Raw genomic sequence first — 72,089 nt, 5'->3', positions numbered from 1 at the left:
ATAGCTAAATCGGTCTGAAAGTGTAGCTAAAACCGTCAAAATACCGTAAATCGGGGGGTACCGTTATATGGGGGCTAAACCAAAACGTGGACCTATGTCCACAACTTTCGTTATATAAGTTTATTGACATTTAAGAACCCTAAATGTCAAATTATAACTACATCGGTCTGAAAATGTAGCTAAAAACGTCAAAATACCGTAAATCGGGGGGTACTGTTATATGGGGGCTATACCAAAACGTGGACCTATGTCCACAACTTTTGTTATATATATTTATTGATACTTAAGAACCCTAAATGTCAAATTATAGCTAAATCGGTCTAAAAATGTAGCTAAAAACGTCAAAATACCGCAAATCGGGGGGTACCGTTATATGGGGGCTATACCAAAACGTAGACCTATGTCCACAAGTTTTGTTATATATATTTATTAACACTTAAGAACCCTAAATGTCAAATTATAGCCAAATCGGTCTGAAAATGTAGCTAAAAGCGTCAAAATACCGTAAATCGGGGGTACCGTTATATGGGGGCTATACCAAAACGTGGACCTATGTCCACAACTTTTGTTATATAAGTTTATTGACATTTAAGAACCCTAAATGTCAAATTATAGCTACATCGGTCTGAAAATGTAGCTAAAAACGTCAAAATACCGTAAATCGGAGGGTACCGTTATATGGGGGCTATACCAAAACGTGGACCTATGTCCACAACTTTTGTTATATATGTTTACTGACACTTAAGAGCCCTAAATGTCAAATTATAGCCAAATCGGTCTGAAAATGTAGCTAAAAACGTCAAAATACCGGAAATCGGGGGGTACCGTTATATGGGGGCTATACCAAAACGTGGACCGATATAGCCCATCATCGAACTTGACCTGCCTGCAAACAAAAGACGCATTTTCCCAAAATTTCAGCGTCCTATCTCCATTTTTGTGGATGCTAGAGTGATTACCACAGACGGACGGACGGACGGACGGACGTGCTCAGATCGACTTAGAATTTTTCCCTGATCAAGAATATATATACTTTATAGGGTCGCAAATGAGTATTTCAATGCGTTACAAACGGAAAAACAAACTTAATATACCCTCCATACTATGGTGGAGGGTATAAAAAAGGTGTCATTTAATGTCAAAATGCCTTCATCACATGGTAGAAACTAAAACATACTAATTATTATTGTTTAAAAATAACAAACAATATATATATGTATTAAACTGTTTCGACAAAAATTCACATGTCCTTTGAACGAAACAGTGGAATTAATTATATCTTGATTTTTAATGCATTATACTGGTAACCCTGATTTCAAAAATAATTGCTTGCTGAAAACTTGGCTAAGCCGTTGAAACTATGTTGCTTATTATCTTTTCTGATATGTGTTGATCATGTGTGCTGCAAAATATGAGTATGCGTGTCCGATGCTCTTTTATTTTAGCAACAATATTAAATAGCATCAGCATCGCTAGCAATATTTTTGTGAAATTTGTTGCTACATGTTGCCGTTGTTCATTGTTGCTAAACATATTTCGAAGAAATTTTAGCAGGCAAAGCTGCAAATTTTCCGTGCTTTTGCTAATATGGCGTTAGCATTTTAATGCAAATTGCAATAATGTGTCACCTGGGTAGCTAACGGGCCTACAGCATAATATATAATAGGTTCTGTATAGAATACAACATTTTCGTCCCATTCTACAATTTGTCTGTATCATGATAGGGAAAATCACAGCATTATTGCAAATTACGTGGAACTCTAATATATTAATTGTCCAATTGAATTTTTTATACATTGTATATTGCAGATTGGGGTCGCTTCGCAACCTTTTTTTAAAATGCACTTGGTGTCGTTACCTTTAACGTTTTTTTGAAATAATAATTTTGGTGAAGGCACGCATCCCCTCCTGGCGTATAATTACCCAGCAAAATTTGAAGGAAGGAATTCATGCGATTACGTGATTTCAAGGCATCTTTTACATAGGTTCAAACGAAGTCGTGAAAGATCCGATCTTTTCATCAGCATTTGAACCCATTCCATCGATCCAAAGGAGATGAATTTTGTGTTTTTATTTATACATATTATCACAACCAACGTTGTAAAGACTCTCGTCGCAATGAAATGTCATTGCAAAGGGTTGGTGAAAATTACATGCCAAAGCATTGGTGAAAATGACATGTCAAAGCATTGGACATGTTTTGGATCCACAAATGAACAGCATCTTTTGGCGTCCACCCTCATATAAAATTCATCGATGAAGATGCTAAAAAGATGACATTCTAGATCACTTTCACCCATGATTGTATAGCATCTTTGGCATCGAACATTTTGCTGGGTAAATATGAATACGTTTGGGAGTCATAACTAACTAATTTGCATGAGTTGAATTTCTAGTCATTATTAATTGTTTTTTTTACAAAGGAACCTGATATTCAAAGAAAATTTATTAAAAATGTATAATGATATACCTAATTGTTCCACAAACATCCCACTAGGGACAAGGGAGTCTTTCATACTAGCTCAATGTTAAAGGACCTACTGTTTATCGACGAGTCCTAACGACGTGTCCTAAGACACCTCATGTAGAGAAGTTTTTCATGGCTGAAATACTCAGAAAATCTCACCATCATTACTGAGTGGTATTTTGCCACCGTTGAAAATGTCATGCGACCTGGCCTAGGAACCGAACCAGGGCATTCAGCATGAAAGGCGGGTGTGCATACCATTGCAACACGGTAGCACCCTATTAGATATGTCAAAACATGGCAATTTTACATATTTTGATTTTTTAAGAATAGACTTCGGAGACATTTAATATGCTCAAAGCAAAAAAAATCATTACATATCTTCATTTCTAATATTATTCCATAGAGTGGAGCTATATTTCAACTTCGCCTTGTACGATGAATGTCGTGGGTTCGATTCCCCGGCGAGGTAACATCAAACTTTCAGCGGTGGCAAAATACACCTCAGTAATGTTGGCGACATTTTCTGAGTATTTCAGCCACATAAAACTTCTCTAAAAGTGGTGTCTTAGGACACTGTAGGTTCCAAGCTTAATGTGATAAGGTGGCAGAATCGACAAAGGTACTTCGTACAATAAGCTTATTTGTTCCATAAAGGAATTTTGATTTACTGAAATCTAATTCTCAGGGGCAGTGGTGTAGAGTATCACATGGTCAACCCCGTCCGAGTATAACCTTTGCTTACTTGTTTTATTTCTGAAAGACACATTCCGCCCACGTGAGTTTTATTTTGAAGAGGAAACTTTGTCCGTTTCATAGATGTCAATTATGCTGATGCACGTGCTCAGAAATTAGAGTTATAGCCTAGTATATACAGGGATTCCGCAGTTTTAATTATGTTTAGTGTCACCATAATCACGCTAGGGGTTGCAGGTATAGTTCAAGGTCAAGGAAAATGCCAATATTTTTGGGTAATGATCGGGTATATTAAGAGGTCAAAATTGACCATAATTTGTGTGGGAAAATTATTCAAAATATTAATTTGGTGCACATTTTAAATATTTTGGCATATTTCGACAAATTACGGAAACAAAACTTGAAAACCAACTATTTAGCTCTCCTTTGATGCTAATAATGTCAATGAAGCGGTTAGTATACGAAAGTACTGTCTAACATATAAGTGGTTTGCTTTATCGTCTTTTTTTGTTTGTATATTAATAAATTTACCTTCCATGCTACAAAATGTCGGAATCATAATAGAAAAGTATTAAAATCATCATATCGCCCAAAATCTATTTTTAAATGTCTTTTGATATTTTTTGATTTTTAATATAAAATGGTCCGGCCGTCCATTATAATGACGATGTATGCATCTGCAATATTTCTAATATGTTATCATGTGTATCAACTTATATATGCATTACCGAACGGCAAAAATATTACTCAATCCGACGATCCTACTATTTAATTCCAAATTTCAGGTTTCCAGTTCTATCCGTTCGCCAAAATCTAAATTGTACCAAATTTAGTACCACTTAGTTTTTTCCGTACACATAAGAACGAACTTCCAAAACCATTTCCTTACTTCAACACCACTTCCCAAACTTAAATCCCATACCAGATTTTAGCTATAGCCATTCAAAATATACAATTGGTAACATATTTAGTACCTTTTCGTACTTTCCGCACACCTATAGTTTGAATTTCCCAAAAAGTTTTTGGCACAGCTTTATAACCCTCCATCAGTGATCCTCATTCAAAATTGAAAGTCTAGCTCAAAGCACATATTTAGCACCTGTACTAACCAACAACAACTCTAACTCAAAATTTCTCAAATTTCTAGCTTCAGCGGTTTCGTCTGCGCGATGCTCTGTCAGTATCGCTGATGATTATTTCAATGCGTTACGAACGGAGAAACTAACCGAATGTACCCTCTATACTATGGTAGAGGCTGAAGAACATACATCCATATTTCAAATATACATTTGTATGTATGTACATGAAAAATGTATTGATGTAATTACCAATATTAAATGCGATTTCTTCCTTGTCCAATAAAATATTTCCATTCACCTTTCTGATTCAATTATAAATTTGCAATTATAAAATGTATTGGGCATTTAATTTACTAAAACACACCATTTCTTTAAGAAGAGTCAAAACACTGATTTATTCACTCACTTTACCGTCTTTACTCAACGATTGTATTTAGAATACTGAAGAAAAAAGAACAACATAATTAATACCATATTTTCTTTTCCTCTTCACTTGCTACGTTGGTTAACAACAACAAAGCACGAAACACACATGTTTTAACGCATACACACCAACAAAAACCAAACTTTTTTACCCTCCTGTCTTCGCTTCTGCGTCTTCTATCACACCATACACACAGTTCTTTATTACACTATGCAACACTGAAAATGCAAACAACTTCTAGTATGAATTTTTTGCAAGTACATATTTAGACTACAAAAACCCTAGTAGGGGTTTGTCCTGTCAGATCCAGTTCGGATTTTATGGCCTCATCTAATCCGGGCTAAATCTCAGAAACTAATTGGAATTTGGCCTGGCTGTCTTTAGCAATATTGTAGCCCTAAAATAGAAGGACTTATCTTTTGAAAACACCACATAAGAAAAACTCCATCTAGGGTATCAAAATCTATAAAATATAGAAAATTTTACATAATTGCTGAAATTCTGGTCAGTATCGGCTAAACTATTGGGAGTTGAACCAAGTAAAAATCTTCCAAATAAAGTTCTCAACAATTCTTTAGAACATTCTGAAACTCTAAAATGCTTACCTCTTATTGTTTCAGCGGTATTTTGCATCATATCTTTTACAACATGTATTTCAAACACAGTTCACACCAAGAGTTTATTCTCGCATTTCGGATTTCAACACATTATTGACATTCTTATTAGATCGTCGTTGAAAAATGTACTGAAACCAACGGCATAGAGACATTTTACAACAATGACATGTTCTGAAGAGTTGTGTATTAAATTCCGGGAAATATTTTTCCAAAAGAAAATATTCAGAAAAAAGTAACGGTTTTGGGGATACGGTTGTTTCAGCGGTATTTTGCATCATATCTTTTACAACACGTATTTCAAACACAGTTCACACCAAGAGTTTATTCTCGCATTTCGGATTTCAACACATTATTGACATTCTTATTAAATCGTCGTTGAAAAATGTACTGAAAACAACGGCATAGAGACATTTTACAACAATGACATGTTCTGAAGAGTTGTGTACTACATTCCAGGGAATATTTTTCCAAAAGAAAATATTCAGAAAAAAGTAACGGTTTTGGGGATACGGTGCGAAATGTATAAAAATTTTGTAATTTTTGCATATATTTTGAAATTTGAAGCAATAAATGTAGTTTTTCGTGTTCATTATTTCTCTAACTATTTTATTCTTGTCCTTATCTACCTTTTTGCTTGAGAGGTCAGAAGAAGATTCGCATTGGTTTCAAAGGTATAGCCCTGAATTGCTTTAAAAAGTCAATATTAACCATGTTTAGATCGGGCCTTAAAATCCAAGCTGGATCTGACACAACAAAACCCAACTAGGGTTTCTTGTCGTTTGGGTCTGTACTTTCAAGAAATCCTCAGTTCGAATTGTTTGCACAAGATCACCTTAAAAATGTTGCACAGTGTTATAAAACAGCATTCCGCAGTGGCGAGAGACCTGTTGTTACTCTCTAAACCCAAACAAATAAAATTGAGATATGTTAGAAAATGTTGCAAACATATATTTGTTTGGATACAAACAAATTATGTTTCGATCCAAACATATATTTGTTTGCAATTAGTCCCAAAACAAATATTTGTATGGATCCAAACATATTTCTAACATATAATTTTCTGCGTGTACTTTGCGAGAAAGTTTTTTATACCCTACACCACTATGTGGAAAGGGTATTATAAGTTTGTTTTGGGAAAAATTCATGTAACACCGCGAAATATTCGTCGGAGACCCCCAATGTGGTATACCAATCTTCATATCTCGGCGAGATAAAGCGATTTTGAGATGTGTGTCCGTCCGTCCGTCCGTCCGTGTGTCCGTCTGTCCATTATAAATTGTAATCAAACTCCAGGCCGCAATTATGGACCGATCGTCACGAAATTTGGTATGGAGGTCGGTTTCACATCAGAATAGATCGCTATTTTGATTGGTGATGATCGTGAAATATTTAGCGGGTGAAATGGACCAAAAACATAATTTTTATCAGATTTTGTAGCTGCTCTGTAGGTCGCAATAATAGTCCGACGGCCTCGAAATTTTAAATAAGGTAAGAGTATATGACAAAGAAGAAGCTTGCAATTTGAGATGGCGATCGGATAATATTTAAAGGGTTAAATGGACCACAACTTTTGTGTGAAAATTGTGAAAATTTTTAATAAGCAGCTTATATCTTTGTTACTGAAAGACACCTTCCCCCCCTCGTGAGTTATATTTGGAAGACGATATCTTGACCTTTTAATTGATGTCAATTATGTTGATGTACGTGATCAGATAACAGAGTTACAGCCTAAAATATCCAGTTTTTTGTTTTTAGTGTAATCATAAACCGGCTAGAGGTCGCAATTATAGCTCAATAGTCACGAAATTTTGCACGAGGTAAGAGTTTAGGTTGAAGAAAATGCCTAAAATTTTGCATGATTATCAGATATTATTTAACGTTTCACATAGACCATTACTTTTGTATGAAAAATATACAAATTTTTTTTTGGTCCATATTTTCATTCCTGGAGGGCATACACCGGCAAAGGGGCCTACATATGGAAAAATAACACGAGTACTGATCTTCCCCCTGATGCAAATTGCAATAATGTGTCTGCTAGATAACGCACCTTCTGCCTGATATATAATGTGTTTTGTGTAGAGAACCACAATTTCCTCCCATGCTACAAATTGTCTCTATCATGACAGAGAAATTTTCAGTTCAGTTGTACATTTGGATTTTTATACAAATATTGCAACATGGGTTCGCTTCGCCACCTATGTTATACCTCAGGATTTAGGGTAAAGGGGATACAAACAAAACACGACCAAAGATGTGTCTCATCGAAATATAGGTTTTATACTTGGGATATTTGGACGAAATTCGTTTCAGACAATTTAGAGTCTATTTAGCCCTGTCCGTTGTCTCTCTTAATGTCTAGCTGGCTGGTGCGCACGATAACTCTCGAACGGATCTACCGATTAGAACCAAATTTTATACTTCGTAGTATTTTGCCCAAGCTTTGTTTAAGTTCGAATGTAGGCTATGTTGGTCCACACCTCCCCCAAAAAAGTTCAAAATTGTTTTCGAAAATTTGTGTGAACGATAACTGACGAAGTGAGCAATCGATTTGCTCCAAACTTTCCATATATTATTATTCCTTCCAGATATAGATCGGATAAGATTATATCGGTCCTTAGGGTACCTCCCACACAAAATTCAGAAAAGGGAAATTTAAGAGTCCCTTTGAATCGTTTTGAATTTTTTCAGCAGATTGTACTTGCACCGCAAATCCGCAAGTTAACTCTCAAGGGGATTTTCTGATTGGTCGAAACTTTACACATCGTATTATTTCATCCAGTCATGTGTCAGGTCGGAATATGGACTATATCTGCCCGTCCTTCGAGTACCTCCCACACAAAATATGGGAAAAGTGCAGTTTGAAGACCCGTATCGGATCTATTTGATTATTATTTTCTTTCTGGCCCCTTTCCCGGGGTAAGTCATACTTCCTGAGATAATAGTTCAGAAGTTCCAAAAATTCCTGCCGGCTCCAACTAAAATTACAGATCTGAAAAAATAATTCTCAAATATTTCCAAAACTTGGAATTTAGCTTACTAAAATTGATTTGGTATATCCCTATATTACGATACCTACAGATTCCACATATTTTGAAGCAAACTCGTGTTACAAAATATATATATATATTTTAGAGGCCAAAGGTATATCACCGTTAGCGCCGCTGACTTATACTTCCTTTGTTTCTGTTTAATTGAATATGAATAATTTTGGGATTTATAAATTTGTTTGCATGCAAAATTTTTGAATTTCTATTCATTATTGGTTATTTCTACCGGTATAAAATATATTTTAGATATCACACTATATGCCCACAATGAACTATTTTCGAAGCATATGTGAAATACAAGTGCACAATTTTGGACGATAGATCTTCAATAAACTCCCAATTTTCCCAATAATCAAATATACCAAATTGCGTGGTATATATGTATTTATTTTAGGTGTATTCCAAAGAGGAACCTGATACTCAAAGATAATCTGAAGATGTAGCGGGAGGGGCTAATCAATGTGAATTTTCCAATTTTCGAATATTATTTAGAAATGTATAATTTATAAATTTTTTCCACAAACATTCCAGTGAAGACAAGGGAGGCTTCTCTTATATCAATGGATTCATATTAAGTTATTGATAGTGTCATAAGTTGCCACTTGTAGAGACGTTTTTCATGGCTGAAATACTCAGCAAATATCGCCAACATTACTAAGGGGTCACGGTGCTCTTGAATCAAATTTAAATGGAAGGTGCTTACACCTGGGTTGTTTAGGTTTTCACGATTTTGCTTAAAAACCGCAAGTCCTATCATAATGAGACTGAAGAAAATGTTGTAGCTATGAAAATTCTCTACAGGACAATGCACTGACTGTATCGCCCACTTATAAAACAATGTGATTAAGGGTGCGCCTTAACTAACTTTTAATGAAAACCGCTTACACAGGGGAAGTTTTCGTGAATTCTGAAACAGCAATGTTTATAGATGGGAAAAATCCAAGAACAAGAAAAAATTGCTGTAGGGATTTTTAAATAAATCGCGGTCAATATTCACATTTTTTAGGTGTTTTTTAGGTTTTCACGATTTTGCTTGAAAACCGCAAGTCCAATCGAAATGGAGCTAAAGAAAATGTTGTAGCTGTGAAAATTCTCTACAGGATTAATTTTATGATTTGTTCTCAGGCTGTACCATTTTTGAGATAAAGAAGCTCAGTTTCCATATTAAGGTTTTTTTGTTAGTGTTTTCGCGATTTTGCTTGAATCGGCATGGGAACTGAGAATATCTTATAGTTGTGAAAATTCTCTACAAGACTGGTTTATGTAATTTTTCCTAGGTTGTACCATGTTTTTAGATATGTAAGTTTAAGTTGGGAAATTGCAGTCATGACATTGTATTATAAGGAGACGATACATAATTGAATTGAATTTGAATTGTCCCAATTTCAACTTCTATATCTCAAAAGTTGTAAAACCTACGAAAAAAGCATTAAGATCAATCTTGTAGAGAATTTTGATAGCTATAACATTTTTTATTCCCATTTTGATAGGTCTTGCGGTTTCCAAGCAAAATCGCAAAAACCTAAACAACCCCTAAAAATGTCAACTTGAATCGCAATTTATTTAAAAAGCGCTCCGGCGATTTTTTTTAGTTTTTTGATTTTTCTCATCTATGAACATTGTAGTTTCAGAATCCGCAAAAACTTCCCAGGTGTAATCACGTTCCATTTAAATTTGATTCAAGAGCACCGTGGGGTATTTTGCCACCATTGACAATTTGATGGGAATCGAACCCGGACAGCGTGCAAGGCGGTTGCACATAGCTAATTCCGACAGGTTGTGGTGTTGGGTATCACATGGTCGGCCCCGTCCGACTATAGTCTTTGCTTACTTGTTTTCAGTTTAAATGTTTCCTGCAAGTATTGTTCCGTTTTATTAATTTCCTCTATTTTGACCTAAACTCTTCAAAATCGTAGTTGCAGATGTTTACTCTCGTATTCCAAATATAAATTAGAAAATGGTGTTGACAAAATCAAATTGAGAATTATTGTGCTGCGGCGTCAGTTCAACTGATAGTCTTTGCCTACCGCCATGTTATCCTTCAGTCAGACGGATGTTATATCGATATGCCATATTCTGCGTTTGTCTGTGTACATCTTTACCATTTTCGATTTTCGTGATATTTCCAAGATGCTGTTAATATAATTTAACTTCTTTTGCTATTCACCACACTTCATGTGGTGTTTATGCTCTGACAATGATAGTTCAACAGAAATCCCATGTGTTATGTTGTGTTGTTTTGTTTTGATAGAATAATAATGTATGAAACTGTTATATTTTATGCTGATAAATAACTAGGGAAAACAAGTTGACCCTATGAACTTGTTTTTCAAGACGGAAAACATTACATATAAAGTGAAAATAAAGAGCGAAATTGCCATAAATGTTATAACAGATTTAAGTGGCGATGTGTTAGTCCTAAAGCAATGAAGTAACTTTCTCCTTTTTATTGTAGCTATACTTTTCTACTAAATAGATACATTTTTTTATTACAATGTCCTATAACCATTAAATACTTTACAAAATGGATTTAAATAAAGTTAATTTTTTGTTTAACTTTTTTACAAAAAAAAAAAAAAAGAAAAGCTCTTACAAAACTCTAAATATCCCCTAAAAATGTAAAAAATAAAATAAAAACTAAATAAAATACCAACAAAAATACAGAGAAAATCCAATCTAACTTACACCAAAGCATCTTTTATCATCACCATCGTCGTACGTGTGTATGCAACTTTTGAGTTGAGTACACTGTCACCATGTTTTAGAACGAACGGAAAAGTACTGCAATCAGGAATGAATGTTACTAGTTAGCAACGTAAAGCATTTTCCACACACTTTTGTGTGTGTGTTTCGTTGTAAAAATACCTAGAATCTAGAATAGCAGCAATTTACACAAACTTTTACAGTGAATTGACACTTAACAAAAACAAAAATAGAAAGTACAAAATGTGTGCGTAACTTGATATCACGTCTGAATATCCATTCGACTTAAAAGTGAGAACAATGTTTCGCCTTAAACGACTTTGGTATACCCTTAGGTATTAGACATGCTAAATACATGGTGCGATGGTGATGTTAGCATTAATGGAGATATTTTAAACAATTTGACACACAGTCCAATTAGAAACAAACTAGAGAAATTCACTTAACAACTTTATACTCTAGGAAGTCATTTATCTTGCGGCCGATTGTATTTAACATGTAAAAACCTACACATGAAAAAGTGAAAATCAAAAAAAACTTTGAAAATTTATTATAAACATGTTGACCAAATTTGTTTTTAAATAAATTTAAAAACATCAATATTCGACGCAAATATGTTTTCCTTACTTGCGCCTTGGGGAACGACAGTTAAGTGCTATTTGACATAACCGCAAATAGTGAAACGTGTTATAAGAACACGGGTGAGCTGAAAATAAAATAGCTTGTGACAGAGAATTATGAAGTCATGTGAAAGTCGCAGAAAATGTGCGATGTTGTATCTTTTTAGTTGGCACCATTCAATAACCAATACTATTTCTAACATAGTTTGTATGGGAGTGTGCGGTAGGGATTATCGCTTTCGAGCCCTTAATCAATGACACTTAAAAATCTTCTAAATATATGCAATCACCAGCCCTAGTGCACCTCAGCGCTATGTACGAATCCTGTAGAACAGACGGCTGGGTAGTCAGCAATATTGCGTTTGCACATAAGGTGTTGGTGGGATGATGCCCGAAGTGAGCCACTGCTTTGGGTTAAAAGTTGTAGAAGACAAGGACGGTGAAGACGAGGACCCACGCAAAACTATGTTGGTGCGGCATAAAGCAACATAGTTACCGTCGCTGTACTCTCTGAACCTCTTTAACAGGAAACATCCCATCAAAATTACCCCTTCCAAGGCTCTCTACATCGCACAGATACTTATATCTCCAGAGTCAAATACAATATCACACTTCTCAATATAAAACACATCGCACGGTGCTCTTGAATCAACTTTAAATGAAAGGAGCTTACACCTGGGAAGTTTTTGCGGATTCTGAAACTACAATGTTCATAGATGAGAAAAATATAAAAAAATCGCCGGAGCGCTTTTTGAATAAATCACGATTCAAGTTCACATTTTTAGGGGTTTTTAGGTTTTCACGATTTTGCTTGGAAACCGCAAGTCCTTTGGAAATGAGATTAGAAACAAGTAAAAAAGTATCAGTCGGCTTTGCCGCCAGAGATATACCCTCAGACTGTGTATATTGAAACATTTTTTTTCTGAAAAAACGTATGTATTTAGGGTTTTTTAAAAATGTTGGGCGTATGAACCGACAAAAATGTTGACAAGGATTAAAGATCAAAAGTTTTGCGGAGGAGATACTAAAAGGAATGGATCTACATTGACCATTATGAAAATGGATCTCCAGCTACTACATATGGTGCCATAGGGGGCTTTTACACTCTTCGGACTGTTTGGCTGTATGGACTTGCTCCGGAAAAAGCTTTTACCATCGCAATTGTGGCAGCGAATGCAAGTTGCTTCAACAAAAAAAATCAAAGTGATTCAATAGCAGTTATTAAAGTGAACTTATCCGAAATTTTGTGTGGAAGGTACCGGATGGAGTGGACAAATATAGTCCATATTTGAACTTGATCTATATCTAGTAGATATATTAGGATGTGTAAAGTATGGATCAATTCGGCCACTCTCTTCAAGAGTTACCGAACGAACAAATTTTCCGAAAATTTTTGAACTTTTGTGGGGGAGGTACTTGAAGGAGTAGACCGATATGGCTTATCTTCGAACTTAAACTATGTTTGGACAAAATTTTAATAAGAAAATATTACACGGTGCCATTGGAGTTTTTTGCAACTTTTAGGGTATTTTCTCAGGAAGTATGGACTTGCCCCTGATGAAACTTTTACCGACGAAAAGTACTAAAATGTACTATACATGGTACTATTTTGTATTATGTGAACGGATGGAGCTGGAATCTTCAAATTTGAAATGATAATCAAGAAAGGGAAGTAGGGCTGATATAAGAGGTGGTTTTGAAAATGTGTACGAAAAGTACTAAATTGTACTAAATTTTGGTACAAATTCGATTTGGATGAACGGATAGAGCTGGAATTCTAAACTTTGGAATTAAGATTACTGTTGGAGTGTAAGTTTGAGATATGCAGGTAGTTTTGGAAAGTCATACATATGGATACGAAAAATACTAAATGGTGCTAAGTTTGGTACAATTTGGATTTTGGTGAACGGTTAAAACTGGAATCCTGAAATTTGGAAAAAAGTATTACTGTTGGAGAATAGGATTGGGATGTGGAAATAAGTTGGAAATTCGTACTTAGGTGTACGAAAACTACAAAATTGTACTAAATATATTTAGGATAAAGATGGAATCCTGAATTTTCGAATTAAAGTTATTGTTGGAGTGTAGGATCGAGGTTGTTTTGGAAATTGAAATCCAAATCCAGAAAAGTACTAATTGGTACTAAATTTGGATTTGGTTGAACAAATAAAGATGGGATCATGGAATATCGAGTTAAGATTATTGATAGAGTTTAGGAATGAGGTAGTTTTGGAAATTCATTCTTAAGTATACGTATTGTAATAAAAGGTACTAAATATGGTACCCTTTGTATTAGGCAAACGGGAAAAACTAAAATTGTGAAATTTGGAATGAGGATCACTGATAAAGAGTTAGAAAGATTCACCAACGGGTTTTTGATAGTTCGACCTATGAGTGTACGAAAAGTACTACATTTAGTACCAATTGTATATATTGAACGGATATAGCTAGAATATTGAAATTTGTTATGGGAATCAAGGTTGGGGAATGGCGATGATGGACATGGCTTCGGAAATTTTTACTTATGTACTAAGTGGTACTAAATTTGGTACAATTTACATTTAGATGAACGGATAGAGCTAGAGACTTGAAATTTGGAATTAAGATTTCTGTTGTAGTATAGGATAGATGTATGGAGGTAGTTTTTGAAATTCGTACTTATGAAAAGTCCTAAATGGTACTAAATTGGTACAAATTGGATTTGGTTGAACGGATAGAGCGGGAAACCTAAAATTTGGAACTATGATTTTGGAAATTCGTTCTTATGTATACGAAAAGTACTAAATGGTACTAAATTTGGAATAAATTGGATTTGGGTCAACGGATAAAGCTGGAATCCTAAAATTTGGCATTGTGATTACTCTACAGAATTTAAATATGGAAGTAGGTTTCGAAATTCCTACTTTTGTGTGCTAAATTTGGTACAATAGTGCGGTTGGAATACAGAATAGATGTATGGAGTTAGTTTTGGAAATGCATACTTATGTATGTATACTGTAAGTACCAAATGGTACTAAATTTGGTACAAAGTGGATTTCATTGGACAGATATAGCCGAAATCCTTAAAACTTGAACTAATATTACTGTTGGAAGGGAAAATTGGAAATTCCTCTTTATGTGTACCAAAAGTACTAACTAAATGGTATTAAATTTGCATTAAATTGGATTTGGATCAGCGGATAAAGTTAGAAGCTGGAGCCCTAAAACTTGGAATAAAGATTACTGTTGAATATAGAGACTGTTTTTGAAATTCGTACTTATGTATTAAGTGGTACTAAATTTGGTATGATTTGACTGACTGATTGATTGATCAAGGCCCAGACCAAACAGCTGAAGCTAGAAACTTGCAGTTTTGTGTTCCTCTTGGTCAAAGGTGTCAGATAAGGTTGTGTTTTTAGAAATTCCGACTAGAAGGGTACGCAAAGTACTAAAAGGTACCTAATATGGTACCATTTGTATTGGGGGCTACCCGTATTAGAATTCCGAAATTTGGAATGAGGGCAGGATAGATGTACCGAAGGGGTTTCGAAAATTCGAACTATAAATATAGGGAAAGTACTAAAATGTACTAAATTTGGTACCATTTGGTATTATGTGAACGGATGGAGCTAAAAATTTGAAATTTGGAATGATAATCAAGTATGGTAATTAGGGTTAATATAAGTAGGTGGTTTGTGTACGAAAAGTACAGAATGGTACTAAATTTTATACAAATTAGATTTGCATTAACGGATAGAACTCGAATCGTGAAATTTGGAATTAGGATTACTGTTGGAGTGTAGTTTCAGAAATTCGTACTTATGGGTACGAAAAGTACTAAATTTGGTACAATTTGGATTTGGAGGAACGAATAGAGCTGGAATCCGGAAATTCGGATTTAAGATTACTGTTAAAATTGGGATATGGGATTCGTACTAAATGGTACTAAATTTGGAACAATTCTAATTTGGGTGAATGGATAGAGCTGGTCATTTGGAAATTCGTACTTATGTGTAGGAAAGGTACTAAATGGTACTATATTTTGTATTGGTTACAGGGAAAGTTTTTGAAATATGTAGTATATTATTACGAAATGTACTAAATAGTACACCCAATACAACGTTTGTGTGTGGGGTTGAGATATGTACCATAAAGGTACGAAATTAATTATTGGGTCTTCATGGAATTCTAAAATTGTGTAAATGCATACTATAAGTGTACGAAAAATGCTAAATGGTACAAGATTTGGAATAACTTCGGTATTAGATGAAGGGATAGAACTGGGTCCCAGGTGATAAGTGGGGTTGATATGAAGAGTAAATGGGAACTATAAGCGTGGAATTTCGAAATTTGGTAATATGGTAACTATTTTTGAGTGATATTGAGATAATGAAGTCGTTTGAGAACTATAAGTACTATAATCGTACGGAAAGTAATAAATGGTACTTAATTTGGTACACCTTGGATGAAAGGATAAAGCTGGAATTTTGATATTAGGGTCATTGCTGGTGCTTAGGTTTAAATAATTTGCAAAAATCACTAAATTTTGTATAGGGTGAAAGGATGGAATTGGGATTCTGAAGTTTGGTGTGAGTGTCACAGTTGATGTGTTTGGTATTAATACGAACGAATTTGAATTCGATTCGCCTTACAGAAACTCGACATAAGTGTACGAAAAGTATTATTATATACCATTAGTTTTAGGTATGTTAGGAATCGGATTTTTAATTTGAACAAATTTTTCATATTTTCCTTTATAAATTTTCAAAATATGAACGGGGTAAATAAAAAGTCTGTTTACATCCTATTTAATGTGAACTTTTCGCTAACGAAGTAGCGGGCACATGCTAGTATTCTATATATTTATTGCATCATTCATCTTTGTGGTCGTGAGCTTCCTGGAAAATTTGTACTAGGAAATTCCAAAGGGACGCTTTTTCGGCGAGTGCTAATACGGGCCGCACCCCTTATTTGCTGTTTTGTAATAACTTGCGATCCTATAATGTATACATTCAGGATAAAATTCTGAGTCGATCTAGCCATGTCCGTCTGTTTTAATCGCTCAAGTGTCCCCCAATTTGAGCTATAGCGCTATATTTTGCACCTGAGTATAATTTTGCCACAGGCAGGTCAAGTTGGAAAATGGGCTATATCGGCCCATGTTTTAGTATAGTCACCACATAACGGTACCTCCCGATTTGCGGTATTTTTAGGATTTTAGCTAAATGTTTTAACTGGAATACTTGTAGGTATATACGTGTGAGCAAATTTGTATTTGTACTTCAGGGTGGGGACGTTTGCAGATACATTGTGTACATCGCCGAAGAGTAACCGTTCCCTAGTTTTTATATATTTTTCCAATACAAATTCCGAGATGTCTAGTATGAAATCAATTTGCAATAACATACAAAATCCATGTGTAGGGTGCACAAAAATATGACTTATTCAGCACAAACAGTCTTCATCAGCAGTTGTCCGATATTACAAAAACAAAAATGCCACCACAGGTATTCTTCATAAAATATGCATGCATCACATTGAGGTAGATAGAGGAGCTTCTTTACAGACCAAAAAATTACTTTGTATTAACCATCAGCAGTTGCAATAACATGTGCGTTGTGCCGACATGTCGAAAGCAAAACAAAAATAAATAAAAACTAGCAACCCAGGCGAAGTATTTCAATCAACCAAAGTAAAAACAAATGAACGGATAAAAAATCCATAACAAAATATTTACAATTATCAGAGTAACAAAATGTTGCAGAGCATGGGAGAAAGATAACAAATTGTTAACAGAAAATTGAAAGGATTCATGGGAGGTAGGGGGAGGGTGGTCGGTTGGGTTATATGAAACATTTAAAAAATTCGTTTCCAGCGAAGTCAAGGTATGACATGTGCCCAAATGATGGCCGTCATTTGTATCCTCCGAGAACCTATTGTCTCTACACATGCCTATCTAGCAGAGCTAACGGAACCTAACGAGTTGTGTCAGCATAAAGAGGCAGACAATGCGCAAAGACAAAGAAGTTTCCAAGCAAAAAAAAAAAAAAAAACAACAGAAAAAAACTTTTTGATGAAAATAATGAATGACAAACTTCTATAAAATGCTGATGACAACAGACACATTTGTGCAAGTGTTAAAAGTGTGTGTAACTGTGAGAGGGTATTTGAATGGGCAAAGGAATTGCAAAAGTTATCCATTCTTATACTCTACAATGTACCTCTTTGAATGTTCTAACAATGTACATGCCTATCTTTTCCTCTTTGATTGTGAATTCTAGGTTGACATGTTTGTGTTTATCTGACTGAATAGTTACACGTTTACTTGCTACATAATGAGTCGGAATGTTGTTGATCAGAATATGTGAACAACTTCAAACATTTATTGGAGCGTACATTGCAAATATTCGCATGTTGAGCTGATAGAAATAGAAACACGAATCATAAGATAATGGACAACTAACTACACACAGAGAATGTTATTCTATCAAAGTAACATACACAAACACACATAAAGACACACATATTTACCTTTTATATGCACACACGGAAAACGTATATTTCATTTTGAACACGAGGAAGGAAGGATGTAACACCATTACAAAGTAATGTAGTGTTGAAACTTTGTTTGAAAATTGAAATCCTGTCCAGTGACAGGAAGATATTAACTGTGATTTTTCCCACCCATCTTCTTCCTCTTCTACTACACGAAGTGTAAATAATGCATGCATGGATTTGTTTGCATTACCTGCATAGTCAAATATATTTTATTTATCTCCTTTGAAGATTTCTTAACTTAAGTAAGTGATATATTATTCTGAAATTCTAATTCGATGATAAAAACGAGTTTTTCTAACAATTGTTTTCAATTTAAAAGGGGAATGGGTTGTATGAAAGCAAAGTAAAGACAAGTAACAGTGTTATGTACGGCCGATTCGAACTTTTTGTACCCTCCACTATGAAATATTGTGCAGTAAAATTAAATAATTAGGAAGTTTTATAAACGCTTGGAATCCTAATCAATAATTATAAAAAAATTATGCCGAAAATATAGATTGCAATTTCAAAACCTAAAATTTGGCGGTGCTATTATGTGTAGAGTTGTGTCGTTCGTGAACGACCCGGCTCATATGAACGATTCCGTGAAAAGAACGATCCGATCCGTATCCAGCTCATTCGTTTAAATCGTTCATTTAGATCACTAAATAGACATTCTGCTTCAGAAGAAACAAAAACTAACACCATTAGCTTTGCACATAAACAAGCAACACAAATGCATTGGGTTGCAGAGTTGTGTCGTTCATGAACGACATTTTTCAATAGAACGAACGGAGACATATTGAACACATTCTTTTACATCGTTCTTTTAAATTATGTTACTCAGCTCATCTCGTTCAGTTGGCTCCTCTCGTTCTTTTTGCTTCATTCGTTCTTATAGCTCTTGTTTTTCTAGTTTATTAAGTTGAACTAGTGCTAACTTTCGCCCTATCTCCCTATTACGATAAAAACATTTAGTTTCTTTCTTGTTAACATCACTACGCGTTGATGAATTAACAACACAAATACATATCTTGTGTGTCGAGTGTAGTGATTTTTATACCCTCCTCCATAGTATGGAGGGTATATAAAGTTTGTTTTTCCGTTTGTAACGCATTGAAATACTCATTTGCGACCCTATAAAATATATATATTCTTGATCAGGGTAAAATTCTGAGTCCGTCCGTCTGTGGTAATCACTCTAGCATCCTCAAAAATGGAGGTAGGACACTGAAATTTTGGGAAAATGCGTCTTTTGTTTGCAGGCAGGTCAAGTTCGATGATGGGCTATATCGGTCCACGTTTTGGTATAGCCCCCATATAACGGTACACCCCGATTTACGGTATTTTCACGTTTTTAGCTACATTTTCAGACCGATTTAGCTATAATTTGACATTTAGGGTTCTTAAGTGTCAATAAACTTATATAACAAAAGTTGTGGACATAGGTCCACGTTTTGGTATAGCCCCCATATAACGGTACCCCCCGATTTTGGTATTTTGACGTTTTTAGCTACATTTTCAGACCGATTTAGCTATAATTTGACATTTAGGGTTCTTAAATGTCAATAAACTTATATAACAAAACTAGTGGACATAGGTCCATGTTTTGAAATAGCCCTCATATAACGTTACCGCACGATTTCATGTATTTTGAGGTTTAAATCATATTTCTAGACCGAATTAGCTATAATTTGATATTTAAGGTTCTTAGTGACCGATTTTCGGTGTTTTGAGATTTTTACCTACAAGTTTTAACCGAATTAGCTGTAATTTGAACATTTGACATTTGAAATTCCTAGTGGTCACCACACCTCTCCACCAAAAATTGTAAAGAAAGGTCGATGTATTAATAAAGCCCCCATATAAAAGTACCTCCCGATTTTCAGTAATTTGATGATTTTTGCTATATATATAAACCGAACTAGCAGTAATTTGACATTTGAAGTTCATAGTGGTCACAACACCTCACCATCAAAAGTTGTCAACATAGGTCCATGTTCGGATATAGCTCCCATATAACGGTACTTCCCAATTTTCAGTAATTTTGCAATTTTAGCTACAATTTTTAACCGAACTAACTGTAATTTGACCTTTGCAGGTTGTAGTGGTCACCACACGCCTGCATCAACAATTTTCAACATAGCCCCAATATAACGATACTTCCGTCCATGTTTTGGAATAGTCCCAAAACAAACCTCCCGATTTTCCGTACCTTAGCTTTATTTTTTTTTTTTTTTGACTCTGTAAATTGAAATTTAAAAGCCAACAAAAATTTTTCAACAAAAATTGTTCATTTAAGTTCATATTTTCGTATAGCCCACATGCCTCCGAACTAGCTGTTAATGACATTTGAAGTTCCCACGTTATGTATCGATTTTCGGTATTTTGAGGATTCTAGCTGCAATTTTTAACCGAATTAGGTCCATGTTTTATTATAACCCCTATATAACGGTACCTGCCAATTTCTAGCCCACCAAAAATTGTCAACATACATAGTTAGATATATGCACCATAAAAAAGGGCCTCCCGAATGAAGCATTTTATGTACATTATCTGACATTTTAACGTACCCACTTAAAGTTGGGGACAGGAATGAAAACTAATTATTCCATTTTAGTTCAGAATATTTTATGGTGGAGGGTATGAAAAGTTCGGCCCGGCTGAACTTAACGCTTTTTTACTTGTTTAATTTACGGTATAAATTAAAAAAATGTGTAAATTATTTTCAAAAAAATTAATAGAAATATGATATACGAACACTTTTTGTCTATCTTTAAGAGTGATAAAACGACTATTGATGCAGAGAACGAACGATAGCCACAAAAAAAATGATAGACTGAAATCTATATATATAAAATTGAAATTTGTTTGGACGTTTGTTTGTTTGTTTGTGCCTTATAGACTCGAAAACCGCTGAACAGATCTTACTCAAATTTTTAGGGTACATTGCTACATGGCATGGAATGAAAATAGGCTATATTATTTTTTGAAATTTCGCGTTGATCTCGAGATATAGCATCAAAACCGGAGGTACATCCAAAAAATTTAGATTTTGTAAGCAAATATCTTTAGAACTATTACAGATACAATCTCCAAATGTTATATGTGTGACGGAATTTGATGTAGAAATAAATTTACCAAATTATATTCAAATCGGTTCAGATTTGGATATAGCTCCCACAAACATATATTTTCCGCCGATTTCCTTATTTTATGTACCAAACATGCTATTTATGTCCAACTTCAATGAAATTTGGTCTGGAAGTAAACGTGCCAAATTATATCAAAATCGGTTCAGATTTGGATATAGCTCCCATACACATGTGTTTTCGGCCGACTTCCTTATTTTATGTACCAAACACATTTTGAATGTCTGATGGAATTTGGTCTAGAAATTAATGTGCCAAATTATATCGAAATCGGTTTAGATTTGGATATAGCTCCCATATATATTTTCGGGCGATTTTCCGCATTTGATGCACCAAACACGCTATATACGTCTAATTTCGCTGTAAATTGGAATGTGTAACGGAATTTGGTCTAGAAACAAATGTGCAAAATTATATCGAAATTGGTTCATATTTGGATATTGCCCCTATATATTTTCGGCCGATTTCCTGTAATTTATGCACCAAACACTGTATGCATGTCCAATTTCAATGAAATTTGAAATGTGTGACGGAATTTGGTCCAGACATAACTGTGTGTTCAGATTTGGATATTGGATATCAGATTGGATATTTGTGCACCAAACACGCTATGTATTTTCAATTTCAATGAAATTTTGAAATGTGAGACGGGATTTGGTCTAAAAATGAATGTGCTAAATTATATCGAGATCGGTTCATATCGAAATATAGCTCCCATATATATTTTCGGTCGATTTCATTTTTTTTTTGTTTTGTTACGTATGTACTATTTCAATGAATTTGAGTCATCATTATATACACGAGTACTTATAGTTGGGAAGGAATTGACCAAGGCTACATCTATTAAATATCGTATCTTTGAGAGACTTCTTAAGAATTGTGGTTTATTATGATATATCTAAATCAGCATTTGAGTAAAAATTGTCAATACAATTTAATATAATTATTTAATAAAATAATAATATCCTTAGATTAATTTAAGATATCACAATATGTTAATATGTATATGACCTGGAAAAAATAAGTCCCATGTATAAAATAAATTACAACTATCTTAATTAAATTCACTCCAAGTCCAATCTTTAGAAATAAAGAGAACTCTACGTAGGAATACGTATAGTCGAAAAGGCTTTAGGAGAGTAGCTCCATAACAGCCCTGAATGGGTAGAGAACGCCTTCATATCTCCTATATTTATACGTTAAAATATTAAAAATATAATATAGTTATAGCCTTTCATTATATTTTGTCTTAGTCGGGGTAGCAAAGCGCACTGGGTTTAGCTAGTGTTTTATATAATTGTTCCACAAACATCCCATAAGGGACAAGGGAAACTTCTCTGAAATGTTTTATTGAACGAAAAAGAGCCAAAGAACGAAGTGGAAGATTCGGATCTTTTTGGTGAACGGAATGAAAAAGATCGATCCGCTCAACGAAAAAATGACAAGGAAAACTGAATAGATTATGAAAGTAGAGCGAAAAATATGAGGCACGTGTATCGGCTTTTTAAAGTTTACATCGGAATGCAACCAAAGTAGGTGGGGCAAGTTCGGCCCATTTCTAGTTTTTTTTCGAAATATTCGAGTTAGGTATATAGTATCTTTGGCAAAATTACAGAGGAGTTACAAAGATGAGAAAAATAAAACAAGTAAGCAATGGTTATAGTCGGAAGGGACCGACTATGTGATACCCTACACCACTGCTCCTAGGAATTAGCTTTCAGCAAATCAAAATTCCTTTATGGAACAAATACGCTATTGTAAGAAATAACTTTGTCAATTCTGTCACCTTATCGCTTTAAGCTTGGGAACTACAGTTTATCGCCGAGTCCGAACGGCTTGGCCTAAGACACCAATTTAGAGAATTTTTATATGGCTGAAATACTCAGAAAATGTCGCCAACATTTTCTGATAAAAGTTCCAAAATTGGAAATTGACATTGGTAGCCACTTCTGATACATCTATTAATTTTCTTTGATTCTCAGGTTCCTTTTTGGAATACACCTAATATAAAAAAATTTATAAGCCGCTGCAAATATACCCAGACGGACATTGCTCGACAGACGGACATTGCTCCAATTTTATTGAACAAATGTAAATGCTACATACAAATTTTCAAAGGGAACATTGTGAGTTTATTGAAGATTTATCGTCCAAAAAAGTGGACTTGTACCATACATATTGTTTGGAAATGCACGCGATTTGGTGTATTTCGAAAATAGTTCATTGTGGATATATAATGTGATATCAAAAATATATTTTAACCGGTAAAAAACAACTAATAATGAGTAGAAATTCATATAATTTCTATGCAAACAAATTTATGACCCCCAAAAGTATTCATATTTCATTATACGCCAGGAAGGGGTGGAGCGACCCCATGCTGCAATATACATATATGTATAAAAAATTCAATTGGAGAATTAATATGCTAAGGCTCCACGTAATTTGCAATGATGCTAGGCAGTATGCCCGTTAGTTACCCAGGAAACACATTATTGTAATTTTCATCAGGGGAAAGGTCAGTAGTTCTTTTTCCATATGTAGGCTGCTTTGCTGGTATATGCCCTTCAGGAAGTAAAATATGGACCACATTTTAATTTTTTATATTTTATACAAAAGTAATGGTCCATTTAACCAACTAGATAATATGAGATCATCACACAAAATTGTAGGCATGTTCTTCGACCTAAACTCTTACATCGTGCAGAATCTCGTGTCTATTGATCTATAATTGCGACCTGTAGCGTGCTTCTGATTACACTATAAACAAATAATTGGATATATTAGGCTGTAACTCTGTTATCTGAGCAAGTAAATCAAAATAATTGGCATCAATGCAATGGCCAAGAAATGACCTTACAATTTTTTTTTCGTGGGCGGAATGTATCTTCCATGAATACATTTATAAACTGTATATTAACAAGTAAGAACGGCGTTAAGTTCGGCCGGGCCGAACTTGTTATACCCTCCACCACAAGTTGTATTGAAGGAAAATGGAATAATTAGTTTCCTTTCGTGTATGAAGAAGACTTAATACTAAATTTCAGCAATTTCGGTAAAACAATGTGAGGCACCATTTTATGGGAGCTATTTCAAAACGTCGATCTATACCGACAAATTTCTGACGGAAAGTTTTTGGGCTCAAAGAAAACAAACTACCAAATTTCCTATATTTTGGTAAGAGAATGTGGCTAAAACTAAAAAATACCGAAAATCAAGAAGTAAGCTTCTATGGGGATATAGGAAGACGTGGACCTATACTGATAATACCCCTCTGGAATATTTTATAACTCTTGGAAGACGAAATATCGAATTTCAGCCATTTCGGTTGGATATTGACGTAACAATCTTCAGTATTACGAAAATCCGGAGGTACCGTTCTATGGGGCTATATCGAAACGTGGACCTATAACGACGAATTTTAGTCAGAAATGGGGCAATATGAAAGCGTGGACCTGTACAGACATATTTCTGGCGAACAGTTTTATATCACATTGAAGACTAAATACCAAATTTCAGCCATTTTGGTGGAATATTGAAGACACAACCTTCAAAATACGAAAAATCGGGAGGTACTTTTCCATGTGGGCTATATGAAGGCGTGGACCTATACCGACAAATTTAAAGGGGAAGTTTGAGTACTCCCAACGAAGTCTAAATACCAAATTCCAGCCATTTCGGTGGAATATTGAGGCCACAACGTTCAAAATACCGAAAATCGAGAGGTACCGTTCTATGGGGGCTATATGAAGGCATGGACCGATACCGACAAAGTTCTGGGGGAAAGTTTTATAGCCCTAAAGAAGACTACGTACAAAATTTCAGCCATTTTGGTAGGATAATGAAGCTAAAACTTAAAAAATACCGAAAATCGGGAGGTACCGTTCTATGGGGGCTATATGAAGGTGTGGACCGATACCGACAAATTTCAGCCATTTTGGATAATGAAGCTTAAACCTTAAAAATACCGAAAATCGGGAGGTACCGTTCTATGGGGGCTATATGAAAGTGTGGACCGATACCGACAAAATTCTGGGGGAAAGTTTTATAGCCCTAAAGAAGACTACGTACAAGATTTCAGCCATTTTGGTAGGATAATGAAGCTAAAACCTTAAAAATACCGAAAATCGGGAGGTACCGTTCTATGGGGGCTATATCAAAACGTGGACCGATATATCCCATTTTCAATACCAACCATCCTGCAAGTAATAAAAACTTCTGTACCAAATTTTGACTCTCTATCTTTAAAATTGCGAGCTGTATCTTGATTTCAACAGACAGACAGACGGCGGACTTGCGGACGGACGGACGGACAGACAGACATGGTCAAATCGACATAGAATGCTGATCAATATATATATGTTGATCAATATATATATAGTATATATATTACTTTATAGGGTCTCCGACGAATATTTCGATGTGCTACAAATAACTGTCATTATGCAGAATTTGTCAATAGTCACAGTCACACCGACCAAACAATTCTTTCATTGCGTGAGTTGTTGAATTGAAAGTGTTATTAATACACCGACAATGTTGCAATTGTTGAACCCAACAAAATAATACCGTCATTGGTATTACCATGAAATATTTTTGTTAACAAAAGCAAAAAATGCTGTTCTATTTTCTTCTTCATTTTCATCTCTGAGCTTTTTGTTGGCAGAATTCTCTGTGCTCTTTGTAAAACAATTTCGTTGTTTGTGAGTCTTTTTGACAGGGAATTTGCAACATGACCTGGAAGTGGGGCATTGTTATTTTCACTTTCTCTGTGCATTTGTCAGCGATATGCGTATTTTCACTTATACTGCGTTTTATTCCAATAAAATACGATTTAGGCCGACTTTGATAATGTAAAACTGACAATATACATATGTATGTTGTATATACAAGTGATCTAATGTTGGTCTTTGAGGGTTAATTCATGGGCATATTTAAAGATAATATTTTCAAACAACAAGAGAACTATAATATATATTTTTTAATATTTTTCATGTCACCAACAAAACTATAATAGTGGATTACTAGGAGAACATGTTTTTAAGGACCAACAGACCCTTCTTTTAGACCCTTGTTTAAAGAAGGGTGATTACTAAGACACTTTCTATAAGAAATGCTTCTTAAGATCCACAATTATGGTTTCCTTATTATGTCAATTATAAATAACTAATCAAAAGTTTTTAAAGATATGTTTATAAAATAAAAACATGTGTTCCATTCACCACTTGCCAGTATTTCTTAACCCAAAAAAAACATATTCTTGTATGTCCAACTCGCAAATATTTTATGACAATAGTTGCAACAAGCCATTGATTGCATGGCATGTTGGCAACAAAGTTTTGTCATTTTATGTGGCCTTTGGTGCAGCAAAGAAAACGTAACAACTATCGCAAGGTTCTTTTGAACATTAACACACAAAGCAAATATAACACGAAAATACAAATAAAAACTTAGTTAAAAACAAAAACAAACAAGTATGTGATACCCTATTCCACTGCCTCTGAGAATTAGCTTTCAGCAAATCAAAATTCCTTTATGGAACAAATAAGCTTATTGTATGAAGTAACTTTATCGATTCTGCCACCTTATCACATTAAGCTTGAGACTTAGAGTTTATCGCTGAGTCCAAACGGCGTGTCCTAAGTCACCACTTTTAGAGAAGTTTTATATGGCTGAAATACTCAGAAAATGTCGCCAACATTACTGAGGTGTATTTTGCCACCGTTGAAAGTTTGATGTTACCTCGCCGGGGAATCGAACCCACGACATTCTGCGTACAAGGCGGCTGTGAAGTTGAAATATAGCCCTATGGAATAATATTGGAAATGAAGATACGTAATGAATTTTTTGCTTTGAGCATATTAAATGTCTCCGAAGTCTCCGAATGTAAATGTAAAAATGTTTTGACATATCAAATAGGGTGCTACCGTGGTGCAATGGTATGCACACCCGCCTTTCACGCTGAATATCCGGGTTCGGTTCCTAGGCCAGGCCACATGACATTTTCAACGGTGGCAAAATACCCCTCAGTAATGATGGTGACATTTTCTGAGTATTTCAGCCATGAAAAAACTTCTCTACATGCGGTGTCTTAGGACACATCTTATGGACTCAGCGATAAACAATAGGTCCCATATCATTTGAGCTACTATGAATCGGAGTGTACTCATTCATATGAGAGAAGCCTCCTTGTCCATACTGGGATAATCGTGGAACAATTATGTATATCATTATACATTTCTAATTAAAATTCCAAAATTGGAAAATTGACATCGGTAGGCACTTCTGATACATCTATTAATTTTCTTTGAATATCAAGTTCCTTTTTGGAATACACCTAATATAAATAAATATATAAGCCGCTGCAAATATACCCAATTACCATGCAATTTGTCATATCTGGCCGTGAAATTTTCGACAGACAGACATTGCTCCAATTCTATTGAACACTGCAAATGCTATATACAAATTTTCAAAGGAAACATTGTGAGTTTATTGAAGATCTATCGTCCAAAAAAAGTGCACTTGTACCATACATATTGTTTGGAAATGCACGCGATTTTGTTCATTGTGGATATATTTTGTGATATCAAAAATATATTTTAACAGCAAAAAAACTAATAATGAGTAGAAATTCAAATAATTTCCATGCAAATAAATTTATGGCTAGGGTTCCACGTAATTTGCAATAATGCTAGGAATTAAGTTGTATTCTACACAAAACATTTTTAATATTAGGCAGTAGGCCCGTTAGTTACCCAGGGAACACATTATTGCAATTTGCATCAGGGGAAAGGCCAGTAGTTAATTTTCCATATGTAGGCTACTTTGCTGGTACATGCCCTCCAGGAAGTAAAATATGGACCAAATTTTAAATTTTAATATTTTTCATGCAAAAGTAATGGTCCATTTAACCCACTAGATAATATGAGATCATCATCCCGTGATTGCTATTGATATATAACTGCGACTTCTAGCGTGCTTCTGAATACACTATAAACAAATAACTGGATATATTAGGCTGTAACTCTGTTATCTGAGCACGTAAATCAACATAATTGGCATCAATGGAAAGGTCAAGAAATGGCCTTCCAGGAATACATATATAAGGTGTATATTAACAATTTTCACACAAAAGTTTTGGTCCATTTAACCGTATAAATATTATCTGATCGCCATATCAAATTGCACGCTTCTTCTTTCTCATATACTCTTACCTTATTTAAAATTTCGAGGCGATCGGACTGTTATTGCGACCTACAGAGCAGCTACAAAATCGGATAAAAATTATGTTTTTGGTCCATTTCACCGCTAAATATTTCACGATCATCGCCAATTAAAATAGCGATCTATTCTGATGTGAAACCGACCTCCATACCAAATTTCGTGACGATCGGTCCATAATTGCGACCTGGTGTTTGATTACAATTTATAATGGACAGACGGACACACGGACGGACGGACACACATCTCAAAATCGTTTTATCTCGCCGAGATATGAAGATTGGTATACCACATTGGGGGTCTCCGACGAATATTTCGCCGTGTTACATGAATTTTTACCAAAACAAACTTATAATACCCTTTCCACATAGTGGTGTAGGGTATACAAATTGTGTAGAAATTTTTATGTAAAAGTAATTAGAAAACCTTGTACTAAAATTTCCATTTCGAAAAAAAATAATTTTATCCTTTCAATATTGAGTTACTTGCCTTGTAAGAAGTCACAACCTTACTGATGTTTTTAAAGTTTTTAAGAGATCATACGTAAATGCCAACTTCTTCTGTTTTGGTTTTGTTAAATACCGTTATAAATTACAAAAACAGTGCTGGAATATTAAAATAATTAAAACTAAAATATAATTTTTCGATTTATGTCGCAGGTTGGGACCAGTGTGCATACGATGGGACTTTTAGGACGTTACTTCTAATGGCAAACACTAGCTTTCCACCAAAATTCAGCTTTGTGGGAATTTTTGCTATTTCCTCCTTATACGCATGTCTATTTTGACTGGACTATTTTCATATGTCACTGTTTTTTTTTTTACTTCTTTTGGTTTTTTTTCCTTTTTCGATTTACTCTGAAATCTATGTATTTATCATGAATGCTTAAGTTGTAAAAATAAATTGCGAATTGCATGAATAAATGAATTTCTATTCGTGAATTACAAACTGAACGACCTTTCGATTGATTCGTTCCCCAAATTGTTTTTTTATCAAATTTATTTAGGTTTGTATTTTTGTTTGTTTACATTTAAATTGAATTTCAGTACGCGGTTTCAAAGCATAAAACAAACTTTACTGACTTTAATTAATTAAGCGCTAGGGTCAACATTTTTAGGTTAATGATTTTCAAAACATGTCGTCGTCGTGGTTTTTTGACTGCCCCTTGAAAATGTTTAGCCTTGAGAAAGGCTAATTGACTTCTAATTTAAAGGCAGATCACGTGAATGTCAGCGAGGTCAAATAACGTTGATAGCATAAATAATTTGTATTGGTATGGGGGGTGGACTGTATCTCAATGGGAAATATTGACATTTGGGGTATTTATAAGAATTGTTAATAGAAAAACCACCCAAAACACAAGTGGGGAAGTATAAATATTTCATGGTAAGTGGGTCAGTAGAAAGAAATCTATTGCGTTATATAAAAAATAAACAATGAATAATTTCTTCTAAAAAATACTCCTTTATTGCTTACAGTATTTTCTCCCCAATTATTTCACTTCAGTGCACATTTTCGTAGATTTGTAAATGTGCCTCCTTGCTCTCATAACTTCTTAGTTCTTCATGCATTTAAATTAAACTAATTTATGAGGTTATCAGAAGTTATTTAAGTGCAAATTTTGTATAACATTTCATGAGATGTTTGCCATTGTGGGGGTGAGGGGGAATAAGAATTCAATTTATTATCAGATTAAGGGGCCACAATCATATGATCTTCAAGAAAAACTGCATTCATATGAATTCCTTTTCAGAGAAAACACCAATCGTGTACACTGCTGGCTCTGTACATTTTCTAGTAAAACGCATCAGTGAACAAGTCAAATGTCAGAGCTAATACATTTTATCTTCTGTGTAGTGTTTATATTGCTATGTATGTTATGCAGTCCGTAAATTTATTTATTTTCTTTGGTTTGTTTGCATTAACCTTTAAATCAGGAAAATTGCAGATGGTACTGCTTATCGTAGGAGTAAACACACACACACACACTCATATAATAGAGATAGGTATGTGAAATGTATGTTTCCGCATCAAATGCACTGTTTTCATATCACAAATGCATGCATTGACATGTTAACTTGTGTCCTTAGAAAAGACAATTGGTATTTATGGCCTGAGATTTTCCAATACATATCGATATCCAACATACACACCCACGCACACACTCATACATCCATACCACATGAAGAAATGTATGCTTATGCAGTATTCTGATAAAGTCACAGGAAATGATTGGTAGCTCGGAGTAAAGTCATCTATAGCCCTAGGGGGGGATGGAAAAAATGGAAATGCTATCAAGTTATTGGAAATGACATCATCATAGGCACATCATTTCATATCTTTATTATGTGAAATTTTATTCATATTTTCACCACCGAGAGAATGTGTGTGTAAGGTTTATGTTGCTTAATTGAGTATTCATGGGATTGCAAAAAGGCTATGAATTTGATCAGCACCAGCTAAAGATTCATCGAACCGCTAACTCCCAACCATGTGTGACAAATGGTTGTAGCTTTATTTAAAATATTTAAAATGTATTCAGGAGAGTGTAGACCTCCTCTAGATTAGAGTAGGTTGGAAAGAGTAGCGAAAAGCGCCAAATGTCCATGTGGATATCCACTTATGCCTAAGATGGCCTGTTTTGCGCTCAAGACCAAAATTTTTGAAGAAAGGTAATCTGTATTATTGTTATTTAAGGAATTCGGTGGCGATGTTAATTTAAATATTGTATATCGGAGGTCTGAGAAGGAGTGCTCTTTTATGAGATTATCTGAGTTAGGAAATAAAGCCACAATTGTTTAAGAAATTAGGAAAAAGGTATTGCATATAAACATCTTTTGCCGTCAATTTTGCCGTCAATATTAGTACAACCCAGTGAGTTCGCATTGCTACCAACTAGTACTTCGTTAAATGTTTATTTTGAGTTTCTTAACAGCCACTGCAGTTCCGACTAAGTTGAAGTGCGGGTGAAGCCAGATATACATATGTTGCCCCTCCCCTGCTCCAGCACAGTTTCATCCGAAGTTGACAACTCTGGAGAAAAAAGTAAACATACATTTTTGTTTAATATTATACAAAATTTGGTGCAAATGGGTAAATACCCAGGTATTTACCCAATATGTGGGTACATATAAACTTACTTACTAAGCTGGCCCATTACATAACATTTGTTCCATAAGCCGAACTAAGAAGCTTAGGCCTGCCAATTCTGCATGCACCCTCATGTGACACGTATTTACACGCCTTTTAAGGGGGTTTATAATCGCTCATTCTTCTGATATGGCCTACGCAATCGTTGCATCTCGATACGTGTATCTATACTGATGTCGTTGTATAGCAGATGCAGCTCGTGGTTCATACGACGTCGATATTCACCGTCAATGCAGATTGGTCTATAGATCTTTCGAAGAATTTTTCTCTCAAACATACCAAGCACTGGCTTGTCTGCTTGCGCAAGTACCCAGGCTTCTGAACCATACAACAGCACGGGTAGTATCAGTGTTTTGTAAAGCGCTGTTTTTATTTGACGAGATGTGGCTTTCTTCCTAAACTGCTTACTCAGCCCGAAGTAGCATCTGTTGGCCAACAATATTCTTCTTCGTATTTCACAACTGATGTTGTTGGTTGTGTTTACGGCGGTGCCGAGGTACTCGTAGACGAAGTCCCTTACTACCTCAAAATTATAGGAACCAACGTCAACAGTTCACCCGCTCTCTATGGACGCATTGGGCGACGACGCCATTAACTTTGTCTTCTCGCCGTTTACCGCCAGACCTACTTTAGCAAATTCCCTTTCGACTTTTTCAAAGGTATCAGTTACTTGCTTTACCGATCGACCCATGATGTCAATTTCATCGGCATAAGCAAGTATCATATGGCTGTTTGTATATATTGTGCCAGAATGTTGAAAAAATCACACGAGAGGCCATCACCTTGTCTGAAACCTCTTGTGGTACCAAACTATTTGGAGAGGTTCTTTCCTATTTTAACTGTGGATCGAGTATCAGTTAATGCCATTCTAAAAAACCGGATGAGCTTTGCAGGGATACCAAATTCAGACATAGCTTGGTATACCTTTGAACGTTGGAGACTGTCGAAGGCTGCTTTGTAATCGACATAAGTGTTGATCTGCATCTCTTGGGTCTTCTCCAGATTTTTCCGCAGGGTAAATAGTCCCTCTGTCAGAAGTTAAGATTTAATGTACATTTCTATAATGTTGTTTTTATAATTGTAAGTTAAACTTTTTTTAAGTCTTAGGGTTACACTGTGCAACACTGGAAATGCAAACAACTTCTAATGGGTATTTTCTGAATGTACATATTGAGACTACAAAAACCATAACTGGATTTTGTGTTCTTAGATCGGGGTTAGATTTTATGGCCTCATCTTAACCGACCTAAAATGAGAATTTTTTCCTATGATCGGACCTTTATCTCCGAAAGTAATAAGAATTTTGCTTTGCAGTCTTCTGCAATATTGTAGCCCTAAAGTAGTAGAACTTATGTGTCAAACAGATGAACTAGGAAAAGCTGCATTTAGCGCATCAAACTCGTTAAAATAAAGAAAAGTTTACATTATCTCTGAAACTCCGATCAGTAGCGACTAAACTGTTGGAAGTTGAACCAAGTAACCATCTAAAAATTTTCTAAATAATGTGACCATAAATTCTTCAGAATATTCTGAAACTTTAAAATGGCTATTTAACCTTGTTTAAGCTGTATTTTATAACATACCTTTTACAAAATTTATTTCAAACAATGTTGGCACAGGCTGTTTATTCTCATTTCAATGAATTATTGAAATATTTACCAAATTGTTGTTGAAAAATTCCTACAAATATTTTACTCTTACACTTATCTACAAGTTTGCTGCAGATGTCAAGACAAGATTCGTATTGGTTTCAGAGATACAGCCCCGATTTGTTTTAAAGATTCGATATTTAACCATATTTAGATGAGGACATATAAACCGAACCCGATCTAAGAAAACAAAACCCAAACATGGTTTTTGCCTATTGGTCCTCTACTTTCATAAAATTATGGACAGAAGTTGTTTGCACGCAATTGTCTCAAAAATTTTGCACAGTGTTATTTTTTTTTTTTTCAATAATATAATTATTATTATAATCTGAAGAATATTGTATTAGTTTATTGGCCCATAGGCTTTTGAATACAAAATAATACAAATATCTGTTCAATGGTGGATTTGCCATGTCTAAAGCCGCATTGGTATGGCCCATTTATTTTATTGACCATAGGCTTCAGTCGATATCTCGGTTGTTTGACTATCACCAAACTTAATAAAACATCTTCCTCTGAGGGACCCGCATCAACTCCCAAACAATTTGTGACAATCCGATCAAAATTGCGACCTGTAGCGTGATTACAAAAAAAATCGGAAAATGGGATGCATTACCGACTATTGCGATATCTCTGTTGTTGGACCACCTCCGACAACCTACTTTACATCCTTGTAAAGGTGATATTTTCAACTTTCCTTGCCAGGTTTTGCTTTTGATGTACCTCTTAAGGAAACAGAGATATTGGATTTGAAATAAAACGTTGACCTTTTCTCCAAATAAGTTTTTGCCCATTCCGACCCCTGAATATTATCCGACAATCATCAAAATAATAGGTTTCTTCCTCTGAGGGACCCCCATTAAATTCCAAAATTTCGTGACGATCCGATCAAAATTGCTACCTGTAGCGCGATTTAGAAAAAATTTTAAAAATTGAATGTATTACCGACTATTTCTATATCTCCTTTATTCGGTTAACTACGCCTACCTAGGTTGCATCATTGAAAATGTAGGATATTAAACTTTCATAGTCAGGCTTTGCTTTTGGGAGCTCTCTATCCAAAGCTGTGATATTCGTCATTATAATTAAAATATTAAAAATGATAAGCTGGGTTGTATCAGCGACTATTGCGATATCTTCGTTGTTTGACCACCTACGACCACCTCCTAAACAGTGTTGTAAAGGCGATATTTTCTGCTTTCACTAGCAGGTTTTGCTTTTGATATACCCCTTACAGATGCGGAGATATGCGCTTTGAAATAAAACGTTGAATTTTTCTCCAAATAAGTTTTTTGGCCATTCCGACCCCTGAATATTATCCGACCATCACCAAAATCAATAGGCTTCTTCCCCTCCGGGACCCTCATCAACACCCAAAATTTGGTGACGATCCGAAATCAAAATTGCGACCTGTAGCGCGATTACAAGGTTTAGATGGACAGACGGACGGACGGACGCACATAGCCAGATCGACTCAGCTCGAGACATTCATTTTGGTATATATAAGTATGGGTCTACGACAATTATTACGATGCGTTTCAAACGTTTTGACCGAAACCAACTAATACCCTTTCCACATAGTGGTGTAGGTTATAATTACATTTTTTGGATACGAGGCAAGTCCAAATATCACGAATTTTGGTCCATATTTTGGTAAATCTCTTATATATTAAAACAGCATAATTTTTGATATTTCAGAGCTTTTAGAACGGTTTATTGTAGTTCTTCATGCAGAAAAACATGAATGCTGGATCTAGATCCAAATTTTATCATACATCAGATGGATTAACCCACGATTTCATTATATAATCTTGAAATTTAAATCCGACTCGAAAAATCTATCAACGCACGATTTGACATATAAAAGTTTAGTCCGTGTAGTTAAACCGCTTTTCTGGTTTTCTATTTGATTTTCTGTCTAACATAAAAATAAAATTTCATGTTAAGGGGTTGCACTATAGGTAATTTTCCCTGTTTTTGAGGCAAAAATGAATAACAGCGGAATTAAAGGATTTTTAGCTTTTTTAAATTATTTGTGTGTAAAAGTGAGATAATACAAAGACTTCTACAGACAAATTCGGATATAAGGAACAACAGTTATAAGTAACTACGTATATAACGAACAAAGCTATTTCTTCCAATGCCGTTTTCATTTGTTTTCGTATATACAACAAACTGTTGAAAGCGATCAAGGTAGTAAGTAACAACAATTTTGTCCCCGCGAGCAGATTTTCAAACGAATTGTCATTACAATTTTGTACATTTTTTCAATATATGTTAATAATGGCGTGTTTTATTTTATACTCCTTTAAACCGTATCAATGATTAATCTGTAAAAGAAAGATAAAATAAAGCTTATTACTACCGCACTGTCTATAGAATCCACGGACATAACGAACAATTTGTCGCCATTACTTATTTCACTCGCAATGAAATTGTAAACAACAATATATTTTATATTTATTATTTAATTTCTCAAACTAAACTTCCACAATTTCAATACTTTTTATTGAGAAGTAACCTTATAAAATCTAATAAATGTCAAAAAACTGGCAAAATCGGGTAATGAAACCTAGTAATATCAATGCAGAAGACTTTCAGCAATATGTTCTAGGTTGCAAAATCACGGCCAAATACGGCCAATTTAGTATAAATCTATATAAAGTGAGTTTAAGAAAAATAAAATATTTATTTTTAACATTTTGTGTTTTTTGGTCGCTACCCAAATTGTTTAAGCTATATTATATATTAAATAAATCCCTCTCGCAATTGTCAATCTAATCCATTTTACATATATTTATATTTGGTCTATTTTTCCGCGGTTTTAAATACATTGAAATATGTCTCGTAATATATACTTTTTTAGTTTTTATTCGAAATTCTCACTTTGACTGAAATTTTTTTTTATCCCATGCTAAATATTGTCTCTCCAAAAGTTTATGTAACACCACGAAATATTCGTCCTAGACCCCTTATTTGGTATGCCAAAATTCATATCTCGACGAGATAAAGCGATTTAGCTGTGTGTTTTCGTCCATTAAAAATTGTAAACAAGCTTAAGGCAATTTGAACTTCAATAACAAATTTTTTAAGTAGATTGTGTTCGGGCCAGAATAGAAATGATTAGTTTTTGGTGATGATCGTGAAATGTTCAGGGGATGAAATGGACCAAAAACAAAATTTTAACCAATTTTGTAGCGGCTCTGTAGGTCAAAATAATAACCCGCAAAATTTTAAACAAAGTTTGAGTTTATGATGAAGAAGAAGCGTACAAACCAACGTGAAGATCAGATAATACTACGAGTAAGCGGGTTAAATGGACTGAAACTTTTGTGTGAAATTGGTAAAAATTTCAATAACGTAGCGGTTAAACAACGGAAGTAGTAGTACTACATAAGTGGGTTTCATTACATTTTAGTTTGTGTGAACTAAATTTACCTTTCCTGCTACAAAAATGTGTTTGTCATGCTAGATAACTTTTTGGTCATAAGTATTATACATTACATCTCTGATATTTGATAATTAAATTTTCACAATCATTGAAAAGAAGTTCCGTGGAGAGCGATTGTCCAGGGATAGTGGTATAGGGTATCCCATGGTCGGCTCCGTCCGACTATAGACTTTTCTTACTTGTTTTTTTGTACCAATATTTTTTAGGTAAATCTTTTATTCCTATGAAAGAGCACATCTTAAACAACCTTTGGAATTTTTGTTGTTGAAAAATATTGCACAGTTTTGTGGTGAATGTAATTTTCCCGCAACATTTTTAGATGCATAGCTTTTTTCTTCTTTGCTGACTTTCTGTTATTCTGCTCTTCAGGATATCTGATCCTCTTCCTCGCTTCCGAAGAAGTGGATGGAATGTTCATGCATATACTGAAAGCATCTTGCGATGTAGACTTGTTGTTTGGATGTTGCTTCTTGAATTTGGTCCCTTGAGCCCCAGAGAGTTGTTTCCTGTGTGTTGTGTGCTTTGAAATACTCTTGCGCACTTAACCTACATTCTTGTGGACTTGTTCCTTACTTGGGATTTAGACAAAGGTGGTATTTGTTTTGGATTTGAGTCGTTACCTGTCTCCGAAGACTGAGTCGAAATTCGAACTAGAAAGAGTTTCTTGTGGACTCCCTTATGTTTGTATAAATGATCCTTTGTGGTGGAGTGTCATCGTGGTGCACTGGTAAGCACAGCTGCCTTGCACACTGAATGACCAGGTTCGATTTTCAAAAATACGTCATCCATTGAGCTTATTAATATTAAACGGGGTGCACTCATTGATATGCGATAAGACTCCCTTGTGGGCGTCTATAAACACTTTCTTGTGGTCGTCTGAAAAGACCCCCTTTTGGTCGGATATAAGACTCCTTTTGGTCCTCTAAAAAGACTCCCTTGTGGTCGTCTATAAAGACTCCATTGTGGTCGTCTTGTGGTCGGCTGTCAATAATGGCTCCGTTGTAGTCATCTTTAAAGGGAACTTCGGGTCGTCTATGAAAGGTCTCTTGTAATCATCTAGAAATATAAAGACTTCCTTGTGTGGTGTATATTTATAAGACTCCCTTTCGGCCGTCAATAAAGGCTCCGTTGTAGTTATCTCTAAAGGGTACTTCGGGTCGTCTATGAAAGGTCCCTTGTAATCATCTATAAATATAAAGACTTCCTTGTGTCGTGTATAAAGATTCCCTTGCCGTCGTCTATAAAGAGGGACACTTCATAAACGGCCAAAAATTTATGAATTGTCTGTTGTGATCGCCATTGTGATCCTTTGTGGTCATTTATGAAGGGTCCCTTGAGTCGTCCCCATTGTCGCCTTCTATAAATATTCCCTTGCGGTCGTCTATAAAGACCCCTTGTGGTCATATATAACGACTCCCTTGTGGTCGTCTGTTAAAACTACCTTGTCGTCTATAAAGACTCTCTTGTGGTAGCCTATAAAGACTCACTCTCGGTTGTTTATAAAAGGCCCTTTTGGAACTCCCTTGTGGATGCCTATGACTCATTGAGTTCCCATGAATGGTGTTACGAACGTAGTACGATACTAAATCTGCGAATATTAACATCCCGCGACTTTCTTCAGGCTCGGAGCAATGTTTAATTTCTTGCCTCCAACTAAATATGAGAATTGAGCTTTCTTGCACAATCTATATACATATATAAAATAGTTGAGTCATTATGACTGAGAGATCTATACCGCCCAGACGAAACGGCTGAAGCTAGAATCTTGAAATTTTGGGTGGTGTTTAGTCTTGGAGCGAAGGTTGTCGATAAGGCTGGGTTTTGGCAATTCGTCCTAGAAGAGTGCGAAAAGTACTAACATGTAATAAAACCAGTAAGGAAAGGATCAAAGTCGGGCGGGGCCGACTATATGATACCCTACACCACTGTGAATATGTAAAATATAAATCGGAGCTATATCCAGATCTAAGCCGATTTTGATATAATTTGGCACATTTATTTTCTAACCGAATTCAGTCACACATTCCAAATATCATTGAAATTGGACTTATATCTCGTGTTTGGAGCAGAAAATACACGAAATCGGCCGTAAATATATATGGGTGCTATATCCAAATCTGAACCGATTTCGATATAATTTGGCACATTTACTTCTAGACTGCATACAGTCACACATTCCAAATTTCATCGAAATCGGAAATATATAGCGTGTTTGGTACAGAAAATACGTGAAATCGGCCGAAAATATATATGAGAGCTATATCCAAATCGGAACCGATTTCGATATAATTTGGCACACTTATTTCTAACCGAATTCAGTCCAAAATTCCAAATTTCATCAAAATCGGACGTATATAGCGTGTTTGGTGCAGCAAATACGTGAAATCGGGCGAAAATTTATATGGGAGCTATATCCAAATCTGAACCGATTTTCACCAAAAGCAATAGCGTTCTTCCAACGGCTAAAAAGTTGTAGTCCCCAATTTTCAGCTGAATCGGACAAAAAATGCGACCTGTATGTTGCGATCAAAAATACATGGACAGGCGGACGGACACGCATAAATCGACTCAGAAAGTGATTATATGTATATCCCCAAAAAGGAACTGTGGGTCTATTTCGTTTCCTTTTGTATGTTACATACAAATGCACAAAGACATAATACCCCTTACCACTGTGTGGTGTAGGGTATAAAGAGTGTAATTTGTGTGGCTGACCGATAAGGCTTGGTTTTTGGAAATTCGTCCTAGAAGGGTGAAAATAGTATCGTTAGTATCATTAGTGTGGCTGGTCGATTAATAATCAAAACCCAGAAAACGCCTTAGGCTAAAATCTTGAATTTTTGGATGGGTGGTGTTTTGGAAATTCGAACTGGAAGGGTACGAAAAGTACTAAATATGGTACCATTTGTACTTGGCGAACCAGTAGAGCTAGAATTCCGAACCGAACTGTTTTTAAAACTCGAACTATAAGTGTACGAAACGTACTAAATTTAGTACAGTTTGATATTATGTGAACGGATAGAGCTAAAAGCTTGAAATTTGGAATGAGAATCAGAGGTGAGAAGTAGGGTTGATACAAGGAGGTGGTTTTGTAAATTTGTACTCATGTAAACGAAAAGTTCTAAATGGTACTAAATTTGGTAAAATTTGGATTTGGGTAAACGGATAGAGCTGGAATCCTGAAATTTGGAATTAAGATAACTGTTGAAGTGCAGGATTGACGTAGCATTGCCAATTCGTAGTAATGGGTGCAAAAAGTACTAAACGGTACTAAATTTGGTACAATTTGGATTTGGGCAAGCGGATAGAGCTGGAATTCTGAAATTTGAAATTAAGATAACTGTTGAAGTGCAGGATTGACGTAGCTTTGCCAATTCGTAGTAATGGGTGCAAAAAGTACTGGTATAATGGTACTAAATATGGTACAATTTGGACTTGGTTGAACGGATAGAGATGGAACCCTGAAATTTGGAATTAAGATTACTGTTGGAGTATAGTATTGAAGACGTTTTGAAATTCGTACTTATGGGTACGAAAAGTACTAAATGGAACTAAGTCGGACGAATAGAGCGCGAATCCTGAAATTTGGAATTAAGATTAATGTGGGAGAGTAGGATTAAGGAGGTTTTGAAAATTCGTACTTATGTGTACGAATGGTTCTAAATGGTACAGAATTTTAAATAATTTTTATTGTGTAAAAGGGTTAGCACAAATTTTTGAAATTTAGGAGGAGGTTTCGGAAATTCATTCTTATGTATTTATATGTAAATTACAATTATTGGGATTCGAAGAACTGATGGAGCTGAAAATGAGATTCGAAGTTGGAATAAATGGTTCATATAAGAACGTAATTTTTTTTAAGGTTATACCCAGGTGTACGAAAAGAACAAAATTTGGTAAAATTTTGTTATTGCATGAACGATAATATACGTTTTTTTTTAGATGCTTATAAATTCTGAAATTTGGGTCGCTGATGGCTGAAATATTATGGAAATGTCTACTATAAGGCTACAAAAAGTACTAAATGGCACTAACATTGGTCTTGGGTTTCTTTGTTTACAGTAATGTTGTACCTTCTGAGGACAGAAAGCCCTTACTTAAAATAAAATTTAATATTGATTAAAATTGGTATTAGTGCAATAAAATTTTCAGTGTTCGCTATTTCCATATTAAATATTGTTTATTTGTTTTTTTTTTTTTATATCCTTTCCGCTTACGAAGTAGCGGGCACTTTGCTTGTTCTGTATAAAAAGCGGAACAACCTATCTCCGCAAATTAATATTTTTACTCTCCCCAACACTATACGCACAACATCTCTCTCTTTCTCCTTAATTGCCAAGTGTAAGTAAAACTAATTCCAATATTTATTTGTTTTTACAAAATCTTTTATCTTTGGTCTTGTGTTCAATTTGGGCTAATTTTCTGTTTACAAACCTTTTTTAGTTGTACACCAGCTGCTAATGCTCCAGAACTAATGAAATAAGTTTTACAACACAACAATTTTTATTGGTTTACAATTTCTCTGACTGAAACTAAACTGAACTTAAGAAATTAATTAACTTTTTCATACAGCCTAAAAACAGTCGAGTCGATGACAACAAAAACAATGGCAATGTAAGGAAGACAACTGAAAAAACAACAACTGCTACAGTAAACTGGCAAACTTCAAGTGTAACATAAATATAGACAAGTCGGGTTTTGTTACTAAACAAATTTGTACGACTTTTTACATGACCCAGAATATAACCAACTGAGTTGTACTAACATCCACAAAGGCACTGGCTACTTGGTAGTCTCATTCACTTGAACTCTGAAGTATTATTTTCCGTAAGGACGATCTGGCCTCTTAGCCTTTTTTCTGTGTGTACGAGTGTTTATTTGGGTGAGTGTGTTTGTTTTTATTGGCTGTGTATGCGTTTTTGGGGCCACTAAAATACAAGCGTAGAAATATTGTAAACCAGCAAAGTTATTGTTCATGTCATATCATGTTTCCTGGGCTCAATTTACATAGTTCTGTCATTTGTTTATTGTTATTGTTGTTGTCTTTGTTTAAACGGAAATATTGTGCGAATCAACAATTCAGAATTGAGGTAAACGACCCTTAATCTACTTAACTATCCTGGTTTTCGAACTACAAATATTTTTAATTGAGTCCAGCGATTCTAAGAACCAAAATTTGGTTTCTGGAAGGACACAGAAAAGCTTCATAGATGACAACAAGGAAGGATCACAATCATTTATAAATGCCCACAATCGTGTCTTTAACGATCACCATAAGAGAGTCTTTAGGGGCAACTACGGTAAACTATAAAGACCCCCTATAGACAAATACGTAGGAGAACTCATAGACGACAATAGAAAGTCTTTATAGACGATAACAAGGGAGTCTTTATAGACAGGCAGCGAGGGATTCTTTAGATGACCATCAGGATTATGTAGACTCCCTTGTTATCGTCTATAAAGACTTTTCATTGTCGTCTATGAGGACTGCTACATATTTGTCTATACGGGGGTCTTTATAGTTGATCACCAGGTAAATTTATAGAGGGTCACCAGTCATTATAGACGACAACAGGAAAATCTTTCCAGACTTTCACAGAAGAGCTTTGAAAGGTGACCCTCAGGAAGTCATTTTCGACGACCCCAAGACAGTCTTAAGAGACGACAACAAGCGAGCCTCCTGGTACGAGCACCTGGGAGCCTTTATAAACGACCACAAAGAGTTTTAGAGATAACTATAGTGGATTTTTTATAGACAACAAGAGAAAATTTTTATAGATCATCATCAGGCTGTCCTTATAGGCATCAGCCAGGAATTCTTTATTAATGACCATTAAGATATCTATAGAGAATCACCAGGCAGTCAATATAGACCAGACAGAGAAGAGGCATATGTAAGGCCAACATGAAGTCTTTTCTGACGATCTAAGGCAGTCTTTACGGACGACTGTAAGAGAGTCTTTATAGAATACCAAGAAGTAGTCTTTACTATACTATACGGGAGTCTTTATAGACGAAAACAACAACAACGATTTTATGTACGGCCACAAGAGAGTCTTTATAGATGTCAGCAAGGAAATTTTTAAAGGCGGCCAAAAGGGAGTCTTCCTGGACGACCACAATTGTATAAAATCTCCCTTTTTAAACAACTTCAAGGGAGTCTTTATGCGCGACTACAAGGGAGTCTTTCTGGACGACCGCAAGGAAGTCTTTATCAACGACTGCATGGGAGCCACTTGAGATCTTCTACAAAACAGAAAACGAAAGACTGCTGTAGACAACATAACACCTCTTGAGGTTTTCTTTACACAAAAGGTCTTCAATTGATATCAGATGATCACTTGACCACGATAGTGGTCCTTGGCGAACTCTGGGAGGGGTGTCAACTGGCAGTCGTTGGTGTCAAAGAGATCCCTTTCCCACCTGTGGATCCCGCACGCATACTGACTATGATCAGTAGACAATACCCCAATCTTCAGACCAGCACATGGAAACTGGTTAGCCACAATCTGGAGAATGGAGGTGTTGCCATCAGGGTGTCAATAAACAAGCGGATGTGATATTACGGCTATAAAGATGGAACATATTCTCATCCATATACATGCCTTTCGATAGTCTTGACCCATCAGGCAAGGACGTGAAGAAGCTCGTCATAGAAATGGTTAGCACATGCCTCATCATCCTAGGTTGTGATAACAATGCTCACCATTTCCAATGGGACAGCAGCGACACAAATGCCAGAGCTGATTCCGTATTCGAGTTTATTTTGAAACATAATCTTAGAATATGCAACAAAGGAAGCGAGTACACATTTCAAAATAGAGTCAGGGGAGAGGTTATTGATATAACCCTCATCAACAAAGACAAATGCCTTATCAGTGACTGGAGGGTTTCGGAAGAATGTCCCTTTTCGGATCATCGGAAGTACAACAATAAGTACAACAGCGAAATAAAGAAGGTTAAACGCAGATTATGGGTCTACCTTAGCGAGTCTATAGAGGGAGTAAAGGACGTAGTCAGGTTCCGTAGAGTACACTCGAATTATTCCAATTCCATCGGCAATATCAAACGGGATAATGGCACATGGACTAACTACGGTCTAGAAACTCTACTAGCCAAAACAAACTTTCCAAACTGCATGGATGCACCAGATCGCTCAGGCGATCGAGGAGGTCATAAATTACACAAAGATAGCTTGGGCGGTAACACTTTTAAGTCCTTTAAATCACCTGGTACAGATGGTATATTCCCTGCAATGCTACAAAATGCACTGGAGGTATTTATTACACACCTGGATTATATTTTCAGGGCCTGTCTACATCTATCGCTCACGCCGGCTCTGTGAAGGGATGTCACTGTGACATACATCCACAAAGCGGGGAAGTCAAGTCACACACTTCCTAAAGACTATAGACCAATCAGCATATCTTCCCTTGGAATAAGGTCCAGGCTTGAAAATAGTATTATAAGTCCTGCCAAGATGCTTACATCAAAGGCAGATCGGTGGAGACTAATCAGCATATATTCCCCTGGAATAAGGTCCAGGCTTGAAAATTGTATTATAAGTCCTGCCCAAAATGCTTACATCAAAGGCAGATCGGTGAAGACTGCATAAAATGAAGTCGTTGGTTTTATCGAGAGGAATACGATAGCTCAAACTATACGTTAGCAGCCTTTCTCCACTATTCACTCTACACTGATCAATTGAATCGATGGAATGCTTAGCGACAGGATAATCAGTCCAAACATCGGTGAGACCTCCATTCGAAAGTCTATCACCAGGGGCACACCACAAGGTGGCGTACTATCGCCACTGTTGTGGCTTCTGGTGATTAACGAAATACTTAGGAATTTGACCAACTAGGTATAAAAACGATAGCTTACGCTGACGACGTGTTCATAATGATCAGCGGAAAGTTCCCACAAACACTGTCGGAACTCATGCAAGGGGCTCTAGACATGCTATCAAGATTGGCACACAACAATGGACTTGGGGTAAACCCATCTAACACAGAGCTGGTTCTGTTTACCAACAAAAGAAAAGTCAAACCATTCACCTTACCAACGTTGGATGGAGTAGCCCGGAACCTCTCTCTTGAGGCCAAGTACCTAGGCATTATCCTGACCATCAACTAACGTGGAAAAGGAATGTCGAAGAACGTGCCAAGGGAAGTCTTATAGCCCTTTATTCATGCAAGAACTCCATTGGTAAGAGTCAGGTATTGAAACCACAGATCATCCATTGGATTTTTACGACAAATTTCCCATTTTTATACCCTACACCACAATGTGGAAAGGGTATTATAAGTTTGTTTTGGTAAAAATTCATGTAACACTGCGAAATATTCGCCGGAGACCCCCAATGTGGTATACCAATCTTCATATCTCGACGAGATAAAGCGATTTCGAGATGTGTGTCCGTCCGTCTGTCCATTATAAACACGCTCCAGGCCGCAATTATGGACCGATCGTCACGAAATTTTGTTTGGAGGTCGGGTTCAGATCAGAATAGATCCCTATTCTTATTGGTGATGATCGTGAAATATTTAGCGGGTGAAATGGACCAAATCCATAATATTTATTCAATTTTCTAGCGGCTCTGTAGGTTGCAATAATAGTCCGATCAACGCGAAATTTTATATAAGGTATATGACAGAGAAGAAGCTTGCAATTTGAGATGACGATCAGATAATATTTAGAGGGTTAAATGGACCATATCTTTTGTGTGAAAATTGTGAAAATTTTTAATATGCAACTTATATCTTTATTCCTGCAAGATACATTCCGGACAAGTAAGCTACCCTTGGAAATGGAACGCTTGTCCTTTCAATTGATGCCAGTTGTTTTGGTGTGCATTATCAGATAACAGAGTTACAGCCTAATATATTCCGTTATTTGTTTGTAGTGTAATAATAAACTCGCTAGAAGTCGCAAGTATACATCAATAGTCACGAAATTTTGCACCGGGTAAGAGAGTAGGTCGAACAAGTAGGAAAAGCGTTAAGTTCGGTCGTGCCGAACTTTTTATACTCTCCACCACAAATTTCATCCATTTCGGTGGATTAATGTGGCCACAACCTTCAAAATACCTAAAATCGGAAGGTACTGTTCTATGGGGGCTATATGATGGCGTGGACCTATACCTACGAATTTCTGGGGGAAAGTTTTATACCCCAAACGAAGACTAAATACCAAATTTCAGCCATGTCAGTGTGATAATGAGGCCAAAACCTTCAAAATACCGAAAATAGGGAGATATCGTCCTATGGGGGGCTATATCAAAACGTGTACCTATATAAACATTTTATGGTAGAAATGTTTCTTAGCCTCTGGAAATGCAAAATACAAAGTGACAACCGATTCTGTTGTCAAATGGGACTAATACATTCAAAATATATTATATACTATATATATATATATATAGATATATATATATATACTTTATATGGGGCGTTATATGGGGGTAATACCAAAACGTGGACCTATATAAACCAACTTTGGTAGGAATGTTTTTTGGCCTCTTGAGACACAAAATACCAAATTACAACCAATTCGGTGGTAAAATGGGACAAATATCTTAAAAATTCCTTAAAACGACGACGCGTCACGCGTCATTCTGTATGGGGGCTATACAAAAGCGTGGACCTACATAGACCGCTTTCAATACCAAGAGTCCTAGTACATATAATAGATTTTCCCAAAATTTCATCCACCTACGTCAATCCGTTCGGACGCTAGAGTGATTTCCACAGACGGACAGACAGACAGACGGACGGACATGGCTATATCGATGTAGAATTGCACGCTGATCAAGAATATATATAGTTTGTGGGGTCGACAATGATTATTTCGAGTAGTTACAAACGTAGTGACAAACTTAATATACCCCCATCCTATGGTGGAAGGTATAAAAAGATGCCTACAATTTTGAATGATGATCTGATATTCTTTAGCGGTTGAAATGGACCATTACTTTTGTATGAAAAATATAAAAATTTTATTTTTGGTCGATATTTTAATTCCCTGAGGACATATATATTTCGCAAAGTATCCTACATATGGGAAAAAACTACTGACCTTTCCTCTGATGTAAATTGCAATAAAGTGTTTGCTAGATAACGGGCCTACTGCCTAATATATAATGGGTTCTGTGTAGAGAACCACATTTTTATCCCGTGCTACATATTGTCTCTCCAAAAGTTTATGTAACACCACGAAATATTCGCCCTAGACCCCTTATTTGGTATGCCAGAATTCATATCTCGACGAGATAAAGCGATTAAGCGATGTGTGTCCGTCCATTAAAAATTGTAAACAAGCTTAAGACCGCAATTATGGACCGCTTGTAACGAATTTTTTAAGGAGGTTGGGTTCGGGCCAGAATAGAAATGATTAGTTTTTGGTGATGATCGTGAAATGTTCAGGGAATAAAATGGACCAAAAACAAAATTTTAACCAATTTTGTAGCGGATCTGTAGGTCAAAATAATAACCCGCAAAATTTTAAACAAAGTTTGAGTTTATGATGAAGAAGAAGCGTACAAACCAACGTGAAGATCAGATAATACTACGAGTAAGCGGGTTAAATGGACTGAAACTTTTGTGTGAAATTGGTAAAAATTTCAATAACGTAGCGGTTAAACAACGGAAGTAGTAGTACTACATAAGTGGGTGTCATTACATTTTAGTTTGTGTGAACTAAATTTTCCTTTCCTGTTACAAAAATATCTTTGTCATGCTAGATAACTTTTTGGTTGTGGTCATAAGTATTATACATTACATCTCTGATATTTGATAATTAAATTTTCACAATCATTGAAAAGAAATTCCGTGGAGAGCGATTGTCCAGGGATAGTGGTATAGGGTATCCCATGGTCGGCTCCGTCCGGCTATAGACTTTTCTTACTTGTTTTGTTTTATTTTTTTAAAAAACATTTATTTCTTAAACTAAATCGAAAAAATAACAACTTTTGCGATAAAAACAACACCCTAATAACAAAATGGCATTGTATTCAACATGAAATCAAAACAATGTTCTTCATTTCCTTAGGTATGAATTTCTATTTATATTTTTATCATGACACACATAAAGCGACATGAGTTCAACTGTTACGAACTCTTTTGCCAAAGAACTTGTCACCATTTCGGGTACATTCCGAAAATGAAAACCCACCAATTCATTGTGGTGATTTTAATCACATAAGATTGAGGTGGTCGGTATGATAAGGTGGGAAAGGAAGCAACATTTTAAACAGTATTTTTTCAAGGACCAGCAGAAAACAAAGTTTGGATTTTTAAGCTATATATTATAAATATATATATATTTTTTTCAAGGACCAACAGACCAATAAACGTGGATTTTTAAGCAATATTTTTCAAGAACCAACAGACCAATAAGCGTAAATTTTTAAGCAACATTATTCAAAGACCAACAGACGAATAAGCGTGGGGATTTAAGCAATATTTTTTCAATGGACAACAGACCAATAAGCATGGATTTTAAAGAATATTTTATCAAGGACCAGCAGTCCAACTAGCGTGGATTTTAAAGCAATACTTTTTCAAGGACAAACAGACCAATAAGCGTGCATTGTTAAGCAATATTTTTTAAAGGACCAACAGCCCAATGTACTCGGATTTTAAGAAATATTTTTCAAGGACCACCAGACCAATAAGCGTGGGTTCTTAAGCAATATTTTTTAAGGACCAACAGACCAATATACGCGGATTTTAAGCAATATTTTTTCAAGGTCCAACAGACCAATATACGCGGATTTTTAGAAATATTTTTTCAAGGACCAACAGACCAATAAGCGTGGATTGTTAAGCAATTTTTTTTAAAGGACCAACAGACCATTATACGCGGATTTTAAGCAATATTTTTTCAAGGTCCAACAGACAAATTATCGTGGATTTTTAGGCAATATTTTTTTAAACGACCAACTGACCAATAAGCGTGGATTTTTAAGAGATATTTTTTAAGGACCAACAGAACAATAAGCTTGGATTCTTAAGCAATATTTTTCAAGAACCAACAGACCAATAATCGTCGATTTTAAGCAATATTTTTCAAGGACTAACAGACTAATAAGCGTGGATTTTTATCAATATTTTAAGGACCAACAGAACAATAAGCCTGATTTTTTAAGCAAAATTTTTGAGGACCAACAGACCAATAAGCGTGAATTTTTAAGCAATATTTTTCAAGGACCAACAGATCAATAAGATTAGATTTTTAAGCAATACTTTTTCAAGGACCAACAGAAGACCAATAAGCGTGGATTTTAAAGCAATACTCTTTCAAGGACCAACAAACCAATAAGCGTGGATTTTTAAGCAATATTTCTTCAAGGACCAACAGACCAATAAGCGTGGATTTTTAAGCAATATTTTTTCAAGAACCAACAGACCAATAAGCGTGGATTTTTAAGCAATATTTTTTCAAGGACCAACAGACCAATAAGCTTGGATTTTTAAGCAATATTTTTTCAAGGACCAACAGACCAATAAGCGTGGATTTTTAAGCAATATTTTTTCAAGGACCAACAGACCAATAAGCTTGGATTTTTAAGCAATATTTTTTCAAGGACCAACAGACCAATAAGCGTGGATTTTTAAGCAATATTTTTTAAGGACCAACAGACCAATAAGCTTGGATTTTTAAGCAATATTTTTTCAAGGACCAACAGACCAATAAGCTTGGATTTTTAAGCGATATTTTTTCAAGGACCAACAGACCAATAAGCGTGGATTTTTAAGCAATATTTTTTCAAGGACCAACAGACCAATAAGCGTGGATTTTTAAGCAATATTTTTTCAAGGACCAACAGACCAATAAGCGTGGATTTTTAAGCAATATTTTTTCAAGGACCAACAGACCAATAAGCGTGGATTTTTAAGCAATATTTTTTCAAGGACCAACAGACCAATAAGCGTGGATTTTTAAGCAATATTTTTTCAAGGACCAACAGACCAATAAGCGTGGATTTTTAAGCAATATTTTTTCAAGGACCAACAGACCAATAAGCGTGGATTTTTAAGCAATATTTTTTCAAGGACCAACAGACCAATAAGCGTGGATTTTTAAGCAATATTTTTTCAAGGACCAACAGACCAATAAGCGTGGATTTTTAAGCAATATTTTTTCAAGGACCAACAGACCAATAAGCGTGGATTTTTAAGCAATATTTTTTCAAGGACCAACAGACCAATAAGCGTGGATTTTTAAGCAATATTTTTTCAAGGACCAACAGACCAATAAGCGTGGATTTTTAAGCAATATTTTTTCAAGGACCAACAGACCAATAAGCGTGGATTTTTAAGCAATATTTTTTCAAGGACCAACAGACCAATAAGCGTGGATTTTTAAGCAATATTTTTTCAAGGACCAACAGACCAATAAGCGTGGATTTTTAAGCAATATTTTTTCAAGGACCAACAGACCAATAAGCGTGGATTTTTAAGCAATATTTTTTCAAGGACCAACAGACCAATAAGCGTGGATTTTTAAGCAATATTTTTTCAAGGACCAACAGACCAATAAGCGTGGATTTTTAAGCAATATTTTTTCAAGGACCAACAGACCAATAAGCGTGGATTTTTAAGCAATATTTTTTCAAGGACCAACAGACCAATAAGCGTGGATTTTTAAGCAATATTTTTTCAAGGACCAACAGACCAATAAGCGTGGATTTTTAAGCAATATTTTTTCAAGGACCAACAGACCAATAAGCGTGGATTTTTAAGCAATATTTTTTCAAGGACCAACAGACCAATAAGCGTGGATTTTTAAGCAATATTTTTTCAAGGACCAACAGACCAATAAGCGTGGATTTTTAAGCAATATTTTTTCAAGGACCAACAGACCAATAAGCGTGGATTTTTAAGCAATATTTTTTCAAGGACCAACAGACCAATAAGCGTGGATTTTTAAGCAATATTTTTTCAAGGACCAACCAAAGCGTGGATTTTTAAGCAATATTTTTTCAAGGACCAACCAAAGCGTGGATTTTTAAGCAATATTTTTTCAAGGACCAACCAAAGCGTGGATTTTTAAGCAATATTTTTTCAAGGACCAACCAAAGCGTGGATTTTTAAGCAATATTTTTTCAAGGACCAACAGACCAATAAGCGTGGATTTTTAAGCAATATTTTTTCAAGGACCAACCAAAGCGTGGATTTTTAAGCAATATTTTTTCAAGGACCAACAGACCAATAAGCGTGGATTTTTAAGCAATATTTTTTTCAAGGACCAACAGACCGATAAGCGTTGATTTTTAAGCAATATTTTTTCAAGGACCAACAGACCGATAAGCGTGGATTTTTAAGCAATATTTTTTCAAGGACCAACAGACCAATAATCGTGGATTTTTAAGCAATATTTTTTCAAGGAACAACAGACCAATAAGCGTGGATTTTTAAGCAATATTTTATCAAGGACCAACAGACCAATAAGCGTAGATTTTTAAGCAATATTTTTTCAAGGACCAACAGACCAATAAGCTTGGATTTTTAAGCAATATTTTTTCAAGGACCAACTGACCAATAAGCGTGGATTTTTAAGCAACATTTTTTCAAGGACCAAAAGACCCATAAGCCTGGATTTTTAAGCAACATTTTTTCAAGGACCAACAGACCAATAAGCGTGGATTTTTAAGCAATATTTTTTCAAGGACCAACAGACCAATAAGCGTGGATTTTTAAGCAATATTTTTTCAAGGACCAACAGACCAATAAGCGTGGATTTTTAAGCAATATTTTTTCAAGGACCAACAGACCAATAAGCGTGGATTTTTAAGCAATATTTTTTCAAGGACCAACAGACCAATAAGCGTGGATTTTTAAGCAATATTTTTTCAAGGACCAACAGACCAATAAGCGTGGATTTTTAAGCAATATTTTTTCAAGGACCAACAGACCAATAAGCGTGGATTTTTAAGCAATATTTTTTCAAGGACCAACAGACCAATAAGCGTGGATTTTTAAGCAATATTTTTTCAAGGACCAACAGACCAATAAGCGTGGATTTTTAAGCAATATTTTTTCAAGGACCAACAGACCAATAAGCTTGGATTTTTAAGCAATATTTTTTCAAGGACCAACAGACCAATAAGCGTGGATTTTTAAGCAATATTTTTTCAAGGACCAACAGACCAATAAGCTTGGATTTTTAAGCAATATTTTTTCAAGGACCAACAGACCAATAAGCGTGGATTTTTAAGCAATATTTTTTAAGGACCAACAGACCAATAAGCTTGGATTTTTAAGCAATATTTTTTCAAGGACCAACAGACCAATAAGCGTGGATTTTTAAGCAATATTTTTTCAAGGACCAACAGACCAAAAAGCGTGGATTTTTAAGCAATATTTTTTCAAGGACCAACAGACCAATAATCGTGGATTTTTAAGCAATATTTTTTCAAGGACCAACAGACCAATAAGCGTGGATTTTTAAGCAACATTTTTTCAAGGACCAAAAGACCGATAAGCGTGGATTTTTAAGCAATATTTTTTCAAGGACCAAAAGACCCATAAGCGTGGATTTTTAAGCAATATTTTTTCAAGGACCAACAGACCAATAAGCGTGGATTTTTAAGCAATATTTTTTCAAGGACCAACAGACCAATAAGCGTGGATTTTTAAGCAATATTTTTTCAAGGACCAACAGACCAATAAGCGTGGATTTTTAAGCAATATTTTTTCAAGGACCAACAGACCAATAAGCGTGGGTTTTTAAGCAATATTTTTTCAAGGACCAACAGACCAATAAGCGTGGATTTTTAAGCAATATTTTTTCAAGGACCAACAGACCAATAAGCGTGGATTTTTAAGCAATATTTTTTCAAGGACCAACAGACCAATAAGCGTGGATTTTTAAGCAATATTTTTTCAAGGACCAACAGACCAATAAGCGTGGATTTTTAAGCAATATTTTTTCAAGGACCAACAGACCAATAAGCGTGGATTTTTAAGCAATATTTTTTCAAGGACCAACAGACCAATAAGCTTGGATTGTTAATCAATATTTTTTCAAGGACCAACAGACCAATAAGCTTGGATAGTTAAGCAATATTTTTTCAAGGACCAACAGACCAATAAGCTTGGATTTTTAAGCAATATTTTTTCAAGGACCAACAGACCAATAAGCGTGGATTTTTAAGCAATATTTTTTCAAGGACCAACAGACCAATAAGTGTGGATTTTTAAGCAATATTTTTTCAAGGACCAACAGACCAATAAGCGTGGATTTTTAAGCAATATTTTTTCAAGGACCAACAGACCAATAAGCGTGGATTTTTAAGCAATATTTTTTCAAGGACCAACAGACCAATAAGCGTGGATTTTTAAGCAATATTTTTTCAAGGACCAACAGACCAATAAGCGTGGATTTTTAAGCAATATTTTTTCAAGGACCAACAGACCAATAAGCGTGGATTTTTAAGCAATATTTTTTCAAGGACCAACAGACCAATAAGCGTGGATTTTTAAGCAATATTTTTTCAAGGACCAACAGACCAATAAGCGTGGATTTTTAAGCAATATTTTTTCAAGGACCAACAGACCAATAAGCTTGGATTTTTAAGCAATATTTTTTCAACGACCAACAGACCAATAAGCGTGGATTTTTAAGCAATATTTTTTCAACGACCAACAGACCAATAAGCGTGGATTTTTAAGCAATATTTTTTCAAGGACCAACAGACCAATAAGCGTGGATTTTTAAGCAATATTTTTTCAAGGACCAACAGACCAATAAGCGTGGATTTTTAAGCAATATTTTTTCAAGGACCAACAGACCAATAAGCGTGGATTTTTAAGCAATATTTTTTCAAGGACCAACAGACCAATAAGCGTGGATTTTTAAGCAATATTTTTTCAAGGACCAACAGACCAATAAGCGTGGATTTTTAAGCAATATTTTTTCAAGGACCAACAGACCAATAAGCTTGGATTTTTAAGCAATATTTTTTCAAGGACCAACAGACCAATAAGCGTGGATTTTTAAGCAATATTTTTTCAAGGACCAACAGACCAATAAGCGTGGATTTTTAAGCAATATTTTTTCAAGGACCAACAGACCAATAAGCTTGGATTTTTAAGCAATATTTTTTCAAGGACCAACAGACCAATAAGCGTGGATTTTTAAGCAATATTTTTTCAAGGACCAACAGACCAATAAGCGTGGATTTTTAAGCAATATTTTTTCAAGGACCAACAGACCAATAAGCTTGGATTTTTAAGCAATATTTTTTCAACGACCAACAGACCAATAAGCGTGGATTTTTAAGCAATATTTTTTCAAGGACCAACAGACCAATAAGCGAGGATTTTTAAGCAATATTTTTTCAAGGACCAACAGACCAATAAGCTTGGATTTTTAAGCAATATTTTTTCAAGGACCAACAGACCAATAAGCGTGGATTTTTAAGCAATATTTTTTCAAGGACCAACAGACCAATAAGCGTGGATTTTTAAGCAATATTTTTTCAAGGACCAACAGACCAATAAGCGTGGATTTTTAAGCAATATTTTTTCAAGGACCAACAGACCAATAAGCGTGGGTTTTTAAGCAATATTTTTTCAAGGACCAACAGACCAATAAGCGTGGATTTTTAAGCAATATTTTTTCAAGGACCAACAGACCAATAAGCTTGAATTTTTAAGCTATATTTTTTCAAGGACCAACAGACCAATAAGTTTGGATTGTTAAGCAATATTTTTTCAAGGACCAACAGACCAATAAGCTTGGATAGTTAAGCAATATTTTTTCAAGGACCAACAGACCAATAAGCTTGGATTTTTAAGCAATATTTTTTCAAGGACCATCAGACCAATAAGCTTGGATTTTTAAGCAATATTTTTTCAAGGACCAACAGACCAATAAGCGTGGATTTTTAAGCAATATTTTTTCAAGGACCAACAGACCAATAAGCGTGGATTTTTAAGCAATATTTTTTCAAGGACAAACAGACCAATAAGCGTGGATTTTTAAGCAATATTTTTTCAAGGACCAACAGACCAATAAGCGTGGATTTTTAAGCAATATTTTTTCAAGGACCAACAGACCAATAAGCGTGGATTTTTAAGCAATATTTTTTCAAGGACCAACAGACCAATAAGCGTGGATTTTTAAGCAATATTTTTTCAAGGACCAACAGACCAATAAGCGTGGATTTTTAAGCAATATTTTTTCAAGGACCAACAGACCAATAAGCGTGGATTTTTAAGCAATATTTTTTCAAGGACCAACAGACCAATAAGCGTGGATTTTTAAGCAATATTTTTTCAAGGACCAACAGACCAATAAGCGTGGATTTTTAAGCAATATTTTTTCAAGGACCAACAGACCAATAAGCTTGGATTTTTAAGCAATATTTTTTCAAGGACCAACAGACCAATAAGCGTGGATTTTTAAGCAATATTTTTTCAAGGACCAACAGACCAATAAGCGTGGATTTTTAAGCAATATTTTTTCAAGGACCAACAGACCAATAAGCTTGGATTTTTAAGCAATATTTTTTCAAGGACCAACAGACCAATAAGCGTGGATTTTTAAGCAATATTTTTTTAAGGACCAACAGACCAATAAGCTTGGATTTTTAAGCAATATTTTTTCAAGGACCAACAGACCAATAAGCGTGGATTTTTAAGCAATATTTTTTCAAGGACCAACAGACCAATAAGCGTGGATTTTTAAGCAATATTTTTTTAAGGACCAACAGACCAATAAGCTTGGATTTTTAAGCAATATTTTTTCAAGGACCAACAGACCAATAAGCGTGGATTTTTAAGCAATATTTTTTCAAGGACCAACAGACCAATAAGCGTGGATTTTTAAGCAATATTTTTTCAAGGACCAACAGACCAATAATCGTGGATTTTTAAGCAATATTTTTTCAAGGACCAACAGACCAATAAGCGTGGATTTTTAAGCAACATTTTTTCAAGGACCAAAAGACCGATAAGCGTGGATTTTTAAGCAATATATTTTCAAGGACCAAAAGACCCATAAGCGTGGATTTTTACTTACTTACTTACTTACTTACTTACTTACTTACTTACTTACTTACTTACTTACTTACTTACTTACTTACTTAGCTGGCCCATTACAGAACATTTGTTCTATAGGCCGAACTAAGAAGAGATCTCCATTCCTCTCTATTTGTTGCTTTGCTCTCTGGAATACCGCGCCTTTTCATCTCAACATCCACTTGTTTGCGCCATCTATTCCTTGGCCTGCCAATTCTGCGTGCACCGCCATGTGGCATGTATTCATACGCCTTTTTAGCGGGTTCATCATCGCTCATTCTTTTGATATGGCCTAGCCAACGCAATCGCTGCATCTCGATACGTTTAACAATATTGATGTCGTTGTATAGCAGATACAGCTCGTGGTTCATGCGACGTCGATATTCACCGTCAACGCAGATTGGTCCGTAGATCTTTCGAAGAATTTTTCTCTCAAACACACCAAGCGCTGCCATGTCTGCTTGCGCAAGTACCCAGGCTTCGGAGCCATACATCAGCACGGGTAGTATCAGTGTTTTGTAGAGCGTTATTTTTGTTTGACGAGATGTGGCTTTGTTTTTAAACTGCTTACTTAATCCAAAGTAGCATCTGTTGGCCAATACAATTCTTCTTTTTATTTCACAACTGATGTCGTTTGTTGTGTTGACGGAGGTGCCGAGGTAGACGAAGTCTTTTACTACCTCAATATTATAGGAACCAACTTCCACAGTCGGTCCGAGCTCAATGGACGCCTTGCGCGTCGACACCATCAACTTGGTCTTCTCACCGTTTACCGCCAGACCCACTTTAGCAGATTCTCCTTCGACCTTTATAAAGGTATCAGTTACTTCTTTTACTGATCGACCCATGATGTCTATATCATCAGCATAAGCAAGTAACATGTGACTATTGGTGTAGATTGTGCCACTTCTTTTGACGTTTGCCTCTCGTATAACCTTTTCTAGCAGGATGTTGAAGAGGTCACACGAAAGGCTGTCTCCTTGTCTGAAACCTCTTTTGGTACCAAACTCTTCGGAGAGGTTCTTTCCTATTTTAACTGAGGACCTCGTGTCAGTTAAAGTCATTTTACAAAGCCGGATGAGCTTTGCGGGAATACCAAATTCAGACATGGCTTGGAATACCTTTGAGCGCAGCGGACTGTCGAAGGCTGCTTTATAATCGACAAAAAGGTGGTAGGTGTCGATCTGCATCTCTTGGGTCTTCTCCAGGATTTGCCGCAGGGTAAATATCTGGTCAATGGTGGACTTGCCAGGTCTAAAGCCGCATTGGTATGGTCCAATAATCTCGTTGACCATTGGCTTTAGTCGTTCGCACAATATCCCTGACACGATCTTGTAGGCAATAGGGAGTAGACTTATGCCCCTATAGTTAGAGCATACAGTCTTATCTCCCTTCTTGTGGACGGGGCACAGGATACTCAGGTTCCAATCGTCGGGTACTCGTTCTTCCTGCCAGATGGTGCTAACTAGCTGATGAATACACCTTATCAGCGTGTCGCCTCCGGTTTTGAACAGCTCGGCTGGTAAGCCATCGGCCCCTGCTGCCTTATTATTCTTCAGCCGATTTATTGCTGTCTTTACCTCATCTTGGCTGGGCAGTATACATTCAATACCATCTTCTGGGATTGGGACTGTGGTATCTTCGTCTTCTTCGCTGCTATTGGATACCAACAGATTTGAAAAATGTTCTTTCCATATCCTGAGTATACTACCTGTATCAGTTACCAAATTACCTTGCTGGTCTCTACAGGAGGATGTGCCTGTACCAAAGCCATCAGTTTGATGCTTGACTCTTTGGTAGAATTTTCGGACTTCATTCTGGCTCCTGTACATCTCGATTTTTTCACACTCCCGCTTTTCCATCTCTCTCTTTTTCCTGCGGAAAAGACGTTTCTCCTCTCTCCTTTTCTCCCTGTATCTCTCTCGTGCGCTACGCGTTGCTAAGGATTGTAAAGTAGCCTTATATGCCGCATTTTTCTCTTCGGTGGCAGCACGACACTCCTCATCATACCATGGATTCCTTGGTGGAGGTCTCTGGTATCCAAGTATGGATTTTGCGGCTGTTTGCATGGAGTGGGCAATGCTTTGCCATTGCGCTGATATGTTATCGGGATGAGGAGGGCTTTGATTAAGCAATTGGGCTAGTTGAGTGGAATATGCTGTGGCTATCTGTTGTGATTGCAGCTTACCGATGTCTAACTTTCGTGTTGTGTCTGCTCGTACTTTGTTTGCTACGTTTAAGCGGGTGCGTACCTTTGCTGCAACAAGGTAGTGGTCCGAATCAATGTTTGCGCCTCGGAACGATCGTACATCCAACACGCTCGATGAATGTCTTCCATCTATCACAACATGATCAATTTGGTTTCTTGTTTTCTGATCTGGAGACAGCCAGGTGCCCTTATGAATATCGAGATGATTAAATCTGGTACTGCTAACTACCATGTTTTTTGCAGCTGCAAAGTCTATCAGTCTCATACCATTGTCAGATGTTTCACTGTGGAGACTGAATTTCCCGACTGTTGGGCCAAAGATATTCTCCTTTCCAATTTTGGCATTAAAATCGCCTAGAATGATTTTAATGTCATGGGCAGGGCAACGGTCATATGTTTCTTCTAAGCACTCGTAAAATATATCTTTGGTCTGTTCGTCCTTTTCTTCAGTGGGAGCATGAGCGCAAATAAAGCTGATGTTGAAGAATTTAGCTTTTATTCGAATTGCAGCAAGTCTTTCATTCACTGGAGTGAAGCTGGATACAAGATGTTTTAGTCTCCGACTAACTACGAATCCACAACCAAACTCATGCTTTACGTCATGGCAGCTATAATACAGTGCGTCACCTTTAGGTGTTGTTGTGACGCCTTTCCCAATCCATCGTATTTCCTGTATGGCAGTAATATCGGTCTTGTACTTTTCAAGTACGTCTGCCAATGCGAAGACTGCACCTTCTCTATAAAGAGTGCGAACATTCCAGGTGCAGATTCGCAGATCATGGTCCTTAAAACGTTTGCGGGGTTCGTCAACTTTAGAGGGGTTTGTTTTTCTTTTCTTTCGTTTTTTCATAGTAGGCTGTTTTTTCTAGGGGAGGGTTACTAACCCGACGCCCAAACCCAAGTTTTTAACGTTCTTATGGGTGAACGCGCGGCACATGTTAGCTCACTACCTTTAACGGGTGTTAAAGGCAGTTCCCCAGGTGACACCACGGGGAGGTCAGTGTCCACTTGGGATGAAAGAGGGACCAAGATAAATCCTGGGCTTTGCCATGTTAAAACCGGTCAGGACCGTTCCTTGGTATCTTCCATCCCCTACGTCACCCGCGTGGATTTTTAAGCAATATTTTTTCAAGGACCAACAGACCAATAAGCGTGGATTTTTAAGCAATATTTTTTCAAGGACCAACAGACCAATAAGCGTGGATTTTTAAGCAATATTTTTTCAAGGACCAACAGACCAATAAGCGTGGATTTTTAAGCAATATTTTTTCAAGGACCAACAGACCAATAAGCGTGGATTTTTAAGCAATATTTTTTCAAGGACCAACAGACCAATAAGCGTGGATTTTTAAGCAATATTTTTTCAAGGACCAACAGACCAATAAGCGTGGATTTTTAAGCAATATTTTTTCAAGGACCAACAGACCAATAAGCGTGGATTTTTAAGCAATATTTTTTCAAGGACCAACAGACCAATAAGCGTGGATTTTTAAGCAATATTTTTTCAAGGACCAACAGACCAATAAGCGTGGATTTTTAAGCAATATTTTTTCAAGGACCAACAGACCAATAAGCGTGGATTTTTAAGCAATATTTTTTCAAGGACCAACAGACCAATAAGCGTGGATTTTTAAGCAATATTTTTTCAAGGACCAACAGACCAATAAGCTTGGATTTTTAAGCAATATTTTTTCAAGGACCAACAGACCAATAAGCGTGGATTTTTAAGCAATATTTTTTTAAGGACCAACAGACCAATAAGCTTGGATTTTTAAGCAATATTTTTTCAAGGACCAACAGACCAATAAGCGTGGATTTTTAAGCAATATTTTTTCAAGGACCAACAGACCAATAAGCGTGGATTTTTAAGCAATATTTTTTCAAGGACCAACAGACCAATAATCGTGGATTTTTAAGCAATATTTTTTCAAGGACCAACAGACCAATAATCGTGGATTTTTAAGCAATATTTTTTCAAGGACCAACAGACCAATAAGCGTGGATTTTTAAGCAACATTTTTTCAAGGACCAAAAGACCGATAAGCGTGGATTTTTAAGCAATATTTTTTCAAGGACCAAAAGACCCATAAGCGTGGATTTTTAAGCAATATTTTTTCAAGGACCAACAGACCAATAAGCGTGGATTTTTAAGCAATATTTTTTCAAGGACCAACAGACCAATAAGCGTGGATTTTTAAGCAATATTTTTTCAAGGACCAACAGACCAATAAGCGTGGATTTTTAAGCAATATTTTTTCAAGGACCAACAGACCAATAAGCGTGGGTTTTTAAGCAATATTTTTTCAAGGACCAACAGACCAATAAGCGTGGATTTTTAAGCAATATTTTTTCAAGGACCAACAGACCAATAAGCTTGAATTTTTAAGCTATATTTTTTCAAGGACCAACAGACCAATAAGTTTGGATTGTTAAGCAATATTTTTTCAAGGACCAACAGACCAATAAGCTTGGATAGTTAAGCAATATTTTTTCAAGGACCAACAGACCAATAAGCTTGGATTTTTAAGCAATATTTTTTCAAGGACCAACAGACCAATAAGCGTGGATTTTTAAGCAATATTTTTTCAAGGACCAACAGACCAATAAGCGTGGATTTTTAAGCAATATTTTTTCAAGGACCAACAGACCAATAAGCGTGGATTTTTAAGCAATATTTTTCAAGGACCAACAGACCAATAAGCGTGGATTTTTAAGCAATATTTTTTCAAGGACCAACAGACCAATAAGCGTGGATTTTTAAGCAATATTTTTTCAAGGACCAACAGACCAATAAGCGTGGATTTTTAAGCAATATTTTTTCAAGGACCAACAGACCAATAAGCGTGGATTTTTAAGCAATATTTTTTCAAGGACCAACAGACCAATAAGCGTGGATTTTTAAGCAATATTTTTTCAAGGACCAACAGACCAATAAGCGTGGATTTTTAAGCAATATTTTTTCAAGGACCAACAGACCAATAAGCGTGGATTTTTAAGCAATATTTTTTCAAGGACCAACAGACCAATAAGCTTGGATTTTTAAGCAATATTTTTTCAACGACCAACAGACCAATAGGCGTGGATTTTTAAGCAATATTTTTTCAAGGACCAACAGACCAATAAGCGTGGATTTTTAAGCAATATTTTTTCAAGGACCAACAGACCAATAAGCGTGGATTTTTAAGCAATATTTTTTCAAGGACCAACAGACCAATAAGCGTGGATTTTTAAGCAATATTTTTTCAAGGACCAACAGACCAATAAGCGTGGATTTTTAAGCAATATTTTTTCAAGGACCAACAGACCAATAAGCGTGGATTTTTAAGCAATATTTTTTCAAGGACCAACAGACCAATATGCGTGGATTTTTAAGCAATATTTTTTCAAGGACCAACAGACCAATAAGCGTGGATTTTTAAGCAATATTTTTTCAAGGACCAACAGACCAATAAGCGTGGATTTTTAAGCAATATTTTTTCAAGGACCAACAGACCAATAAGCGTGGATTTTTAAGCAATATTTTTTCAAGGACCAACAGACCAATAAGCGTGGATTTTTAAGCAATATTTTTTCAAGGACCAACAGACCAATAAGCGTGGATTTTTAAGCAATATTTTTTCAAGGACCAACAGACCAATAAGCGTGGATTTTTAAGCAATATTTTTTCAAGGACAAACAGACCAATAAGCGTGGATTTTTAAGCAATATTTTTTCAACGACCAACAGACCAATAAGCGTGGATTTTTAAGCAATATTTTTTCAAGGACCAACAGACCAATAAGCGTGGATTTTTAAGCAATATTTTTTCAACGACCAACAGACCAATAAGCGTGGATTTTTAAGCAATATTTTTTCAAGGACCAACAGACCAATAAGCGTGGATTTTTAAGCAATATTTTTTCAAGGACCAACAGACCAATAAGCGTGGATTTTTAAGCAATATTTTTTCAAGGACCAACAGACCAATAAGCGTGGATTTTTAAGCAATATTTTTTCAAGGACCAACAGACCAATAAGCGTGGATTTTTAAGCAATATTTTTTCAAGGACCAACAGACCAATAAGCGTGGATTTTTAAGCAATATTTTTTCAAGGACCAACAGACCAATAAGCGTGGATTTTTAAGCAATATTTTTTCAAGGACCAACAGACCAATAAGCGTGGATTTTTAAGCAATATTTTTTCAAGGACCAACAGACCAATAAGCGTGGATTTTTAAGCAATATTTTTTCAAGGACCAACAGACCAATAAGCGTGGATTTTTAAGCAATATTTTTTCAAGGACCAACAGACCAATAAGCGTGGATTTTTAAGCAATATTTTTTCAAGGACCAACAGACCAATAAGCGTGGATTTTTAAGCAATATTTTTCCAAGGACCAACAGTCCAAAAAGCGTGGATTTTTAAGCAATATTTTTTAAGGGCCAACAGACATATAAGCGCGGATTTTTAAGCAATATTTTTTCAAGGACCAAAAGACCAATAAGTGTGGATTTTTTTAGCAATATTTTTTAGCAGCAATAAAATATTTCAGGAATAAAATTTTTCAATATCATACTACCCTCCACTTTCTGCTATAAATATATTCTTACGAAAAATAGTATTCTGTGGTTTATTTTGTCATCTCCATTTCAACTGCGCTACAAATTTACCGTTCCCGTATGCGTGTCAGGTCACCAAAGTTGACGAAACTTACTAGAACTCTGTGCCGGTAAGCGCATGTTTGTTTTGTTTTACTTTGCAGAGTTCTTGTTCGGTATTTAATTTGAAATACAACACATTTGCATTGTATGTGTGTCGTGCAATGAATGTTGCGGTGACAGTTGCATGTTGCAGCAAACCATGAATTTTCTTCGTATACCTTTTCGTTTGCTCAGAATTATAAAAAAGAAGGAGTCTTTTTGGGGAGGCTTCCTTATTTAATTCTTGAAATCTGGTTTACTTGTGTGAGTGTCGTTTGGTTAAAGAGAGAGTGAGTGTGATTTTATTGTTTCAACAAATTCTATTTTATATGTTAGCCTATAACCTCAGGGCTAGAAGACATGCAAAGGTATTTATTGTGCTGGATGATTGTGTGTCTGTCTGTCTGTTAGCAGGTCTTCTCGACTTCCTTTAGTATTTAAACAAGTTTGGAGGAATAGTATTTTATGTTTGTGCAACAAACAACACCCTTTGTATGAGCGTGTCAAAACTCTTTACTCTTTACTCTTTAGAAACAATGACAAAGACCAAAGTTTGTGGCATAACAAATAGCAACAACAACAATGGAAAGTGTTAAAAGAGAAAACGTTGCAAATTAAAGTAGGAGCACATTTTTGTTTCTCTATCATCGTTGTTATTGTTTTATGCGAAAGTAGTTTTCCTTGTTGTTGTTGTTGGACTTTGTGATGAAAGCAGCCCTTTTTCCTGTAGTTTTCTTTTTTAGTGGGTAAACTTGAGTTTCAAAACAAAAATAGGTGTGTTTGTAGACTTTTCTGTAACATATATGGGGCTGTTGTGTTGCATGTCACTGTTATGCAATATCAACACAAATATGTACCCATGTATGTACATACTTCATCTGTATGTACATACGTAAGCATGTAGATTATACAAGCTTACATATTGTTGATATGCTTTTTTCTCGTACAAAAGTTGTATTAACGGTTGGATAATCATGGCTCACAAGTGGTTTATTTACATGTGGGCTTTTACTGGAATATATTTTTAAGGCCCGGTTTAACAACTACATCAGTGTGTGAAAAAGAGGATATAAATAAACAAGTAAAAAAGCGTTAAGTTCGGCCGGGCCGAACATTTCATACCCTCCACCATAAAATGTTCTGAACTAAAATGGAATAATTAGTTTTCATTCCTGTCCCCAACTTTAAGTGGGTACGTTAAAATGTCAGATAATGTACATAAAATGTTTCATTCGGTAGGCCCTTTTTTATGGTGCCTATATCTAACTATGTATGTTAACAATTTCTGGTGGGCTAGAAATTGGGAGGTACCGTTATATAGGGGTTATAATAAAACATGGACCTATGTTGACAGTTTTTGATGGGAGCCTTTAATGTCAAATAACTCCCAATTCGGTTAAAAATTGTAGCTAGAATCCTCAAAATACCGAAAATCGGTACATAAGGTGGGAACTTCAAATGTCATTAACAGCTAGTTTGGAGGTATGTGGGCTATACGAAAATATGAACTTAAATGAACAATTTTTGTTGGCTTTTAAATTTTAAATTACAAAAAGTTCGTCCAAAAAATAAAGCTAAGGTACGGAAAATCGGGAGGTTTGTTTTGGGGCTAAACCAAAACATGGACCTACGTTCGGTTAAACATTTTAAGTAGAATCCTCAAAGTACCGAAAATCGGGAAGGATTGTTATATTGGGGCTATGTTGAAAATTGTTGATGCAGATATGTGGTGACCACTACCACCTTCAAATGTCAAATTACATTTAGTTCGGTTAAACATTATAGCTAAAATTGCCAATTACTGAAAATTGAGAGGTACCGTTATATGGGAGCTATATCCGAACATGGAGCTATGTTGACAATTTTTTATGGAGAGGTGTTGTGACCACTAAGAACTTCAAATGTCAAATTACTGCTAGTTCGGTTTAATATTGTAGTTAAAATCATCAAATTACTGAAAATCGGGAGGTACTTTTATATGGGAGCTTTATCAATACATCGACCTTTCCTGGCAATTTTGGTGGAGAGGTGTGGTGAGCACTAAGAATTTCAAATGTCAAGTGTTCAAATTACAGATAATTCGGTTAAAACTTGTAGGTAAAATTCTCAAAATACCGAAAATCCGTTATATGGGGATACCGAAATCCGTTATACCGAGGCACCGTTATATGGGGCTATACCAAAACATGGACCTACGTTCATAATTATTTCGAATATAAGTTTTTGGCCATTAAGAACCCTAAATATCAAGTTATAGCTAATTCGGTCTAGAAATGTGAATTTAAACGTCAAAATACCTGAAATCGGGCGGTAACGTTATATGGGGGCTATTCCAAAGCATTGATATATGTCCACTAGTTTTGTTATATAAGTTTATTGACACTTAAGAACCCTAAATGTCACATTATAGATAAATCGGTCTGAAAATGTAGCTAAAAACGTCGAAATACCGTAAATCGGGGGTACCGTTATATGGGGGCTATACCATAACGTGGACCTATGTCCACAACTTTTGTTATATAAGTTTATTGACACTTAATAACTCTAAATGTCACATTATAGATAAATCGGTCTGAAAATGTAGCTAAAAACGTCAAAATACGTTAAATCGGGGGGTACCGTTATATGGGAGCTATACCAGAACGTGGACCTATGTCCACAAGTTTTGTTATATAAGTTTATTGACACTTAAGAACCCTAAATGTCAAATTATAGCTAAATAGGTCTGAAAATGTAGCTAAAAACGTCAAAATACCGTAAATCGGGGGTACCGTTATATGGGGGCTATACCAAAACGTGGACCTATGTCCACAAGTTTTCTTATGTAAGTTTTTTGGCACTTAAGAACCCTAAATGTCAAATTATAGCTAAATCGGCCTGAAATTACCGACTATTGCGATATCTCTGTTGTTTGACCACCTATGACAACCTACTTCACATCGTTGTAAAGGTGATATTTTCTACTTTCCTTGCCAGGTTTTGCTTTCGATATACCTCCTACAGAAGGGAGATATTAACTGTGAAATAAAACGTTGGTCTTTTTTCCAAATATTTTTTTCACATTCCGACAACTGAATAATATCCGACCATTACAAAAAAATAAAAAGGTTTTTTCCTCTGTGAGACCCCCAATAACACCTAAATTGCGATATCTCCGTCATTTGGATACCTACGCCAACCTGCTTTACATCATTGTAATGATGGGATTTTTTACTTTCTTTGCCAGACTTTGTTTTTGGAAGGTCCCGAACCAAAGCTGTGATATTCGTCATTATTATTAAAATCGCAAAAATTAAAAGTTGTGTTCTATTAGCGGCTATTGCGATATCTTCGTTGTTTGACCACCTACGACAACCTACGTAAAATCGTTGCAAAGGTTTTGCTTTTGATATACGCCTTTTAGAAGCGGAGATATTCGCTTTGAAATAAAACGTTGACTTTTTCTCCAAATAAGTTTTTTCCCATTCCGACCCCTGAATATTATCCGACCATCACCAAAATCAATAGGCTTCTTTCTCTGTAGGATCCCCGTTAACCCCCAAAATTTCGTGACGATCCGTTAAAAATTGCGACCTGTAGCGTGAAAATCGGGGGGTACCGTTATATGGGGGATATACCAAAACGTAGACCTATGTCCACAACTTTTGTTATATAAGTTGATTGACACTTAAGAACCCTAAATGTCAAATTATAGCTACATCGGTCTGAAAATGTAGCTAAAAACGTCAAAATACCGTAAATCGGGGGTAACGTTATATGGGGGCTATACCAAAACGTGGACCTATGTCCACAGGTTTTGTTATACAAGTTTATTGACACTTAAGAACCCTAAATGTCACATTATAGATAAATCGGTCTGAAAAGGTAGCTAAAAACGGCAAAATACCGTGAATCGGGGGGTACCGTTATATGGGGGCTATACCAAAACGTGGACCTATGTCCACAACTTTTGTTATATAAGTTAATTGACACTTAAGAACCCTAAATGTCAAATTATAGCTACATCGGTCTGATAATGTAGCTAAAAACGTCAAAATACCGTAAATCGGGGGTACCGTTATATGGGGGCTATACCAAAACGTAGACCTATGTCCACAAGTTTTGTTATATAAGTTTATTGACACTTAAGAACCCTATATGTCAAATTATAGCTACATCGGTCTGAAAATGTAGCTAAAAACGGCAAAATACCGTAAATCGGGGGTACCGTTATATGGGGGCTATACCAAAACGTGGACCTATGTCCACAAGTTTTCTTATGTAAGTTTTTTTGGCACTTAAGAACCCTAAACGTCAAATTATAGCTAAATCGGTCTGAAAATGTAGCTAAAAACGTCAAAATACCGTAAATCGGGGGGGGTACCGTTATATGGGGGCTATACCAAAACGTGGACCTATGTCCACAAGTTTTGTTATATAAGTTTATTGACATTTAGGAACCCTAAATGTTAAATTATAGCTAAATCGGTCTGAAAATGTAGCTAAAAACGTCAAAATACCCTAAATCGGGGGGTACCGTTATATAGGGGCTGTACCAAAACGTGGACCTATGTCCACAACTTTTGTTATGTAAGTTTATTGACACTTAAGAACCCCAAATGTCACATTATAGCTACATCGGTCTGAAAATGTAGATAAAAACGTCAAAATACCGTAAATCGGGGGGTACCGTTATATGTCCACAAGTTTTGTTATATAAGTTTATTGACACTTAAGAACCCTATATGTCAAATTATAGCTAAATCGGTTTGAAAATGTAGCTAAAAACGTCAAAATACCGTAAATCGGGGGTACCGTTATATGGGGGCTATACCAAAACGTGGACCGATATAGCCCATCATCGAACTTGACCTGCCTGCAAACAAAAGACGCATTTTCCCAAAATTTCAGCGTCCTATCTCCATTTTTGTGGATGCTAGAGTGATTACCACAGACGGACGGACGGACGGACGTGCACAAATCGACTCAGAATTTTACCCTGATCAAGAATATATATACTTTATAGGGTCGCAAATGAGTATTTCAATGCGTTACAAACGGAAAAACAAACTTAATATACCCTCCATACTATGGAGTGTTACGTAAAGGGTATTTTGTGTCAAAATATTGCATGCATATATCAATCTCTGTATGCAAAAAAAGAAAAACACATATAAAATATTACACTTGCCTTTGACAGGATTTTTTATATTGTTTATTATTGCAATTAAATTAAATAATGTGGAAATATTGATAATTCCTGAATTTTAACAAATATTTGAGGAAAAAGATTATTTTCTGAGAAGCCCCTGAAATGTTTGATTATGTAAAACGAGTAAAAAAGTATCAGTCGGCTTTGTCGACAGAGATAAATCATCAGTATGTAACATACAAGTAATCATTCGTTCTGGGGTAGTTTTGCGACCGCACAGTGGCAAATTTTTAACAAATTTGACCAAAAATCGAGAAAATTATAAATTTATTTTTTTACGTTCGTTGGAATTTTAGTCGCAACGTTTCGTAATCTCAAATTAGCCGTTTATAAAACAATTAATACATTCAAAAATAATAAGAATTTTTTTAAAAATGTATTTTTTGTAATTGTATTGAAAGTTATATAAAGCTTGTTTTAAATTTCCAGTGTTTTTAATAATTGATGTTAAGTAATCGTAACACAAAACCTATTTTAGTTTGGTTTTGTGTTAAATTGGTATTGATATTTCTTTGGTTAATAATGCAAATATAGATTTAATTTCTTCGGTGACTAATAATGGAATTTTGTGGAGAAAATTTTTGTTTTGACATCATTCGTGTCAAGTAATGCTTTGTGAAAATATTTAGATTAAACTACGATTTTGGCCCTAAAATATGTTTTTTTATGTATACATATTTCTAGAGTTTAGACAAGATATTGTGCTTGATGTATTCTGGGATCTATAGTAAAATTGTATGGCAAACACATATTTAGTATATTTTGAAAAAGGGACCAAAAGACCACATTTATGACCCGCATTAAGGTTACAGTATATGAAATCAGCCGCCCCAAAAAACATAAGGTTAGTTCAAAATCCATTCAAATTTATGGTTTGCGCCAGGTTTTTCGAAAAATTTGCCATTATGAGACCCCATAAAAAAACCCCTACATTATACAAAGGTCAAGATCCTTTTTTGAAATGGTACCAGCAACAAAATTTTGTTATTTTTGAAGAAATATAACAACGTACTACGTTTGGATCATTTCGATGTTTCTTTTAAGAACCACGAGAAATCTCAACTGGTGGCCGAAAATTTTCGACCTAGGTTCCGGTGTAGCCTCCGCTCAAAGGCACCACCCGTTGTCAGATGTTTCAAAAGCTTGTAGTGAAAAGGAAACCTCCCTTTCAACAAATCTCGCCCTGTGTAATAAATTAAAATAAAAACCAGTAAGGAAAGGATATTAGTCGGGCGAGGGCGACTATTTGATACCCTACACCACTGTGAATATGTAAAACATATATTGAAGCTATATCTAAATCTGAACCGATTTCGGTATAAAATAGCACACTTACATATATCTACACCGAACTCCGTCACACATTCAAAAGCTCATCAAAATTGGACAGATATGGGGTGTTTGGTGCATTAAATACGTGAAATCAGCCGAAAATATATATGGGAGCTATACCCAAATCAGAACCGATTTCGATCAAATTTAGCATATCTATTTCTAGGCCGAATTCAGTCACTCATTCCAATTTTCATCGAAATCGGACATATATTGGGTGTTTGGTGCAGCAAATACGTGAAATCGGACGAAAATATATATGGGAGCTATATCCAAATCTAAACCGATTTCGATATAAATTGGCACATATATTTTTAGACCGCATTCAGTCACACATTCCAAGTTTCATCGAAATTGGACGTATATAGCGTGTTTGGAGCAGCAAATACCTGAAATCGGACGAACAAATATATGGGAGCTATATCTAAATCTGAACCGATTTCGATCAAATTTAGCACACCTATTTCTAGGCTAAGTTTAGTTATCAATTCCAATTTTCATCAAAATTGGATGTATATAGTGTGTTTGGTGCAGCAAATACGTGAAATCGGCCGAAAATATATATGTGGGCTATATCCAAATCTGAACCGATTTTCAACAAAAGCAATAGCGTTGTTCCTATTGCTAACAAAATTATATTCCTCAGTTTTTAGCTGAATCGGACAATAAATGCGACCTGTACGTTGCGAACGGACGGACGGACATGCATAAATCGACTCTGAAAGTGATCTGATACATATCCCTAGAAGGAACTATGGGTCTATCTCTTTTCCTTATGCATGTTACATACAAATTTACTAACACATAATACCCCTTACCACAGTATGGTGTAGGGTACAACAAGTAAAAAGGCGTTAAGTTCAGCCGGGACGAACTTTTATACCCTCCACCATAAAATATTCTGAAATCAAAAGGAATAATTAATTTCTATCCTGTCCACAATTTGAATCGGAGATATTCTGTGACCACTGATACTTAAATGAGGTAAAAAATGCTTATATAAATGTCTTCAATCAGGTAGCAACCTTATATGGAGGTATAATCTTCAAAATGCCGAAAATCGTGAGGTACCGTTAAATAGGGAGGCTATAACATAACATGGATCTATGTTGACAGTTTTCGGTTGAGATGTTTTGTGGCCACTTGGAGCTTCAAACGTAAAATTACAAGTGGAGAAGTATTGTGACCACGTAGTTCGGTCACAAAATGTAGCTACAATCTTCAAAATAGGGAGGCTATACCATAACATGGATCTATGTTGACAGTTTTCGGTGGAGATGTTTTGTGGCCACTGGGAGCTTCAAACGTAAAATTACATGTTCGGTTAAAAATTGTAGTTACAATCATCAAAATACCGAACCGTTATATGGTGGCTATACCAAAACATGGGTCTATGTTGACAGTTTTTGATGGAGATGTGCTGTTATCACTAAGAACCTTGACTGTCAAATTACAGGTAGTTCGATCATAAAATGTAGCTAATGTGAAAATACACTTTGGAGCCACATGACATAATAAAAGTGGCATAACCTTTTGTGTCTCATTAAATTTAGCCTCATATCATTTCATATATATCATTTTATATCTATAAATTTCATTCATTCATATAATTTCATTTCATTTGTACATGACCTCTTTCAACATTTAAATTGAATTAAATTTATTTTCGTAATTAATAAGCAAAAAATGCATTCGTGCAACAGAAGATAACTTTTTGAAAAAAAAAATATTTTATATTATTTTTTCATAAATATATAATTTGAAAGTGGCTTGTGCAGAACCGTACCTAAATGGAAAGAACGGTATATAAGACATTTATATACAAAAGAACAAAAAGAATGAAAAGTTCTCAAACATTCTCGCTACTGGAAATAATTTTTGAAATATATGTACTTGTTATTGCAGTCCTTTTATGTTTCTTAATGACATTTATAGAATACCTTTAACGTCCTTTCAGGCTTCTTCTACAAAATTGGTTCCAATTCTTCTTATTGAATATTTGTACAACTCTTCTAGTAGAATACCTTGAAAAGTACCTTGTATATTACCTCTAAAGGACTTTTAAGACTAATCCTCAGGGGTAAGTTATTCACATTAAAATATAATAATAATAATTGTTCCACAAACATCCCAGATGGGACAAGGGAGACAAGAGATTAAAATATACCAACCATATAATTTATATCTCAAGCTTCTAAAAAATCACTTCTCCCAAACAGCTCAACTTACGATTTAATTAACGGTGGTTGCTATAAAATTTATATGGCATAATTTAACAATTGCATCAATATATTTCCCCCCGCTAAATAAATATATTGAAATCAGTTTTTGTGATATTTTAACATTTTACAACGTCCATTAAATATTTATTAGCATATTATTTTATTTATAGATTTTATGTGGTTTTGTTGCTCTTCAACATAGAAAAATCTGTTAATTTGATTAATAAAGAGAGGGGATGGGGCAGACGAGGTTTGAAATGGGTGAAAAACATTGTAAGTAACAACAGTTGGCAATAAAATGTGAGTATAAATTTGCATTTAACACAACTTTTGATGTAACAAAAATGGAAATTAATGCCACATAGGAATACAAAATAAACAGACAAACAAATAGACAAACATTTCCAACATAAAACACATAAAGTAAATTAACACACATTTTAGGCAAATATAATAAGGTACATACATATTGATACACTGTAAAATTGCGATATTATGTGTATGTGCCTGTTAGGATAGGTAAAGAAAAGATTAAGTAGTTCCCCATTAAGCTTCAAGCTATTAGTCAAACTCAATAAAGTTCGTTGTGAACACAAATTTAAGTCATAATGAACTTTATTGAGTTTAG

The sequence above is a fragment of the Musca autumnalis genome, unplaced genomic scaffold (assembly GCF_047663935.1).
Source record: "Musca autumnalis isolate F117 unplaced genomic scaffold, ASM4766393v1 scaffold_4, whole genome shotgun sequence".
Lineage (NCBI taxonomy): Eukaryota > Metazoa > Arthropoda > Insecta > Diptera > Muscidae > Musca > Musca autumnalis.
This window is presented reverse-complemented; position numbering follows the sequence as displayed.